Raw genomic sequence first — 57,500 nt, forward strand, 5'->3', positions numbered from 1 at the left:
TGTGCTGAATTTTGGAAGCTGAAATGCCACCAGTCTGGTTTCTGGTTCTCTACAGACTCTAGCATTACTTCTACTGTTATAAATACCATTCACACTAGTGTCACAGGCCAAATTTATTGATCTCAAAAACAACGTAGGAAGACTCATATTAAATAAATTACATGAGTAATTAAAGAAATGGCAAATACTCTTTATTTAATTTAATTATAATATGATCATCAGAAGGGATTAATGAGTGAAAACAAATGATTTCTTGAGAGTTTGTTATATCTGGCAGCCATTAAAAGTTCAACTCTATACATAGAGTTTTATGAATGATCGGGAGATCTTTTGATAACCACAGTTAGTAATAGTTGACTTTTAGATTACATTATGTTACAAGTCAGATTTTAAATTAAACACTGAATGAAAGCTTCTGGGGGAAATATGCTTGGAAAAATAAAACAGAATTTGAGTGATGTTTACCATTTTTTTTTTTTTTTTTTTCATGTTTCTGTATTTGTTAATTTAAAATTTTCATGCAGGCGTGACTGCATTGTTAAGAAATTTTACTTCCTAACCATGTAGTCTCTGGTTCAATCCCACTGCATGGTATCTTGGGTTAGTTCTTCTTGATTGGCCTTGGCCCACCAAAGCCTTGTGAGTGGATTTGATAGATGGGAATTTAAAGAAGTCCTATCACATGTATATACATAAGCATGTATGCATGTGTTTGTGTCTATCCTTGTCTTGACATCATGTAATGGCAGTAAATGAGCATTACCATCATACAAGAGAGGTTGTTAATTTCCTGTCTCCTATGAAAAAGATGTCTGACCACGGGGAAATATTACCTCACTTTGAAACAGGTCAGGATTGGCAACAGGAAGGGTATCTGGTCATAGAAAACCTGTCTTAACAAATTTCTTTTGACCCTGGAAAGCATGGAAAAATGGATGCTAAGTGATGATGTTTACTCTTCTCCACTAGTTTTAAATTTTAACTCTATATTTCTTAACATTCATTTAAGACTATTCACAGTCTTAAATGTGGCAAGAGTCAATCAACCAATGGTAGCAGAAAATTATATTAACTGAGGTTTAATTCCATAATTCTACTCAGAATTTTCAATTTATCAATTTATGAACCCTTTTACTGAAGAAATTAGATATATGCACTCAAGCTTCCATTCCCCTTTACTGTGAAAAGCAACTTTATATACCAATCTATATTTTCTTGAGAAATGTTATGTTTGAAACTATTTTTTGTTGAGACATGTCTAGTTTATTGAGACAACATGACTTGCAGAAAATACCATTTCTATTTCTGGTAGATATTTACCATCATTACTGGAATAACCATGAAACTGAATTTTGCAGTAAAAGGGTTAAGAAACATGAGTAACTTTTGATGAAATTTTTTTTTTCCCCTCTCTTTCATTGAGCTTTGAACATGGATGGAATAAATCAGATTTAGTGGCACTTCAGATAAATTAATTGTGTGGATAGCTCATTGCAATATTTAAAATTCTGAAATGTCTTTAGCAGACCATCACAACACATAATTTACACATTGCATGCAGTTTTAGTTTGGTAATACTATTCAGTTATGGAATAGCATCACCATAATCAAGAAGAAAGCAAGATGCATGCAAAATCAAGAATCAAAATTGAAACTCAAAACCAGGATCAAAACATCTCTCTCTCTCTCTCTCCATAATCCATAACGAAACATAAAAATATATATTTGAAAATAAATGGTAGCAGGATCTACAAAATTATTTCTTCAAACCTGTTTGATCTTTATACTTTTCTCAGTTACTCATGCAAGAGCTAATGAATGAGAACTTTAAAAAAATACTTAAATAATACAGTATGCTTGGTAGATTGTCAGAGTATTTGCAAAAATATTAAAGCAAAGAAATTCTAGCTAATGGTAGGAGGAAATAAATTTCACTCAATAAATACATACACACACACACACACACTTGTATGCACATACATACATATATACATACATACATACATACATACATACATACATGCACACATGCATGCCTACATACATACATACCTGCATACATACATACATGCATACATACATACATACATACACACAAAAATACCCTGTTGTTGATGTAGACATTCCAGTAAAGGAGCCGTGAATCTAGCTTAGAAACCGACTCTTTCTCTATGGGCAAAAAATCTTGAAATAAAACTGAACAATCACATATATACAAACATATATACATACATACATACATGCATGCATACATACATACATATATATATATATATATATATATATATATATATATATATATATATATATATATATATAATACATACGTACATACATACATGATAGCTGTCCACTCGTGACCGAGGAAGACCATTGCTGACCTTTAGGAACATTGTGCGCTCTAGGACTAACTTATATTTTGCATTTGCAGCTCTGTTGCTGGCTAATGAGCCACACATACATACATACATACATACATACATGCATACATACATGCATACATACATGCATACATACATACATGCAACAAAAATCAGGTTCCCTCTGGTCAGAGTTTGTCTGACCAAAATTTCAAATATACAAAACGTCTTTTCTCAATGAATTTTACATGCACACTAATTCAAACATGCTTCTATCATTTATCTTTTATCTTTCACTTGTTTCAGTCATTGGACAGCAGCCATGCAGTGGTACTGCTTTGAAGGGTTTAGTCAAGCAAACTGATCTGATCTCAGTACTCGATTTTAAACTATGGTACATATTTTATCAATCTCTTTTGATGACCTGCTAAGTTATGTGGATGTAAATAAATCAATGCCAGTTGTTAAGCAGTGGACGGGTGACAAACATGAACACAAAGACGCCTACACATAAATATGCATGCAAACACACACACATACACACACACACATATACACACACACACACTTTATTAATATTTAGCAAAAGCAACAGAATGATTCAAAGGCCAAGATTTTCATACATTATCCCTTATCAAACTAGATAGACAGACAGCTACACAAACAGACAAACAGACCGATAGATAGATACATACATACATACATACATACATAGACAGATAGCTACACAGACGAACAGACCGAGAGATAGATAGATAGATAGATAGATAGATAGATAGATAGATAGATAGATAGACACACAAAAGACTTCCATACAATTTCCTTCCACAAATTCACTCTGAAAGCATCGGTCAGCCCTGAGCTATAGGAGGAGATACTTATCCAAGGTGCTGCTATGCATGTGGGGTTGAACCCAAAACCACAAGGCTGCAAACAGAGCTTCTTAGCCAAACTTGTGCAACAAAAGAACACACAGATGGGAATGTCTGTGAATTAAACACACAACAGTGCTTTGGGTTCTACTTAAACTAGGAACCTCAACCCGACTATGTATGACACCACCTCCCTCCCTTCCAATATCAAAAATGGAATTACCACATGCTTGCAACATTGAAAGAGAAATATTTACAGCAGCAATGTATCGCGAGTAAATCTACCATGTTCTAAAAAAAAATAATAAATGACTGTCACTTTACATATGATGATGTATCCAATCGTAAGCAGCAAATAGTAGATGCAAAACCAAAACCTACCAGGCATTACTTTACAGTGAAGTGCCTGAGAAAATACAAAAAAAAAATATTGCTGCCACTGCTACTGCTGTTGGTGGAGGTGATGTTATTGTTGTTGTTTGTTGTTGTTGTTGTTGTTAGTGGTGGTGGTGGTGGTGGTGGTGGTGGCGGCAGCGGCGGTGGCGGCGGCGGCGGTGGCAAGGTGGCGGCAGCGGTGGCTTTGGTAGCAGTGGCAACGGTGGTGGTGGCGGCGGCAGTGGTGGTGGTGATGGTGGTGGTGGTGGTGGTGGTGGTGGTGGTGGTGGTGATGGTGCTGGTGCTGGTGCTGGTGCTGGTGCTGGTAGTGCTGGTGCTGGTGGTGATGGTAGTGGTTTTGGTGCTGGTGTTGGTGGTGCTGGTGTTGGTGGTGATGGTGCTAGTGGTGCTGGTGATAAATAAAAAAAAAAAATCCCAGCCAAGAGTTACAGCAGACACTCTAACACGGCACCAACGTTTAAAGTAAACGAAAAGTAGGAAGAATTTAAAAAAGGAATCGTTTTTATAGTATTCTATGCATTTGTAGAAAATTGTTATCTCCAGGTTAGGACATTGAAATACTTATATCAAAGGAGAAACATCAAAGTTAGGAGTGCAGATTCTGTATAGCGTGAGAAGGAGACTCGCTTGTTGATGCTGGATGAATGAAGTTAGAGATAAATAATCACAGTGGAAACTCAATGGCTGTATGGTTAAGAAGTTCACATTGCAGCCACAGGATTTTGAGTTCATTCCCAACGTGCAGCTCTTTAGGCAAGAGTCTTTCTTCTACTATAGCCCTGAGCCAACCAATGCCTTGTGAATGAATTTGATAGACAGAAACTGTGTAAAGGTGGTGAGCTGGCAGAATTGTTAGCACACCGGGCGAAATGCTTAGCGGTATTTCGTCTGCCATTACGTTCTGAGTTCAAATTCCGCCGAGGTCGACTTTGCCTTTCATCCTTTTGGGAGTCGATAAATTAAGTACCAGTTACCCACTGGGGCCGATGTAATCGACTTAATCCCTTTGACTGTCTTTGTTTGTCCCCTCTATGTTTAGCCCTTTGTGGGCAATAAAGAAATAAGAAACTGTGTAGAAGCCCATTTTGTATATATAGCCCATTTTTCCTTGAGGGAAAGCCTTCCTCTCCCACATTAAGTTATGGGGACATAAACACAACAGCATCGGTTGTCAAGCAATGTTGGGGGAACAAACACAGACACACAAACATATACACACACACACACACACACACACACACACACATATATATATATACATATGCATATATACATGACAGGCTTCTTTCAGTTTCTGTCTACCAAATCCACTCACAAGGCTTTGGTTGGCCCGAGATTATAGTAGAAGACACTTGCCTAAGGTGCTACGTAGTGGGACTGAACCCAGAACCATGTGGTTGGTAAGCAAGCTACTTACCACACAGCCACTCCAGCATCTCAAAAGAAGTTATTGCATAGCATTTAATTCAGAAATTTGTTACAAAGCAACAAAGTTCCAGAATTATTCAAATTTTGAATAAGTTTTATAAATTTGAGGTAAAGAAAATGAATCAAATAATTCTGGATTTTGTTTTTGTTTTTCTTTTTCTTTTTCAAAATAGCATGACAGGTAATTACAGGTATACCTCAACTTACATCATTTTGCTTAATGTCTTCTCTGACTTACACCATTTTTTTTTTTCCTTAAGAAATTAATGTAATCAACTTAACTACTCCTGGGTATGAGTACAAAACAACTACACTATACTGAACCAGTGTAGCTGAATAGGCTCATCAAACCAGTATCATCTCAAGACATTCTCTGGTGGAGAAAACATACTGAGGCTCCCATCCTGCAGTGGACTGAACACGGGCGATCAAATCCAATGGAAAAATAATCTCAACTTAGGTCAACTTATTCAACTTTACATCAGTCTCAGCAAACATATCTGAAAGCATGAAAATTTAAAAACAGTTAAAAACTGATACGGACGTGATAAGTCAAATAAAATACAAGTGAAAGTATACATACGCCATTTAATAAAACAGATATAAGCTAATAGATTTTTTGAATGCTTTTCGTTCTTCTTGTTTTTTTTTTGTCACATCATTTTTTTTTGTTTTTGTTTTTTGTCACATCATTTTTTTTGTTTTTTGTCACATCATTTTTTTTGTTTTTGTTTTTTGTCACATCATTTCTTTTTGTTTTTGTTTTTTGTCACATCATTTTTTTTTGTTTTTGTTTTTTGTCACATCATTTTTTTTTGTTTTTGTTTTTTGTCACATCATTTTTTTTGTTTTTGTTTTTTGTCACATCATTTTTTTTGTTTTTGTTTTTTGTCACATCATTTTTTTTGTTTTTGTTTTTTGTCACATCATTTTTTTTGTTTTCGTTTTTTGTCACATCATTTTTTTTGTTTTTGTTTTTTGTCACATCATTTTTTTTTTGTTTTTGTTTTTTGTCACATCATTTTTTTTGTTTTCGTTTTTTGTCACATCATTTTTTTTTTTGTCACATCTTTTTTTTTGTTTTTGTTTTTTGTCACATCATTTTTTTTGTTTTTGTTTTGTCACATCATTTTTGTTTTTGTTTTTGTTTTTTGTCATCATTTTTTAGTTAAGTCATATGTCTTGGAACCAGTTGCAGGCATAACTTGAGGAGTGCCAGTATAAGTATAATTGTCATCAGTTTATTTCTGCCATAGACATTTCAAGATAGATTTAACTGTCTATTGCAAATTAGTTAACAAATCACTCACACCTGGTAATCTTTCCTAAAAGTGTAATAATCTATATTTTGGTTGCTGAGAATACTTGACAACCAAAGGTAATCACCTGAGTCATGAATACCAATAAAAAGTAGAATGTAGCACCAATTATGATATATAGCTTGGGAACATATACTTTGCTTTCACTAATTGTTTCAGGTGTCATTGTGTAGATATAAACAGACCCAGACACACTCTCAACACCTGACACTCTTGGACTGGTGGAACATCCAGAATGCAATGGCTACATTAGGGCTTACCTTAGTGCTCAACTGATATTTGTTATAGCTGAGTAGAATGGAGCAATGTGAAATGAAGATCTTTGCCCAATAACACAATGTACTGCCATGTTCAAGAATTGAACTCCTGGCCTTCTAACCATGGGAAAAACATACTAGCCACATGGCCATGAAACTTCATTTTGTACAAGTTACCCTTGAAAATATTTCACCATTATATCTTGCTGCACATATCTTTACACTTTTCTATTTATACTAAATTGTGAAGCTTTGTCCATTATAAATTGATATTTCAGAATATTTGAACTGAATTGGATTTGATGGGGAAAAGTTTTTTTCTTTTTTCTTCTTTTTTCTTCTTATTAGTCAGGTTGGAAGGCAACATCAATGATCTTTGACAAGGCCTTTGAGAATGGTGAGAGAGAAGATGGACAGTAGCCTCAAACTGGCAGCTTGCTTAATCCAAATACTTACAACAGAACGGACTGTTTTAATGATAATGATATCTAAGATGTCATGTGGCGTCCTTAAACTGAGCAATGAGTTATGTCTACAATCCAAGTAGATCACAGCAGGATTTGAAACCAAAACATAATCAAATGCCACAAAGCATCCTCTCCAATGTTCTTAATATTCCACCAATCCATCAGACAGTTTCTTCTTCATTCTTACATTGCTCTACAACAATTACCAATTACCTTATTTTCTCTATTCACAAATACCACAAGGCATTTTACCAATGCTCAAATGGCTCTACCATTTCACCACCTTGTCTGATTTCCAGTATGTGTCGTTAAATCTAAAAGACTGAGAGCCAATGATTTAATCAAATATGTTTTCATCTGTAGCAAACTGAGTTAATATATTCATTTGCCTTTATAAAGTGAACTAAATTAAAAACACATCAGATATTTTGACACTTCCATGACCTTTAGGAAAAGAATGACTTCATATTGACTGCTTTTCAAAATCAAATACTGTACATTTGTAACAATTAGAAGAGAGAAAATACTTGGATACTATTAGTATTGGAGTGAAGAATTATCAAATAGTGGCTCAATAAATAGAAATATGGGTTGTTGTGGCAGTTTTTGCTGTTGTTTTTTGCTGTTGTTTCTGCTGTTGTTGTTGTTGTTGTTGTTGTTCCTATTGTTTAAGAATCTGTCTGTATGTTATATATACTTTCTTTTTCTCATTGCTTTTCTTTCATCTCTCTTTTATCTCTCTCTCTCCTTTTCTAACAACAATGATGACTATTATGGCGATGGTGATGACGATAAGGATGGTGGTGAGGAGGAAAGTGAAGATGATGATGATGAAGACAACAACAAAAATGATGAGGATGAGGAAAAGGAGGAAGAGAAAGATGATGATGATGATGATGATGATGATGACAATGATAACAACGACAACAATAATGATGATAACGTGATCATGGAGGTGATGACAATACTGATGGAAACTAGGCAATGACAGCAATGATATCAATAACTACAATGTCAATGATGATGAAGGTAATGACAATGATGACAACATTGATGGCTATGATGATGATGACAATGAAGACGGCGACAATGATGATGATGATAGTGGTGCTGTTGTTGCTGGTGACAACAATGCTGCTGCTGCTGCTGATGATGATGATGATAATGATGGTGATGAAGACAGAATAAGAACCAGTCATGCACTGGATTTGAGGCAATCAACTAGCTCCAACCACCACCACCACCAAAAAATGAAAGATATTTTAGGCCTTGTGCCTATAGTAGAAAGAATAGTTGTTGTTGTTGTTATTGTTGTTGTTGTTTTTAAGTACTTCAGGCAACACAATCCAATATGTTCTTTCTAAGACTTTTTAAGGTGAGAGGATGTAATTTGAAGGTGATTTGGCTTCTATTTCTAGCAAGTCAAAGTACTCAATGAGAACACGCCAATAATCAGAACAAGTGAAGTTTTTTTTATGTTGATACATTACATCAGAGTTAACTGTCATTTGACAAAGCTACATTTTAAAACAAATCTTATGCTGCTAAACCTTATTCTGTAATAAGACACAATTATTCATAACTGAAAAAAAAAAAGTTTTAAACAAGGCAGAGTTTCAGAAAAAACAACTTTATTGTAACTTATTTGAAAAATTAAAAAAACACGCTTTTTTTTTTTTTTTCAATTTTCTACATTTTAGACACTTTCAATGAATAATTACAAATGAAGAGAAAGAAGTACAAATAGGTGTTTCTAAAAGTCACAATTTAGTTGGAAAGATAGGTTCTATTTTTTTTTTTTTTAATGAAATTAAAAAGCAATAAAAATATATTCTAGTTTCTTTTATTTTTTTGTTTTCCATTTGTTTCAGTCATTGGGCTACAACCATACTGGAGCACCACCTTGAAGAATTCCTAGTTGAATGAATCGACCCAGTACTTTTTTTTTTTTAGCCCTGTACTTATTCTATTGGACTTTTTTTGCCAAACCACTAAGTCACAAGGATGTAAACACACCAACATACCAACATTGGCTGTCAAGTGGTAGTGGGGGAAACAAGCACAAACACACACACACACACATATATATATATATATATATATATATATATATATATATATATATATGTATATACATATACATATATATATATATATAAATATATATATAGCAATTAGAAAATGGAGGAGGGTAAAATAACCCCCCTTTTACCCGCACCCACTTATTACACTTGGTATAGCACTAGTGTACCCTCCCAGCAGTATATTGGATACATACTATCCCTTAGTGGGTTGAATCCTCAACCCCTAACTCTCTTGCATTATATATATATATATATATATATATATATATATATACAACAGGATTTTTTCAGTTTCTGTCTACCAAATTCCACTCACAAGGCTTTGGTCAACCTAAGGCAATAGAAGACACTTGCCCAAAGTGTCACATCATGGCACTGAACCATGTAGTTGGGAAGCAAGCTTCTTACCACACAGTCCTGACTTTGTGCTGTGTTTGGTGGGATAAAAGACACACAGGGACATTTTAAACACACCCTAATTTCAGCAGTGTATTTTCAAGAAAAAAAATGTTTCAGTGCATTAAAGCTTATGGGAGATGCAACTTTATATGTAAGACGTAGAGTGATTCATTTTTGACATATTTTTTGAAAAAAATGTGCATTTTATATGCTATCAAATACAGTATTTAACTCTTCAGCATTCAAATTACTCTGTCCAATGTAATGCTTATTTAACCATTTTGTTTTGAGTTAACTATGCATTTTCTCACAGTTTTGAGATTACAATGATGGGATTATTTATCTTTAGAATAATACTGTAGGGTTGATGTGAGAGGCTGAATCTGGCTGGTTTTAACATGAAACAGGTAGAATATTTGGGCTGGATATAGTTTGTTTAAATGCTAAAGAATTAAATGTTCTATATTAGCAATGATTCAGTGAAAAAGAACACAATTTTCAAAAATAAATAGTTACAAATTAGAAGGTGGGAAAAAAGGACATTAGTAAATAAATAATCAACACAGAAGCATATATACATTCCATTAGTTATTCATCATGTCAAAGAAATTTTGAGATTCTCTGACGTACTCATGGCATTACTTTGGATGATTGAGAAACTGAGACACTGGAACAGACAAGCCATCTTCTAGAGCGGTGGGTGTGTTTAAAATGTCCCCGTGTGTCTTTTATCCCACCAAATGCAGCACAAAATCAGGACTGTGTGGTAAGAAGCTTGCTTCCCAACTACACCTGCGATAGTCAAGGGATTACTGTATGTGTGTGTGTGTGTGTGTATACACAACAGGCTTGTTTCAGTTTTTGTCTACCAGATCTACTCACAAGGCTTTTGTTGGACTGCGGCTTAGGATGAAGACACTTATTCAAGGTATCATGCAGTGAGACTGAATCCGGAACCATGTGGTTGGGAAGCAAGTTTCTTACCACACGGCCACACCTGCACCTATATTAACTTATTTATATATTTTCGTCAGCTCAGTTTGGTCTGTCTAGGATTAACCAACAACGACGACAATAACAAAACAACAACTGATGCACATTAAGTAAAATATTCTACCATTCTACCCAAAATACTGAATAGTAAGGACCAGCAAAGTATTGTTTTCTAAGAAACAGCAGTTTAATATTCCGTCCTCTATCGTTACTTCAACTCTACTAAGTAAAATTGAAACTAAAAAATGTAGCCTCGTTAATTTATTTATAAAAATCCTAACTATTCTCTAATGCCACTTGTGTACAAATGTAGTTATTAAATATAGTAGAAAGGATTATTATTATTATTGTTGTTGTTGTTGTTATTACGGTGTTCTGATGATAATTATATTAATGCCAAAACTGTGTTACAAAGAGCAATCGCGGATCAAAGCTGGTTAAAATGTCAACTTATTCGTTAACTACAATGAAATATCAAATGGAAACACCCATTTATAAATAATGTATTTAAGTTAGCCATGAGTTTTCTCCCTTACATTCACTTGGCTGTTTACGGTCAGCGAAATTTAGCCAAGTTGAATGTACAAAACTGATGTTGTTCATCAAATACTGGGCACTTTTTTTTGTGGGGTAAACTCAGATGGATGGCTGGTAAGTTGGTTAATTGGTAGCAGTGGTTCATATATTTATCTAAATAAAAGTATTTCACCAGCTGACGTGGATGTTGTTGTGTGTTTAACTTGTTCTGAGACCCATGAACATCGTTTCGAGTTTTGTCCTGCAGAGTGACATTTTGGACAGGTATGTTCTTCCATAGCATCAAACTACCTCAAAACTTTTGAGTGAAATTAACTAAACTGCATTGAAGCCGATTATATGTAGAAGGATGGAGGGTAAGGCGTGGCTGTGCGGTAAGAAGTTTGCTTCCAAACCACATGGTTCAGGGTTCAGTCCCACGGAATGGCACCTTGGGCAAATCGCTTCTACTACAGCCTTGGGCCAACAAAAGTCTTGTGAGTGGATTTGGTAAACGGAAACTGAAAAGAAGCCTGTTTTAATGTATGTGTGTGCGCGCGCGCGCGTTTATCTCCTACTGCCACTTGACAGTTGATGTTTGTGTGTTCATTTCCACATGAATTAACAGTTGAGGACAAGAGACCTATTGACTAAGTACCAGGCTTTAAACAAAATAAGTACTGGGGTCAATTCATTCAAGCAAAAACTCTTCAACATGTTGCCCCAGTATGGCCACAGTTTAATGACTGAACCAAATATATGAATTAAATATTACTAAAATTATATAATAACAAATTATATATACCTCCCAATATAGGTAAATTTGAAAATAATAATAGAGGATAATTTAAAATTAAAACTATGTATAGTGTAATTACCCCACCTGGTAATTTTCACGTATAAATACCCACAATTACCTATAAATACCCACAATTACTTATAAATACCCATAATTCCCTGCTATCTTCTTCCTCAAATCACCATTTTAGTACCAGCAAAAAAAAGGAAGGTAAGTATTTGAATTTTCTTGTTATATATCACATTTAAACACAAACATCTTTATTCTGATGTTTAATCTTATATCTTTAATGCTTAATTGTATTGCTTATTTTTAAAGGGATGTAAAATTAGATATATAATATTTTGAAATAGAACCTGAAGATGTGTTGGAATAATTGTAAATCTGACAATTGCATATATGTATTTGTATGTGTGTATACATGGGTATACAGTTGTGTATGTGTATATATATTGTAATCTTCCAATACTGAAACACTTGTAGTTCCTTCATATTTAATAAATATAGGTATTAACTAAAGTAGGATATAATTAATAAAGTATATTGTACACCCTGCTGGTATTTTTGGTTATATCCTTTAAGTATTATTTCATGATGTGCAAAGTGATACCATGAGTTTACTGTCAGATATATTCATTAGGTTATTTTTATATTATCTGAAACAGAATACCCGCATATCGATTAATCCTAAAAAATTGAATTATATATATATATATATATTTATTTAATTGTTGTTGAAGATTTGATACATAGGTGAGAATAATTAGCTATTAGAATATAAATAAATTTTGTTTTCTTGGTTCAATCCCCATGCCTAGTTGCAAGAAAACAAAATAAAATATAAAACATAATCACTGTAGTCTAACCACAAAAACTAACTTCACAGAGTTGAAACACATTCAGATATGACTTTCTCTACATATTGATTCATAACCTAAATTATATTGGTTCTCTAGTAATTAAAATTGAGCAGTCAACCTTGTAACATTGTATTAACTTTATTTTTTGGTAAATTACAATTTCAGATTTAAAAAAGACAAAAAATCATACATGGGATTCAAAGTCCAATTTATCAGTTACAGTGTAAATATATTAATATTTACTCTTGTAATTGCTTGGGTGATGCTTATTTCTTGTTTTGTAGTCTTAGTTTTTGACATGCCAGGGAATCATGACTTGTGGCAATTTGTTTTACTTGAGAAGACATGTCAGACTAAGTAAATTCACAGCCACCCATATGTACAGGCATGTCTTTTATTTTCATACCCCCACCCAGTCTTTCTCCCAGCTGAGAGGTCTTTGTCTTCCAGGGGCTAGCACTATGTAAAATGCACTCGTGATGGTGCCACATAAAATGCACTTGTACTGGCACTATATACAATGTACTCATGCTGATGCCACATAAAATGCATTCATGCTGGTACTACATAAATGCACCCATGCTTATGGCACACTTTCCGAAATTTTGCAAAATGTTTTCTTTTTTTTTTTTCTTGAAATCATTGTTTAAAATATAGACAGTCCAAATTTTTGGCTTAAATACCAGCAATAGATCATTAAATGTGTTTTTTTGGGAGAAAGATATTGGAAAACATTAATGTCAGAGTGACAAACAAACAAGGACAGAATGAGGTGGTTGTGAGAAGTACTAAAGATAACAGTTAAATACCCCCTTAAATCACACAAACTTTCTTTTTTTTCCTGCATATTCATATGAATTCCCATGTGCAGAACACAAATTCACAAAAATTTTCTGAAAATTCTAAAAAATGAAACAAGTTATGAGGTGTTATATTCATAAAGTAGAATTCCTCCATGAATTATACCAAGACACTGTTCCACACTAAGACAATATATATTTTAAATACACATGCATGTAAATGTATGTTCTCTGTCAATTTTGATGGTGAATTTTCCAGCTGTTTGATTAGTTGATCTGTCTGCTGATTGAATTATAGATGTAAGTAGCTGAGTATTCCACAGACATATGTAATTTTAGTGGAATCCTTAGGCAAAATCAGTCTGGCACAGTGTATGATGAAACTATGCTTTTGAATAACAAATAGCATTTATCTAACAGATAGCAGTTGGGTTGTCAGATAAATTTGTTCATTTCTTTCCAATGTTACTTGAATTAACATAAAAAGTATTTTTAATATAGTGTTTTATATATATATATTGGGTCATCCCATAAATAATACATTTTTTAAAATTGCATGAACTAAAAATCGGAAGGGGGCGGGATAAACTACCTGCATCAACTTGCTATAAAAGCAGGTAGTAATTTTACCTTGTGCTCAATCTTAGTGCAGTACCTTGAGCAGGTATCTTTTGTTATAGCATTTGGCTCACCCATACCTCATGAATAAGGGTGTGGCTGTAGCTTCAAGAGATTTCATTCTACAAACAACAACTTTATATGTATAAACCATACACATATATATCTCACTCTACCCTTTTTCCATCCCCCCTTCTTCCCTTTATATACATGTGTGAGTGTGTGCATATATATATATATAATTCCCTCCTATCTGTCAAAAGCACAAGCACTTCCACATATGCATACACACAATGAGAACTTTCACCTACCAAATTCAAATGCAAAGCTTTGGTTGCCCCATATATATATATATATATATATATATATATATATATATATATAATCATAAATATACAGGGATTAGCATTGAGTTGCTTCTCCAACATACTGAAAATTTAGAAATAGCAGTCAAAGAACTACTGATTCTAAACTACAAATTTTTCTCTAAACGGATGGCGATATTTATGGCACACATAGAACAAAAACCGATTTTACCGATAAAGGTTTTTTCATACTGAACTACTTGGCAAAATTGTTAATTATTAATTCTATTATTAATTGACGATTCCCTGCCCTTATTCTTGTATATATATATATATAGGTATGTTGGTGCAAGCAAAAAAAAAACAGAACTCAGAATATGAGTATATGTATATTTTTATTGATATTTAGCAGAAGTAACAGAGTGACTCAAGGTCCAAGAGTTTACTGCACAAAACACTCGGACTTTGAATCACTGTTACTTCGATTAAATAATAATAATAATAATAATAATATACACGCACACAAGTGAGAGAACTAAAGAAAGTAGCAATCAGTACACATAGTTGGAGTTTTCTCTACATGAGAAACAGGTGGGGCCTTTCAGCCATAGAAAATCGTCTGCTTCAAAGAAATTTGCCTGACCCTTGCAAACCTGGAAACGTGAACGTTAAAATGTTACTGCTGCTGATGATGATGACGACGTGTTTCTATTCATTTTTTTTTTAAATCCAAAAATTTGGAGGGGGTTAGTGAAATAACTTGTAAACGGATGATTTGTAACAACATAAAATGTTCTTCCATACAGCTACGATGGGAGGATTAAATTTAGATGTGAACACTTTAAAATAAGAATTCTTATATCAACATAAAATCAGAGACAATCTCAAGTACGCTTATCTGAAAAGCATTAAATGCGCCCTCGTATCTGCAGGAGTTAATACACTTCACGTAGATAAGATAGATAAATGTAGGGGAGACAACTGCGTCAGGGCAATACAGAATAATGATAACAGTAAAAGTAACGCTGGTTGGTCTTCACGATCGAATTTCTGTACAACGATGTTGTTTCACCGAATCCATACTAAAAGATTTTCCAGATCCTGAAATAAACGCTGAAATTCAATATTTGTCATCTAATGATATAAGTGGTAGAGACTATTTCAACTTTTCAGAATATTTTAGTCCAATGACACACAGCTGTCTCTATGACTAGAATTCACTGATTAAGTGTCCCAGTTTGCCTAATTGAACACCATACTGCATACTCAAATATTCAGTGATGAATTTTTTAAACGAGTCAATGTAATAGTCTGGACATGTGCCATTCTCTATAGTGTTTAGTCTATTTTTGTCTCTGTTGTTTTTCCTCGTCCCACATCAGCCTTTATTGAGTTGACCAATTATCGCAGACCTTTCAACTAGGATAATTTTTTTTGTTTTATATTTTATCATTCTTGATGTGAAATCGTGTGTTGAAACAGATATTGTTATACTTGGGGATAGACATATTTTGCCAATTATCGGTAAATAAGGATACATACTACTGAAGGACAAAATGGAATAAGCAGAACAAGAGGAAACATGGGGGATAGAGAGTTGCTGAAGGTCACAGGAAACTAAAATAATAATAATAAAGCTGAACTGAAGACCAAATATAAAGTGCATGTGATTAATTGGCAAAATATGACCATCCCCAAATATAACAACAGTTTAATAAAAATTATGATAGAAAAACAGCAGAATTAGTTACAAAAATATAGGATCAATTTTATTCAACTTTATACAAATGTTTGATACAATAAATAAGGGCAGCAAATTTATCATTATTCCTGAAGTGAGATCTCCACGTAAATTCTGTTAAATAAGAGTTAAATAAGGCTTTATTATTACTTGAATGTTTACGTTGCAATTGTTTCTTAACTCTTGGCCACATCCTGTCGATATTTTTAGTGTGGATTTCTGGATCGTTTGGATTTTCATAGTCTATATATTCATGAGTGTATATGCCATGTTCAATCTGGTCAATTTGAAGATATTCAGCCCATATATCTGATACAATATGAGTGCCTACAATGAAAATAATGACATTTTATACAGAAATGAAAACTCACATCTACGGAATAATAGATGAAATGAAAATAGTTACAACGGAAAAGCAAAAGCAAATCATACACCACGAATATATTGCTGTATCTTAGTGACAACACCTGTTATTAAAACATTAATCATCGCCTATAGAAGCAGTAGCTCATCTTGAAAGAAGGCATCTCTAAGTGTCGAGTATAGTGTCAACAAGCATATGCAAGTATTACATCATTTTATACAGTTGCTTCACTTTTGGGAGTAAAAATTGGTCAGCATAGTTGTTGTTGAGAAAGTTTGCAACATACGCAACAGGTAATGTCAGTTATCATTTTTTAAAGGGGATTTTCAAATTTGTCTTTCACTATTCATTTTTTACTGACAAACTTTACTTCCTCCAAAACAATTGTCAACACCATCTAAGAAATATATTTCTATCTTTGTTTGCTACACTATGACAGAAAACACAGATATCTACCGTAAATACTCGAGTATAATCCGCACTTTTTTCTCAAAATTTAATGGTCAAAATTTCTAGTGTGTACTATACACGAGGTTAAAAATGAAAAATATTTTCTAAGCAAAATTTTCTAAATGATAAAATATGTAAAGGCAATTTACTTAATATTTATTTTTCACTAACGTTATTCCTGTTATTTCTTTATTTTCTGCAAACAAAGTGCACAAAAAAGCTACACGTTTGCATTATGTTATATAAACAATAATAATAAAGAACGTTACTGTATATACGTTTACAAACTAAGGACGTTATATAGACCTCCTTGACTCAAGTTAGAGAAGGGGTGCGTATTATACACAAGGTTTAGGTTTTTCAGAGGTACAGCCCCCTAAAAATCCCCTGCATATTATACTCAAGGGCGGACTATACTCGAGGATTTACGGTATTTATTTTCCTTCTTCTCGGTTTGTTGATTCAACATTACAATTTTACAATCCTGCTAAGAATGTTAGAGTTAGATACTTAGATACTTAAATGAAGATTAATACCTAATGAAATATACTGCCTTTTCTTATGTTCTATTGTTTAGTGGGTCGAGTGAACGATCACTTTTATATAATGTTAAGCTTAATACTTACCCCTTGCAATAGATCCTAATGAGACAACTAGTTCTAGAGCCACAGTTAAGATAATCCATTTACAAGCTGGGCCAAGCTGATAAGAAAATAACCTGTTTGTGTTGGTGCCATTACACAGAATGACTAACTTTGGCATGGTGTACAAAACATGCTGCCTGGTTTAAACCATTTTCGAAACTTTGGATACCTTTTAAAAAATTGGCTTTGTTACCAGCAATCCTTTCTCTTATTGCCCTATCAGTCAGTATATATTCCAACATTCTGTTCATAGCTTGTAGATCTCTCCAACTAGCATGGGATTTGGAGGCAACCCAGTGAAACTACAGAAGTAATTACTAAAGCATGTCAGAATTTGAAAAGCAATATCTGGTTTCTTTCTCCATTTCACTCAACAAGTTTTTCTTTTAAACATTATAAAACATGCAAGAATCTATCAGTTCGATAAAGTTGCATCAACTTTCTCTCCATTACTAAATACTAACATAATAATTTAAATAAAGTGAATAGTTAAAACTAATGTTCTTTTGCTCACAGACTTTCACAACTTCGAGGAAAAGTTTTACTTCATTCCCATAGCAAAGGTCCTGTAGATTTAATTTATATACATTGCCCTACTTCAAACTGCAATTTAAAGTGAGACAACTTTGTAGTAGTGAATATATTTGATCAATATAAATATGTAGCTGCATGTATGTTTGTTTGTGAAGGGACATTGTTATAAGTGCTTGGTTCATAATAATAAGACTGCAGGTTCAAATCCTGGAGCAGGCATCGCATTGTGTCCTCAAACATTACCCACTGTTTCAGTCTTTTCTTTTCGTCACCCTTTCAAAGCCTAGCCAGGCTCATGGGTCCGGTTTCCCGGTTTCAATGGCGTATGTGTTCCCCCCCCCCCCAGCTAGACGGGACGCCAGTCCATCACAGCGTTACTCAAGAAACAGGAAGAAAGAGTGAGAGAGAGTTGGGGCGAAAGAGTACAACAGGGGTTGCCACCACACCCCAGCCGGAGCCTCATGGAGCTTTTTAGGTGTTTTTGCTCAACAAACACACATGACGCCCGGTCTGGGAATCGAAACCGCAAGTCCGCTGCCCTAACCACTGGGCCATTGCGCCTCCACATTGTTTCAGTTTACTTAACTGTAAATGAGTACCAGCCCCATGGTGGTGCAGCTCTGTCTCCCACTACCATCACATCCAGGGCTGCCACAGTGTCAAAAGTGAGAGGGCCAAAAAAGTCTATGTCCACTTGCAACTACATGAATTCCTAAAAGCAAAAGCTTGATACATGTTACCAGGCCATATTCACTCACAAGTGACAGTTGACTCAGCAATTTCGAAGTATGGGGACTTACATGCTGGACTTAAAGTTTCTGTGTAAACAATAGAATAGTTGCACTTCTTCAGCTACTGTAAGTCTGATGCCCGCCTCTTTCTCTCTTATCTTTATTGTAGCTATTCCACAGCTTGGATTTGCAACAATGTCACATTAATCAATCATTTTTTCAGCATCTGAGTGGTTTGTGATATTGCTTGCAACAATAATTTCTGCTGTTGAATGAAATTTGTTGAGATCCTCTCAAAAATTGTGATAAATGGTTTGTAAAATAATACTAATGATCTTTCGATAAGTATTTTAAGTGGCCAACAAAAGTTTAAGTTGGCTTCCTGTCAACAAACAATATATTTGACATTTAGTTCTTCAATTATATACTACCACTAAACTATGAAATCAGTACTTTCAATTTCAAGACTTAGGCTCATAAATTTTAAGATGAATGAATCACTAAATTTGTGCGAAAAATAAGGTAATGTGTATATAGTTTATGACACACATATATCTATGTGAATGTGTGTGTACTGATACATATACAATCTTTTCTAATGTGAAGGTGGTGAGCTGGCAGAAACGTTAGCACACCAGGCTGAATGCTTAGCGGTATTTCATCTGTCTTTATGTTCTGAGTTCAAATTCCACTGAGGGCGACTTCACCGTTCATCCTATTGGGGGGGGGGGGTCAATAAATTAAGTACCAGTTGCGTACTGGGACCGATGTAATAGACACGCCCCCTCCCCCAAAATTTCGGGCCGCGTGCCTAGAGTAGAAAAGAATATTTTCAAATGTGATCTCATTTGAAATAGCTAATTTGTATTATAACCGTAGTCTTTGAAAGATATCAAAATATTTGTAACACTGATTTAGTGCTTTCAGAAAATGATTCACAATTACCATTTTCTTCTCTATATGATAATTTATGTACTTATACCGAAAGATGACCACATTATGTTTCAATAATTTTCTAATTAAAAATCTCTTTTCGTTATTCTTTTACCTCGAAATGTATATTCGATAGTTTGGACGGCGATCTCACAGTATAATTTACAGTTTTTATTTTCTAAAACATAGGCCTTCTTTTCTAGAAAAAGTCATAAAAAGATATGCATTACAAAGAAAGTTAAGAGGACCTAAACTCAGAGGCGGAGCATCAAACTGTAGTTATGTCTAATATCGTTTTGATTACTGTTCGACAATTTCTGGTATATGTGCAATTTATGTCTCACGAATCTAGTAGTCCTACTGTAAGTAAAGATAGTGACAGAAGCCAGCAAAAATGAAAACTACTAAAGTACTGATAAAAAATCAGGAAGGAATAAAAATTGAAGTGGTACGTTATACGCCAAGATCGCCATTTTGATTTGTATCCGTGTTGACTTAATTGTTGAAATGTCAATTTGGTAAATTTTACTCAGTGTTGTGGAGCGTCTATCAACTGAAACTAAGTGTGTTTTTACTTTGAAATTTGAAGTTAAAACTCTGTTGATGATGTTATTCCACAAGTGCTTGTTGTTTCATATAGATACAAGGCCGTTATTATTCATTGACAGAGCGGCGAAAACAAAACAAAACAAAACAAAAACGATAGGGAGTAACGTAGGAAGGGAACTGGCGAAACGGTATTTTAAGCATAAACTAAGATCTGAAGACAATGTAGATCAAAGAAAACCATAGATATTATTAATCATACCTGGTAAAATCCATCGGATAATTGCAGCTTCGAAAGCTTCTTTATTTTCATGTTCAATAGGTACAAGGAAACATTTGTCAGTGCCACGTTCGATTCCACCGAAAACACAAAATCCTTTTATATGTTTTTCATTAGGCTTAGATCTCGAAAATGTAGTTACATCTATTTCAACGACTTTTGGTTCACCTGTCTGCAAATCGAAGCCGCCAATTTCAGGTGGGTCATCTAATTCTTTGGGATGGTCTTCTAGAAACCGTTCTAGTAGTTCTCGGATGAGCCGGAACAGATCAATAGTTGACTTCGGACAGACGTTTGTTTCATGGGTCATTTCGGTATGTAGATAATCTCTTGACCACATATACATAAGCCATATGAATGTTGTCAGCGAGAGATGACTATTCTCAAAAAAAGACCCCTTCCGGATCGATCGAACGAAGTTATGTTTTCGACATCTCCATCGTTTTCCATCGATACCTTTCTTGTAGCCGACGATTGTACATGGTTTGTCACAAATGAGACACTTAAAGGAATTGCTTATGAGCTTATATTTCGCCAACCATGAAATTGCTATATCATTCGTGGAAGTCTGTTGAAAGAGATCAGAAAATGTCCAAGACTCTTGCCTAATTTTTTCGTCATCAACGATGTCAGTGCATAACAGTTTATAGCTTAGTCGTTTACCGCGTGACATCCTATTTTACAAGTGAAATAACAAAAATATTACAAATACAAGCATAATACGAAACTATGGCTTAAAGAAAATATCAGTTTCGTATGAATTAATTTTCATTATCACAAGTCATTCAATGCGACAACAAAACAAAAAAAGTTTTCATTCATTCTAAGTTTGAAATCTGATTAGATATTCTTTCACAATCTAGACTGAAAATAGTTCATATTAACTTCTTCAGAAATACAGAACTTAAGTAATTTTCTTGAAACTTTCTTAATTCATTTTCTCTTTTTGTATGAAAGTATCTATCTTTCGTCGTAATTTAAGTATTTTTAATTCAAAGGTTTACTCTGGCAAATTAAAATGAAAATTGATATTTTAATGTGTATCCTTAATCAGCACATCATAATCATCACCATTTTAACGTCTGCTTTTCAATATTTGCATAGGTCACTCAGGGTTTACTGAGGCAGATTTTCTATAACTAGATGCGGCGGACGTCGGACTTAGGAAGCACCAAGTTGAAATTTCGGTCAATATAAAGATCTCCACCCGGGAACAAAAAAAATTAAAAAATAATAATAATAAACCAGCCTAGTGAGTGTTAACAAGTATGTAGAAAACGAATATGAAAAAAAAAATGCGCGCCGCTGACGACCGTGGGGAGGTGACTTTCGGAAAATTCGCAAGATCCCTTTTTTCCGTCATAACTTTAGGTAAAATGGATATATATTGATTTTTATTTTTTTACGGTATTCCACGTTTTTTTGGTTACAATTCTAAAAAAAAAAAAAAATTTTTAAACGCATTTTAAAAATTTCAATTCCCCCTACCCTCTCTTCATTTTTCACTTTTTCCGGATTTTTTTTTTTTTTTTACGAAATACGTAGAAAAATACCAAGATTAGGATTCTGAAAAAATTAAATTTAAATTTGTGTTTATTTTTTCCATATTCTTAATCTCCGTATTTTCCCACGTAGATTGATGGGGAAAAAAATTCGAAAAAAGTTTTTTTTTTAAGTTTTTCAAAAGATCCACTTTAAATTTCACATGAATTACTTTGTCATATTACTATGGGAAATTACTCTGAAAGAAATCTTTGCAGAAAGGTAAGTAGATTGATTACATTATGTTATCGCAGTTTTGTGAGATTTGGCTGTTATTTCTAGCATGTGGATAGCCTTTCAGAATTGTTATCTTTGTATTTTCCTACGTATTTCGGAAAAAGTGAAAAATGAAGAGGGGGAGTTGAAATTTTGAAAATGCGATTTTTGATTTTTTTTTTTTTTTTTTTCAGAATCGGATCCTCCATAACCAAAAACGTAGGATTCCGTAAATAAAATCAATTTATATCCATTTTACCGGAAGTTATGACGGAAAAATGGGATCTTGTGAATTTTCCGAAAGTCCCCTCTCCACCCCCAGGGTCTACAGCGCGCATTTTTTTTTTTTTTTCATATTCGTTTTCTACATACCTGTTAACACCTATCAGGCTGGTTTATTATTATCATTTTTTATTTTTTTTGTTCTCGGGTGAATATCTTTATATTGACCGAAATTTCTCAAATTTCTCCGTTTTGACGGAGATTTTTCCATGTTTGCCTAGGTCACTCAGGGTTTATTGAAGCAGATTTTCTATAATCAGATGCAGCGGACGTAGGACTTAGGGAGCACCAACAAGTTGAAATTTCTCCGTTTTAACGGGGATTTTTCAGATTTTTTTCCTGATGCCCATGGAAATGCTCTAGACTATGTTTTTAGCAAAAAAAATAAATTTGCGAAAAAGGATGTCGTTTTGTTTTATACCCGTACCCATTGACCGATTTTGGTCGATGATTTTTGGCAGGTACTTCACACTTTAAAACTATAGAAGCCTTTTCGGTAAAAAAAAAAAAAAGATTATAGGAGTGAGATTATAGAATACGGTAGATAGAAGAGATGGTTGGAAGATATGAAGGTTTGGAATAAATAGACAGCAGTGGTAAGTTATATTATCCCACTATTTTAGAGAGTATTTTAACAAGGTGGTACAGGTATTGCATTTCACCTGTTGACATGGTCCTCTGTCATCTACTACGGCTGTAGCATCTTAAGATTGTTCTTCATCTCATTCCAGGCCATTTTTTGGTTTTTTCCTCACACAGGTACTATTTCTTTTGAGTAGTCAGCTCATACTCATGTAGATATCACTCTTTCTAGCATGCTACATCTGATACGGAGGCGCAATGGCCCATTGGTTATGGCAGCGGACTCGCAGTCATAAGATCGCGGTTTCGATTCCCAGGCTGGGCGTTGTGAGTGTTTATTGAGCGAAAACACCTAAAGCTCCACGGGGCTCCGGAAGGGGATGGTGGCGAACCCTGCTGTACTCTTCCACCACAACTTTCTCTCACTCTTACTTCCTGTTTCTGTTGTGCCTATATTTCAAAGGGTCAGCCTTGTCACACTGTGTCACGCTGAATATTCCCGAGAACTACGTTAAGGGTACATGTGTCTGTGGAATGCTCAGCCACTTGCACGTTAATTTCACAAGCAGGCTGTTCCGTTAATCGGATCAACTGGAACCCTCGGCGTCGTAAGCGACGGAGTGCCAACAACATCTGATACAGATATATGCACACACACACACACACGTGTGTACTGATTGTGACTTCTCTAGCTTTTCATAGTCTGTTTCTATCATTTGACCCTGTCAAACCTACATACATTCACTATAGAAACAACAATTACAGCCACTACAAGAATTTTGAAATTTCATTTCATTGGTCAATTTTGTTTAACATTTTAATTTTCATTAGAAGATGAAATAATCTGACATAGTCAGTTCAATGCTTTCCATTAGTGAAAATTAGCCAATCAGTTTCACTCCTCAAAATCTAAGCAAACTCTCATTGGGAAGTCTATCACTTGCTGTTTAAAACACCTAACCCACAAATTTAATCAGTGAGATACTAGTGGCCTTAGAAGCTAGGAAACCAGCCTATATTATTTTACTATTCACAAACACTCCCACAATCATTGCCATGATTGTTGCACAAACTTTCTATTTCTTGCTCACTTTATTCTCAGTGAAATTACACAATAAAAATTCACACACATATTCTCATTTGAAAAATACTCAGTAACTTTCACAAGTAGATAGACAGTGTTATTTTCCTTTCTTTTCACCTCATACAACACTTTATCAATTTTCTATTACATCAAGGTAAAACGAAGAGCTGTATGTCTTGAAACTTCCCGATCCACTTTTACCGTTGGTTCTTGGGCAGAATCAGCAGTTTCCATAAATTCAACATTGCATCTATCCAGGTTATCATGAATTTGTGAAATGTATGCTTCGCATTTAGTTCCTCTGATAGAATAAAAATTTGTTGGGATTCAAATAGCTGTATAACTGGTTTTCTCAAAGTACATCTAATCAAAATATTTTGAAAAATAAAATCCTATCAGATAAGTTTGTGCTCTGTCACCAGTCATTTATTCTTTGATGAAAATGAACCTTCATGTGAAAATTGTAAAAGTGAATGATCAACCAACCTGTTAAAGAGGGTAGTAAAGCATCCTCCAACTCACAACCTAAAATCTTACAGAAAAAGGACAGCTTGAGCAATGTGGTCTTGGTGCACTGTCTTGGAAAAAGTGAGAAGCTATGTAGCCACTTGACCCCATAGAGATACCTTACGTAAACCCATTTTTACCCCTGGGAAGAAGTGATTCACATCAGTGTGACCTCTATCCTTTGCACTGTCCAGCATGGGTGGTCCTACTTGTGATCTGCCAGTATAGCTCTGAGGGTCACTGATGGACACAAGCTACCACATTTCTACAAGGGCTAGACCCTGAGGTAAATTAGTCTGCTGTAGATTTGGAATAAATCCCTCAAAAATACAGAATGATCATGACTGGAATGCCTTTGATCATGTTTGTATGATGAAGACAGACATGGAATTAAACTTTCTTTAATCTTTATGAAATGAAATATATTTATAAATTCCTTACAACAGCATATAGAGAAGATATGACAATGCTTTTGATGGATTGACAATTTCCCTAAAGAGATTACTGAGGGAAGTTTCATGTTGTAATAATGAACAGACATGGTCAGTAATTTATTCAGTTCAAATATTTTCTTCACCAGACCACGTATCTCACCAGTTAGAAGAATACTGCTCTTGAATCTGCTTGTTTCTAGCTGTTTAGAGTGGCCTCTGTTCAAGAATTTGCCTTATTCACCACAGTAGGCCAGCAAGTTAGCAAGGATGTTATATTAGGTAAAAGGCATTTTGGCACAGCTGTTTTGGCATCACCGATTCATTTCCCAACAGACGTTTTAATGTTTCATTTCCTTTCTCTTTGTGAGCATCAAATTATGAATGTGTAATGTCTTTCTCTCTCACTCTATCGGTAAGTGCATATTTCTACATGTGTGCATGTTTTTCCCCAACAAGTGAAATGTCCAGTCAGCCATGCCAATCATCAGCATCTAGTCTCATTCCAATTTTAGGCACCCAGGCAGAATTTGATTCAGAACACAGCCAGCTGGAACAAATACCATAAAGCACCCAATCTGTCAATCCAACAACCTGGATTGACACTTCTTTCTTTTATCAATGTTGAAAGATAAAGCTGACCCTGCTGGGATTTGATCTCAGAACTCAAAGAATCACAACATATACTGCAAGACAGTTTGTCAGATATTCTAATGACCCTGCCTATGTCTAGATTTTTTACATTCAATATTTGGAATTTGCTTTTGAAATGAAAAGAAAACAATTCTCAACCAAAACAGCAAACAAATGTTACAAACCCTGCCCAAGATGGAGCAACTCCTGCCTCAAAGACAGCACTACTTCTTCCTTATTTTGTCCGCCTTTATAATGTCTATCTTTAACATAATTCACAACAAATTATGTTCAGATTTAAGATACTTAAGCAATTTTATCTTGTACTTGTTTCAGTCATGCTGGAGCACTACCTTGAAAGGTTTTAGTCAAATAGATCACCACCTATACTTATCTTATTGGTCTCTTTTGCCAAACTGCTGACTTACAGGGATGTAAACAAACCAACACCAATTGTTAACCAGTGGAAAGGGGCCAACCATAGATATATATATATATTCGAAACGCTGGAGTTAAAACAGGGGTAGCTGATGAAGGAAAATGTTCTCTATGTGGCTTGTGTGTTTTCTGTACTCTGGTTATTATTATTCTCTTGTCTACGTTTTGTTTGCAATGTCCTGTACCCAGATATGCACCTATATATACAGGTAGACGTAGGTATGCACATACCTGTACGTATATATGCATATACTCATTTATTATTTGTTATATATATATATATATATATATATATATGGGGAGCTATCATATAGTTTTCATCAACCACATTCATTAATAAAGCATTTGTAAGCCTGGAGCTATGGTAGATGAGACTTACGCAAAGTGCCACACAGTGGGATTGAACCAAAAGCCATGTGGTTGCAATGTAACCTTCATAACCACACAGCTATGGCTGTGCCTGTAATTATTTTGGTCAATTTTTCTTAAGCACATGTTTAACAAAAATTATGATGTGAAAATTGCACAATTGGCTACAAAAATATAAAAGCAAATATATTAGACTTTATACAAATGTTTGATACAGTAAATTAGGGCAGCGAATTTATCATTATTCTTAAAGTGAGATCTCCACATAAATTCTGTTAAATGAGAATAAAATAAAGCTTTGTTATTAATTGAATGTCTTCGTCGCAGCTGTTGCCTGAATCTGAGCCACATTTTGTTGATATTTTGAATGTGGATTTCTGGATCATTTGGGTTTTCATAGTCTATATATTCATGAGTATATATGCCTTGTTCAAACTGTTCAATTTGAAGATATTCAGCCCATATATCTGATACGATATGAGTGCCTGTAATGAAAGTAATGAAGAGTTATTTATAAAAGATTTATACATTTTCCAAAGTTAAAAATCAAGTGAAACAGAGATTTAACATAGCAAAACTAAATCACAGACTTCACTCACCAAAAATATATTGCTGCATCAGAGTAATTTCAAAACTAAAATAATATAGTTACCACCTATATGTTAAGTAGTCTGTCTTGAAAGAAGGTATATCCAAGTGTGAATGACTACAAAGTCACATACTGTATTATATTATATTAGTGAACCTGCCTTTATTCTTTACTGGTAATTTTCACTCACTCCCTCCACGATCAATGGCAATAGCACCTTATTAATTTAAGTGTATGTTTCTTTATTGTGGTATAGCAGTGAACAGAAATGTTAAACCATTTCTTCTTCAAAGTTAATTTACAGATTCTGCATTAAGATCTTACAATCCTGTTTTATGTGTTAGATTTTCCATGTTTAACATATTTAACCCCAAGAAGCTCAATTACTTCATGTAATACACTGCCTTTTGTCATACGCTTCACTGTTTAATGAGTCTAAATTGACATGTACGACATTATGTAAAAGAAAAAAAAAAAAGATGAACTGGCTGTCCAAGCATACAGGCATGTCTTCTATATACCCTCACTTTCAAGTGAACCTAATCATGCAGGCTCTTGGGTGCTGGTGCTACATAAAAGCACCTGTGTTGGTGTCACATAATAGTGCCTGTGTTGGTGCCATGCAAAAGCGCCCATGCTGGTATCCTGTAAAAGAACACATGCCAGTGTTATGTAAAAGCATCCAGCACACTTTGAAAAGTGGTTGATGTTAGGAAGGGCATCCAGCTGTAGAAACCACGCCAAATCAGACTGGACAACAGACATTAAATGATGATGACACATGGTTACAAATCAAAATTCAAAATTGTCTTAAATTTCATTGGGCTAAGCTTGTCATTCGGTAGATTAGTACTTCTCAAACTATCTGATGTGGCATACTGGCAGTTTTTTTTGGTATTTTTCAATGTGCCAGGGACCGGTAATATTAATTTATACCAGAAACAATATATATAATGAATATAATAAAAAGTTGACAATTTTTTAAAATCTTATTTTGTAAACAAATAATACAATATTACATAAGCATGTTATAATGTTTCTTTCTTTTCAATACTATCAGGTTACAATTGATTAGCTATCATTCCTTATCAACTGTAGTATTGCCATTTAATTAATTCTCAATCTCTAGAGCATTGGTTCTTTACCATCTTTTACTTATGGAGCCCTGTGATTACTATTTTACTCTGGGAGACCCCCAATAGCCATTCAATGTTTAAAAACTAGTTTTATAGATTCTGCTTTCAAAATTCCTATTTTGCTTTTCCCCCAAAAAAAGTTTTTGCTGTTTCTTGCAATAAATGCATCTAAAACAAAATTTTTTTCATGGATCCTTAATATACTACACTGGGTTCCCATTTTACTATTTTGCTTGCATGGACCCCCAAAAATCTTATATGGCCCTCCAGAGCTTATATGGACCACAGCTCTAGAGCCCTAGTGCTGATAGAGCTTACGTTTATATATTAGTTTATTAAAAGATACAGGTGTCAAAGCTATTTACAAAACCTAATACTTTTATATTCATACTGATTTTTTTGTTACAGTCTTCTGACAGGTTTTGCATTATAAGATGTGGGGATCAACGTTGCAAGGCCAGGTTGACACAATCAATCATTTTATTAACAACCAGATGTTGCAACTAAAGTCAGCTGTTGAGAGATTTCTGATCATAACAGAAACACAAAAATTAAACCGAATTCGTTTTTGTTTCGAATTAGATAAAAACCATGAATGGGAAACTGTTGTAAAATAGGTCCAGATCGTCAAATAAAACGATAGCTACATCCAACAAAGCTAAAGTGGTCCAATTACTGACCAGGGGTTATAAGTAAGTATCGGTGAAGCTGTTTTTTTTATTTTTTAATAGACTGTTTAATGACCTAAAAATAAACAATTTAAGGAGGTAAATCAATTACATCGACCCCTCCCACCCCCAGTATCCAACCGCCACTTATTTTATCAACCCCAAAAGGACGAAAGACTAAGTCGACATTGGCGGCATTTAAACACAGAACATAGAGGGCAGGCGACATACTGTTAAGCATTTTGCCCGGCGTGCTAACGATTCAGTTAGTTCGAGGCACACTTGTGTAGGTATGCCTATTAATAAATGAATAAATAAAATATGGAGAAGTTTCAGATAATTTTCTTTTCACATATCGAACTTATTTCCTCAAAACTATTTTTTATCCCTAAATCTTATCAACATAAGCATACTTTTTCCCCACGGGAAACATATGTATGTCGAATTACATTTAAAATTATGCATTTTATGAAGAAACAAAGTTGGATGAAAGGAGAGGTACTATTCAAGGAGAATTATCCGAAACACCTCCAAAAATGTTTCTAAATTATATTAATACAATTGTGGTATACATCTTCAAAAATCCAATACTAAATTTAATTTTAAAAGATGCATTTTTCAAAACATTAAAAAGGAAACAAAATCGGAAGGAGTTGCACCAAACTGTGCAGTTACACCTAATTTGGAAAACCGCACAAATCGAAGAAAATCGTAGATTTTATTACTCATACCTGGTAAAATCCATCGGATAATTGCAGCTTCGAATGCGTCTTTATTTTCATGCTCAAGGGGTACAAGGAAACATTTGTCAGTGCCACGTTCAATTCCACCAAAAACACGAAATCCTTTCAAATGCCTTTTATTAGATTTAGATCTGGAAAATGTAGTTATATCTATTTCAACGACTTTTGGTTCACCTGTCTGTAAATCTAAGCCGCCTATTTCAGGTGAGTCATTTAATTCAGTGGGGTGGTCTTCCAGAAATCGTTCTAGTAGTTCCCGGATGAGCCTAAACAGGTCAATACTTGATGTTGTACAGATATCTGTTTCAAAGGTGATTTCATTATGTAGATAATTTCTTGACCACATATACATAAACCATAGAAACGTTGTCAACGAGAGATGACTATTTTCAAAAAACGATCCTTTGCGTACCGATCGAACGAAGTTATGCTTTCGACAGCTCCATCGTTTTCCATCGCCACCACTGTTGCGAGTGACAAATGAACAAGGGTTACTACAAGTGGGACACAGAAAAGAATTGCTTATAAGCTTGTATTTCGCTAACCACATCATTGCTGTATCTTTCGTGGAAGTCTGTTGAAAAAGATCAGAAAATGTCCAAGTCTCTTGCGTAATTTCTTCATCCTCAATGATATCTGTACTTATCATTTTCCGGCTAGGTTGTTTAGCGCGAGACATTATGATACAAACCAAACAACGAAAAGAATAAGGAAATTTCACTACATGCGAAATCAAATGCTTAAAGGGAATGTCAGTTTCGTATCAACTATTTTGTATGACAAATGAGTTAATTGCTCTCAGACACACAAAATAATTAATATAAAATTCTTCTTTAGAAATATAGGACTTAATTCTAAAAGTAACTTACTTAAAGCATTGCCTTTTCGTTATAGAAAGGAAAGAAGCAGTTTAATCTTTTTTTTTTCTGTTTTTAATGCTGGTAAACTTAGATTTTTAAATGACAGCCTCGGTGTGAAATGTAAACAAATATGTTGCATTTCAGATCCGAAATAGGTGGAGTCTTGATTAAAGCACAACGTTGTTGCTTCACTTTTGTCAATAATTTTCTCGCATTTTTTATATGGTGCTCTATCGCCTCGCCGAATTATGTTTTCAGTATGAAAAATCATGCAAAAAAAAACAAAAAAAAAATTCACAATATTTTGGTGAATTTTTCAGCGGAAATTTTTAATAAATGATTGCAAACCTCATGGGGGAAGATAACTGACAAGTAATGTATCTTTCTTTTATTTATTTTCTTTTTGGCAAGACTTCCTTTTGTACCCCACCCTCAAAACATCCCTTTATTATTATTTTTTTTTTTTCTTCTACATAAACCCCCGTTTTCGGCTACGGAGAATACGAATCTGCAAAAGAAATGGGCAAAAATCGGCATTTTGAAATTACCCACACCCCAATTTCTTCATTTTTAACTTTTTTCAGGAATTTTTTTCTTTATTTATTTATTTATTTTTTCAAAATATGCGGAAAATTACGGAGATTATGGTTCTGAAAAGCATTTCCAAAAATTTTTGTAAAATTTTTTTTCAGAATTTTGTTTTTTCAAAAGATTCTGAAAAAAATTTCCAAAAATTTTTGTAGTTAGGGTTAGGGAAAAAAAGTGAAAAATGAAGAAATTGGGGGCGGATGGGGGCCGAAATTTCAAAATGACGATTTCTGGCAATTTACCGAAATCTCCGTATCCGAAAACGGGGGGTTTTTTGGAGAATAAAAAAATGGGGAGAAAATGGGGAGAGACGCGAGAAGTCTTTCCTTCTTTTTTACCCACACAGCGGAAATTACACCACCCAACAAAATTTCAACTTTCTACATTTTTCGTGCTCTCGTTTTTTTTTCTCCTTCAAGAAACAGTGATAACTCTTCCAGAACTACCGCATCCAAAACATCTGGTACTACCTAAATACAGGTGTTACGTGCACAACATTTTAAATATACGTTATGTGGACGTGTAATGACACCCTAACCCTAAAACTACCCCCCCCCCTTCATATCGTTACGTAGATTCAGCAGTACCTCTGTATTTAAGTAGTGCCAAATATCCTCCTTTTACATTTTTCAAATTGTTTTCCGGCTTGTTTATTTATTCATTTTTGTATGTTTGAAAAGGTGGGGAGTATGATTCGAAAAACAAAGTTGGTGATCTTTCGCACCTAAGAAAGCACTTTCAGAAATTGCAAAAGTTATGAATGATTCAAGGTCTCTGCGAAACAGGAGATAAACTACAGCAACTCCTTTCATTTTGTGTATGTGTGTGCATGGTACCAATTGTAAAAGCTTCTTTGTGACTGAGTATACAAATTATAAAAGTATCTTGTATGTGTGTGTGTCAGCATGCATGCTCAGTGTCTTTCCTGGCTTCTTAAGTATGACTATATGATTTCAAGACTCTATTTACAGTACTATTCCACCACATTTTCAGCTTGGGTTGGACTGGAACCTTGCACCACCCACAGGCTTCGTCTGTAGCCTGCAACAGATTGTTATCTAATAACTTCCAGATTTTTTGTGCTGAAAGTCTCTACCTTGTCTTCCTTTCTGACATAAGCATCAGCTAGAATCTTTCAGAATCTAGCTGGAGGCTCTTTTATCTTCCATGTCATCTTTCTCCAAATTGTACCCTGTCTCTGAGTCTATCAAACTCATACTCTAAAGTAACTAATCACTACTCTATGCCAGTGCTTTCTTCACTAGGGAAACACTTAGCCTTTACAAGCATCTACCTGTCTTGTTTGCCTAACATTTAGATGATAAGGTGGCTGGTCAACTTCTTGAATTTCTGTTGTAAATGGTTGTGTCATTTGCACCATATAACTTGACTTTTGATCACAAAACTATAAGCCATCATAATATTGTTTCATTATTTTAAATATTTTTTATATAATAAGCTAGACAACAATTGAGGTTATTGAAAAATTCATATTTAGGTAACTTATATTGTTAGAAACAATGCCAAATATTTAGCATAACTCAGCAGATGTAAATTTCAGGGTATTCCATTATTCAGGTGAGAACACCTCTGTACACAATGTGTTTTGTAACATGACTGAACACTGGCTTAACAGTTGGACAAAAATTATGAGAGAAAAAGAACTAAATTAAGTACAAAAATATAAAATCAAATTTATTAGACTTTATACAAATGTTTGATACAATAAATGAGAGCAGCAAATTTATCATTATTCTTAAAATGAGATCTCCACATAAATTCTGTTAAATATGAGTGAAATAAAGCTTTATTATTTATCGAATGTTTACGTTGCAATTGTTGTTTAACTCTCTGCCACATCCCGTCAATAGTTTTGGTGTGGATTTCTGGATCATTTGGGTTTTCATAGTCTATATATTCATGAGTGTATATGCCTTGTTCGATCTGGTCAATTTGAAGATATTCAGCCCATATATCTGATATAATATGAGTGCCTGTAATGAAGATAACATTTTATACAGAAATGAAGATGTATTTGTAGAACTAAAATGAGGTGTTTCATTAATACATTTTCCAAAGGACAAAATGAACAAAAAGTTCTAATCAACAAGCAAAACCAAATGACAGTCTTTGCTCCCCAAAATTATATTGCTGTATCTTAATGACTGAGTGGCTATGTGGTAAGTAGCTTGCTTACCAACCACATGGTTCCGGGTTCAGTTCCACTGTGTGGCACCTTGGGCAAATGTCTTCTACTATAGCCTTGGGCCGACCAAAGCCTTGTGAGTGGATTTGGTAGACGGAAACTGAAAGAAGCCTGTCGTATATATGTATATATATATATATATATGTGTGTGTGTGTTTGTGTTTGTCCTCCTAGCATTGCTTGACAACCGATGCTGGTGTGTTTATGTCCCCGTCACTTAGCGGTTCGGCAAAAAGAAACCGATAGAATAAGTACTAGGCTTACAAAGAATAAGTCCTGGGGTCGATTTGCTCGACTAAAGGCGGTGTTCCAGCATGGCCGCAGTCAACTGACTGAAACAAGTAAAAGAGTAATCTATTATTATTGTCCGTCAGACACAATTTCTCTTACCCCCAATCACTCTGTTTTCATTATACTCTCGCTCCATTCCCCCACTCATTCTAGTTCTGTCATTGCTTTGTTTTTTTACTTCAACCACATCAGCTCACATGAACATATGTCTAAGAGTAGTGAGGACTCTTTTTTTTTTTCTCACACTGTACCAGGCAACTCCACTCATGCTGGTGCTACAACAAAATGCACACCCAGTATATTCCAAAATGTGGTTGGTGAACAAGCAGAGAAAATATAGATTCAGGGGGATACTTTAGTCTTATATTGTCTAGGACATTATAAGACTAAGGGGTGCTCTGATAAAAATGCACCCAGTACACTAAAGTTGTTTGTGGTAGGAAGGGAGCACATTCAGCTGTAGAAAGAAACCAAGCCAAAAATGTATCATACATGGTAACTCCAACCAAGCTATGAGGGCAGTAATTTCCAATAATAAAAAAAAACTGACTACGATCATGACAACTTCTCCAACCCATATCAGCATGTAAAGTGAACATAAATGATGATGATCATGCGTATGAAGATGATAATAAGCAACAATCCATCTTGAAGAAAACACAACTAAGCAGAGGATGAATACATTGTGAACATAATAAAACAATTTTTTTTAAAGAGAATGACACCATAAATGCTCTATAAGTGTAAGTGAATGTACCAATATATTTTACAGACAAAATTCACTTACCTCTTCAGAACACAAGTCAACATCAGAGCAGTGTACATAAATAAATGTTTTCTTATTTCTTCTTCAGAGTTGATTCTGCATTAGGATTTTAAAATCTCGTTAGGTGTGTTAGAGTTACTTCCTCTTCGGTACTCAACTACCTTATAAATGAAATTTGGTGTATTACTCATATTGCTGAAGCGTCTAATTAACTCTCAAGTGTTTTCAGTTGAAATTAGAAGTGTGTGTTTTTAAGTAGATATTTATATTAACATCCTGTCTATGACATGTTTACACATGTATTTGTTGTTTCATTGCAATAGATATAACATACGAACAAATTCACTCGTGATTTCTATCCTAACTATATCAATAAATTACGCGCTTCTTTAGAAGCACACCTCTCCGAGTAAATGACACCTAATTTCTAATAAAAAAGTTATGGAAATGGGAAATATATTCAATCGCAGACGATATTGTCTGGCTCATTGTATCATCAATATCTGACTGGTAAAACTAAGTTCAAACATGTTTGTTTATATTCGCGAGTAACCGTTTTCCGTATTTTATTTTTTAGTATAAAATATTTAAAAAATAGATGAGTCTTCCTAATTTTTTGCATGCTTCATTTATTTTGGATATATTTCCCATTTTCGTTACTTTTTTTTAACAAGTAAGCGTCATTTTCTTGGAGAGGTGCGCTTTTAAAGAAGCCCCATAAATTATTAGTGCGATAGGAAAAAAAGAAAAAACAAATTAGCCAAGGATTGTGACCTTTGAATATAAGGCTCTGCTATCCTCGCAAATTTTATTTTTATTGTAGTTGTTCATTGATACAAGGCTGTAAATATTATTAAACTATTCATTAAGGTGGCGAGCCGGAAGAATCGTTAGCACGCCGGGCGAAATGCTTAGCGGTATTTCGCCTGCCGCTACGTTCTGAGTTCTAATTCCACCGAGGTCGATTTTGCCGTTCATCCTTTCAAGGTCGATAACATAAGTACCACCTGAACACTGGATCAATGTAATCGACTCGTCCCACCTCCCCCAAGCTGCCCTTGTGGCAAAAATTTGAAATAATTATTAAACTATTCATTTTAAGTGTTGTTAAATATCAACCGTTGTTTAGTCCTAGGTCGCTGGCCGTCAAAAGAAATTGTAGAAGCAGCGGTTTGACAAGAGCTCCCTTTATCCAAGAATCGCCAACAGGAGGAACGAAAGAAAAGTAAAGGCAAAGCTGAATTTTAGAAATAGTATATCGAAACGAAGACCGCACAAACCAAAGGAAGGCGAAGGTAAAAAATACGCACACCCGGTGGTTAAGGATAGGGTTACGCCGAAAATGGGCGGTGTGCGTATTCTTAACCTGCGCTTCAAAGGAAACTGTTGATTTTATCATACCTGGTAAAATCCATCGGATAATTGCAGCTTCGAAAGCTTCTTTATTTTCATGCTCAATAGGTACCAAGAAACATCTGTCAGTGCCACGTTCAATTCCACCAAAAACACAGAATCCTTTCAAATGTTTCTTGTTCGGTTTACATCTGCGAAATGTGGTTACATCAATTTCAACAACTCTTGGTTCACCTGTCTGTAAATCGAAGCCGCCAATTTCAGGTGGGTCATCTAATTCTGTGGGATGGTCTTCCAGAAACCGCTCTAGTAGTTCTCGGATGAGCCGAAATAGATCAATAGTTGACTTTGTACAAACATTCGTCTCATGAGTAATTTCATTATGTAGATAATCTCTTGACCACATATACATAAGCCATAAGAATGTTGCCAGCGAGAGATGACTATTCTCAAAAAAAGACCCTTTGCGGATCGATCGGACGAAGTTATGTTTTCGACATCTCCATCGTTTTCCATCGATAATATCTTTCTGGTTTACAAATGTACATGGGCTGTTACAAATGAGACACATAAAAGAATTGCTTATGAGCTTATATTTTGCTAACCATGTAACTACTATATCATTTGTGGAAGTTTGTTGAAAAAGATCAGAAAATGTCCAAGACTCTTGCCTAATGTTTTCGTCGTCAACGATGTCAGTACATATCATTTTTCGACTTGGTCGTTTACCGCGTGACATGGCAAAGAACGTAAACAATAATATTGGCTTTATACGAAACTAATTCTATGAAGAAATTAATAGTTTCGTATAAATTGTTTTACATTATGAAAAAAGTTCGGGCACTACTTTGATACAGAGGTCCCGATGCATCTACGTAACGATATGTTTTTACAGTGCACACTCGTTTGGGCGTTAGGATTAGAGTTAGGTTTATGGCAGTATACTTAATATTTTGAAGTTATAAGCTTCGCTGTGTAATATAATCAAACGTTTATGCATCTCCGTGGCATGCAAAATATTGGAATTGCTCTGACTATTTGTAGATTTATCGAGAACAAGTGACTTCGTTTTATGCTCACAGAGAAATTTATAGTTTATAGGCAGAGGCATGGTTGTGTGGTGAGAAATTTGCTTCCTAACCACATGGTTCTGGGTTCAATCCCACTGCGTGGCATCTTGGGCAAGTGTCTTCTACTAGAGCCTCGGGTCAGCCAAAGCCCTGTGAGTGGATTTGGTAGACGAAAAGTGAAAAAAGTTCATCGTATATGTGTGTGTGTGTGTCTGTCTGTGTTTGTCCCCTCGCCTCGCTTGACAACCGATGCTAGTGTGTTGATGACCTCCGTAACTTAGCGTTTCGGCAAAGAGACAGACAGAATAAGTACTAGGCATATAAAGATAAGTCTGAATAGTGGAAAAATCGTTAGTCCGACAAAATGTTCCTGTTTCTCGGACAAGCGATTGTGTATTAAACATTTTAAAAATTATAACTATTTATATCAAGCACGTGGTCTCTCGAAATAATATTGTCATGCGTTGATTGGCAGTTTCATATTTCCAAACAGAACTAGCTATTACAACAACCGAATATTTCGTTGCCCATAGATACATATAAACATTTCACAACGAGGCTTACAATTGAAACGTTCGCAGCACACTTACCTCAAAAAGAATTTAGATTAACCTGTTTACACTGTGAGGTGCACCATTACCGCAGGGCGCGACTTTTCCTTTTCCGGGATATGTGACCCACCCACCCCTCCCCATCACTCTTCCACCACCGTCTTCCGCTGCTTTGCTCTCAGTCCCACTTTTTCTTTTCTTTTATATTGATCCTTTTTAAGCGTATATTAGTAAATAAAATATTTTACATAGAGGAAAAAAATTTACTTTTATGTGGCAAGTAGCTTGCTTACCAACCACATGGTTCTGGTTTCAATCCCACTGCGAGGCATCTTAGGCAAGTGTCTTCTACTATAGCTTCGGGGCGACCAAAGCCTTGTGAGTGGATTTGGTAGACGGAAACTGAAAGAAGCCCGTCGTATATATGTATATATATGTATAAGTATGTGTGTGTGTATGTGTCTGTGTTTGTGCCCCAACATCGCTTGACAAACCGCGATCCTATGACCGCGAGTCCGCTGCCCTAACCATTGGGCCATTGCGCCTCCACATCATATATGTATAGATCATGATCTACATATTCACACACACACACACAATGTTGCATACAACTTGCTATATGGGACTCTTCTGTTAATAAAACCAATACTGTTGGACGTTGCTGAAATTGTCATCTCCAGTCAACAGTTGATGGAGGAAGACAATGTCCAGGTTATTTTAACCTACACTGTAGCACACTTCTTTGTCATCCATGCAGCCACCCCACCAAAATATATGCAAGTATGTCATTATCCAGTTATATTTCAAAATTTGGGGCTAAAAGAGAAAGAGCCAGATTATAACCTAGATCCAAGGCCCATTCATTGGAATTTCATCGTCAACAACAGGATATTTTGGTATGTTTGTATACATGCAGTTTTGTACGTTTTGTTTTACGTGTGCCTTCTTATCCATATACTTGCACATCTAGACATGTTCATATATACTTAAATGACAAACTTCTGGAAAGTTTTTGCAGATTATTTATGTATGTATCCGTAATCTTCCAGTTTCGGGAGGTAAAAAAAGTAAATAATACAAGGGAAATAACTTAACGTCTTACTAGTATTATCCGTACTCTCCTCACTCCACCCGTTCGCAAGCGCGCATTCTTCATATTCGTTCACAGCAAGTTGTTTTACACCTATTACACTAATTTATTTTTTTATTTTTGAGCTCGGGTCAAACGCTTTAGTTTGACTGTTATTTCCCTACACTGGAAGATTACCAGAAGTTGTTGTGCAGCCGGTACTATGATATTCAATCTCGTGTGTGATTTATATATAAACAGTTAACTTCAATCACGTGTGTGATTTTATTTATAAACAGCTAAAAAAAAAAAAAACATTTCAGAGTAGTACGGATAATACTAGTAAGACGTTAAGTTATTTCGGATCTTTTTTAAAACGGGGGCCACATTTTTCATTAATGTTTTACGTAGTGTTTTTGGTACCGAAAGACTTTCAAACTTCGTATACTTATCTATTTTGTGTTATAGAACAGAAAAATATTTTTGTATTCGAATTTATTTCATGTAAAAAATTGTCTTATTTCGATAATTTCAACCAATCACTGACAAGTATTCAGTTGTTTATATTTAATTATTTGGCTGATTAAGCCATAGCTTCGTTTTATTTGCTTTTTTAATTTCTTTTTTTTTTCTTCGTTTTATTTGCTTTTTTCTTTTTAAATTTGCTGTTTTACCCTAACCCTAACCCTATCACCGATAGAATTGTTTCAGAATCGTTTGTTTATGTAGTCGGCACTTAATGTATATCGGCTGAATGGACGTCAGTGATTGGTTGAAATTACAGAAATACGACAACTTTAACATGGAATAACTTAGGGATTTCTTTTTTTTTAAAGAAGACTAAGAGAAAAAGATGTTTTATATGACACATTCTACCAGTGTTCCAAGTTTCAAAGTGTTTCGTTAATGAAAAATGTGGCCCCCGTTTTAAAAAAGATCCGTTATTTCCCTTGTATTTTATTTACTTTTTTTTACCTCCCGAAACTGGAAGATTACCCAGTATGTATATTTTCCTATGTAGGTGTATGAATGTAAATACATACAGCTTTATATAACAAGGTATCTATGTTTGCATCAATATGTATAAACCCTCTATCTAGTAATATCAGTTACTAATAGAGCTGATACTATTGTTTTTTTTTCTCTTTTCTTTTTGTGAGGCGGGGTTTCTTTATTTCAAGACAGTATAGTGTGATTTGAGGAAAATGTTACTGCTATTTCTGCCAGGACACATGATTATGTCGAGGCTCCCTCGTTAGCTCTGTAGTGAAATCTCTCTCTCGGGCATTCAATCACAAATGATAACGAAGCTGCTAACATCTCGCCTACGGTTGCCTTGGACCCTTCTTTCCATCATCCTGATTGGTTCTTATTTGCGCGGCAATTGTCCCCATGTTCTGCTTGCTAAGGGGGCATTTCGTCCAATCATGGCTTCAGATAAAGTCACGTGATAGAGAGTTTTACAGAACACAGCTACAGCCAGTTCCAGCGCCGACGTCTTCACCACCTATGTATTGTCTACCACAATGTCGTGCGCCAGCAACCCCACCACCAGGGACACTCCAATATCAACAAACTATGTGTTATCTTCACTGTTTGAGTGGATTCTTTCCACCGCGAGCAACAGTCAGAACTAACCAGCTAGAATATACTATACCAGGTAACACAGGTCACAGCATTCGACGCTCAACACACATATTGTGAATCCACAGCCAGCTCTGCTACTTGGCCACAACTTCCTGCGTATGAACATTTTCTCTCCTTGTGTAACTCTTATACGAACAGGTATTTCTCTATCTCAGTGTTTGAGACTTGTAGTCTATGTTACAGACGCTCTTTCTATGTTCTGTGTTTCCTCTCATTCACATTCACACTTGTACACTCACATGTTGTACACACACTATTGTTTATACGACTGTCCGTCACTTCACATTGTTGTATACATTCTCTTGTACACAAAGGCCTGACTTATCTACTGTGTTAATTATATATGTCGCATGCACACGCACACAAACAGTTTCACTTTGTTAATAAACTTACTCTCATTATATATCTAACGGTTGAGTTTGTCCTAAGTTCTTTTACTGGCACCATGGCTCGTATTTCACGCTGAGCCTACTCTCTATATATATAATCTCGTATTTTTGTGTTCGACCGTGCGACATGGTAAAAAGGTGCTTTTTCCGTCTACGTCGCCATCTCCTTTGGTTCGCACTGTCGAAATATTACAGCTCAATGTGGTATTCTAATATAGCAAAGTGATTCCTATTCTGAACGTTGCAATCGCCCAATAAACAGGGGAGATAACAAAATTCATAATTCAGTCGGCAACATTATTTATTTTCCTAGGTTGTTCCCCCTTGCAGTAATTAACTTGAACATAAAAATAAAAAAAAAGGGCAAAACCTATTTATCTTGTTAAATACATTTGTATATATGCACACTAGTTGAACACTGGAAACCATGTAATCGATTTATCACCTTCCATCAAAATTTCAGGCCTTGTGCTTTGTAGAAAGAATTATTAGAGTTATAATTATCAATTATTTGTTTTAATAGTTTTAATTCTGTTCCAGTTTTGTAAGGCAGAAATTAACACGATCTGTGTGTCTTAGGTACGTGGATTGCTTTTGTTTTGTGTGTGTTTCATAAGTACACTTATTGAAAGTTTCTAATAGGGTTATTTCTGTTACGTAAGTTGATGCAGACACATTGTTCATATTTTACCTGTCGTGGTAAAAATTGCAGAGATAGTCTAACACAACCTTACAAAACCTCAGGTAATAAACATGAGTAGATAACATGAAGCCTATATGTCGATTAACTCAGTGGACTGGTTACCACTGATAATTATGCACATATTTCTGTTGAAAAGTAAAATCACAGCACCTGCAGGTCAGAAAATTTAGTTAATTATCTGTAAAGCTCTAAAAATACACAGCATTGCTCAGTTGAGATTCAGTTGTATTAAAAGAAAAATGTCAAAAAGATTTTATTTTAATTAATATTTCAATTTTCATTAACTTTAAAATCATTTACTTATTACTGTAAATCCAAGTCGATCTTTTTAAAACCTATTATTAGTAGGATTTTTAAAATTCATTTCCATGAAGATAAAATAAAAATAACTTATTGTTTACCGAAATTTTAATGAAGTAGTTTAAAGAATGCATTGCAAGGGCAACAACTTAGTGTTTTGAAAAGCGAAACAAGATAAGATTTTGTAATAAATTGAAAATTAAAACGAATGTTATTTAGAAGAGAAATGGAGCATTTAATAAGCCAAAAATTCACCTAAATTTAGTAAATGGTCAAACACATACATACATACATACATACTTACATACATATATATCTGTGATCTTGAGCACATTGGTTTTGAACATACACATAAGTAAAACTTTTTTTTTTCAGCATACATACAGAGAGACAGACAGATAGATAGATAGGTATAGATATGAGCACACATAAGTAAATTGGCAGAATCATTAGAGCATCGACTAAAATGCTTTGCAATATTCATTCCAGTTTCATGAATTTGGAAGTCAAATTCCTCTGAGGCCAATATATATGAAGTACTGGGGTTAGTTCTTTTGACTTTCCATGGTCTCTGCCAAGTTAAAAATGTCCATGACACGTATGCCACAACTGTTCTCTTACATAGTTTAGGGTTGAAGGCAAGACATATATACATATATATGAATGTGTGTGTGTGTATATATAAAGATATTATTAGTAATAAATAATAATAATATAAGCGGCTAGCATGCATAATAACGAAAAAGGTAAATTTATAAATTTATAATTAAGGGCACAATATAGTACCAGTGTTGCTAGAAATAAGAGTAGAAAAGTACTCAAGTAAGCCATAATATCACTGAAAATGTAACAAGCTGACAAAATCGAGGAGTGAGTGAAAAGCTAACCTACCATTGTGTGGGGAAAGACACAAAAGAATTTGCAGATATACCTATATGATGTGATTTTGAACTCTGAGATGTTACTCTTAGTTCTCTTCAGTGGGTCTCACTGCATGGGGTTTAACTCATACCCTACTTCGTCATACTTGTTGAAATCGTTGAAAAACTAGCACCAAATACAGATGTTATTATTAATAAATAATAATAATATAAGTGGCTAGCATGCTAAATAACTAAAAAAAATTTCAGTGATTTTGTGGCTTATTTAAGTATTTTTCAACTCTGATTTCTAGCAATGCTGGTACTATCTTGTACCCTTAATTATAAATTTATATATACATATATAAATATACATACATATATATACATGTGTGTGTATATGTGTGTATGTGTATATATATATATATATATATATATATGTATGTGTATATATATATATATATATGTGTGTGTGTATATATATATATATATATAGGTTTTAGGACTGTTCCCTTTGGTGGGGTAAAGCAGTTGCATCAGTGCCATGTAAAAACACTTGTGTGGTGCCACATAAAAACACCCAGCACACTCTATAAAGTGGTTGGCATTATGAAGGGCATCCAGCCATAGAAACCATGCGAAATCAGACTGGAGTCTGGTATAGCTCCCCAGCTTGCCAGCTCCACTCAAACCATCCAACCCATGCCAGCATGGACAACAGACGTTAAATGATGATGGTGATAATGACGATGATGATGATGATGATGATTTTATATATATATATATATATATATATATGAATATATATATATATATATATATATATATATATATATATATATATATATGAATATATATGCACATACATTTATTTGCATGTGCGTACATTTATTTATACCATGGAAAGGTTGTACTTTGTTTTATTACTGCTTCTCTTTCTTTCTTATAGTATTAATGTGCGTGTGTGAGTGATTTCATATCTCTCTCATCTACATGTGAGTTTCACTCACAGGTTGTGAACAGTGACTTCACTGATAGTCATCTGTTTCCAGTTCTCCATATCTTCATACCTGAGCTGCATGTTATTTGATAGACTGGGAAATTATTATTTCTTTTGGAAACAGGTGGAGTAGAGGATGGGGGGGGGGGTGTAGTTGGCAACAACAAGAGCATCTGGTTGTAGAAAATTTTACCCCAGCACACTCTCATCTCACTCATGAAAAATTAAGCATTAAAACGATGACAATAATGATGATAATATAGATACACATACACACAGACACACACTTATATATGTATACATATATGTGTATCTGTATTTGTATATCTGTCTATATATGTACAATATCTGTATATATATATATATATACACATGCACACACACACACACACACACACACACAGACATATTATAACAAAATGCCTTAAGAAATATAGAATGGGTCTCTGGCTGTCAAAGCATATAAGTATCTTCACTGAAAGTAAAACGTTATATATTCTAATGGGAATGGTATTTTTTAACTTTAATATGAAACTGTAAAGTAAACTCTGCTGAAAAAAAAAAAAAGTTTTTACTTATGTGTATGTTCAAAACCAATGTGCTCAAGATCCCAGATATTAATATTTAGCAGAGATAAGGGAGCGAGCTGGCAGAAGTGTTAGCACGCCAGGCGAAATGCTTATAGTGGCATTTCGTCTGCCGTTACATTCTGAGTTCAAATTCTGTCGAGGTCGACTTTGCCTTTCATCCTTTCGGGGTCGATAAATTAAGTACCAGTTACGCACAGGGGTCAGTGTAATCGACTTAATCCCTTTGTCTGTCCTTGTTTGTCCTCTCTATATGTTTAGCCCCTCGTGGGCAATAAATAAACAAGAATTGTTAGCATGCCAGGCAAAATGCTTAACATCATTTCTTCCCTCTTTACATTCTGTGTTCAAATTCCACCAAGGTCGACTTTATCTTTCATCTTTTCAGCGTCATTAAAATAAGCACCAGCTGAGCACTGGGGTCGACGCAATTGACTTCTCCGCTCCCCTGAAATTGCTGGCTGGTCCAAAATTTGAAATTAATATTTAAAATAGGTTAGTGGATTAGTATAATTGGTGGTATAGTTACAACTTCACAATCTGAGTTCAAATCCTGCTATGGTTAGTTTGCCATTTAACGTTTCGAATTTGATAAAAGTACCATTATAGTACAAGTGAAGGAACATGGCTTAGTGGTTTGAGAATTCGGTCCATGATCGTAAAGCCATGAGTTCAATTTCTGGCAGCACATTGTGTCCTTTGAACAAGACACTTTATTTCATATTACTCTAGTTCACTCAGCTGGCAAAAATGAATTGTACCTGTAATTCAAAGGGCCAGCCTTGTCATATTCTGTGTCACACCGAATCTCCCTGAATCTATGTTAAGGGTATGGGTGTCTGTGGAGTGCTCATCCACTTACATGTAAATTTCAGGAGCAGGCTGTTCCATTGACTGGATGACAGGAACTCTCTGTTTTTGCTTTTTTTTCTTATTAAAGTACTGGAGTTGATTGCATTGATAATACTTCTCCCACTAGAACAAGTAGCATAGCCTAATGCCAATGCTATGAATTAATATTTAGGCAGGCTTGGCTAAGTAAGAAGCTTGCTTACCAATTATGTGGTTTTAGTTCAGTCCTGTTGTGCGGCACCTTGGGCAAGCATCTTCTCCAGTAATCCTGAGATGACCAAAATCTGGTTAGTGGATTTAGTTGAAGAAAACTGACAGATGCTCATCACATATATCTATGCATGTGTGTGTGTGTGTAGGTATGTTGGTGCAAACAGGAAAAATAGAACTCAAATATGAGTATATGTATCATTATTATCTTCATCATTGCTTAACATCTGCCTTCCATATTTTTATTAATATATAGCAGAAATAACAGAATGATTCAAGCTCCAAGAGGTTCATGCAATGGCACTTATCAGTGAGACTCTCGGACCTTCAGTCACTTTGTTACTTTTGCTATATATTAATAATGTGTGTGTGTGTGTGTCTCCCTGTTTTCCCATTGTATGATGGCTGTAAACAACTGTCACTCATTGTCACAGAAGCAATGTTGTTTCTTTCCAGTCTTCTATGAAAGACCTACTGTGTCCAGCTATCTGAAAAACGTTACCTTGCTCGGAAACAAGTGAGGGTTGGTGACAGCAAAGGCATCCAGCTGTAGAAAACCTGCTTCAGAGAAATTCTGTCTGACCCATATAAACATGGAGTAACAGACATTCAAACAATGATGATGATAACCATGATGATGGAGATGTTACTGATGATGACGATTATGATAATGTTGTTGTTGCTGCTACTGCAGCTAATGATGATGATGATGACGGCAATGGTGTTGGTATTCTAATATTCAAAGTTTTGGGGTATCAAGTTGACAGAAGCATTAGAACAAAATGCTTTGCATTCTGAATTGAAAACTGCTGATGTTAAACTTTGTCCTTCAACCTTCTGGTTGGGGAGGGGAGGAGGAGGCAACAAAAGTACCTGTCTAGGGTGGTGGATTAATGGAACAATAACAGTGTTGAATAGAATGCCTTGCGGTATTTTGTTCTGGTGTTCCAAGTTCAAATCCTGCCTGGGCCTACATGAATGGCAGGCCTACTTTATTGCTCAGGTTGACAAAACCACTTGGCTCTTGGGTGGTGTTAGCAAAGTCCATTCTGTTGCTAGCATTCAGGTCATGCCTTCAGTTTGAGGATAACTTCACCCTTCCTATATGTCTCGAAATCCTTTGAAAGAGCCATCGACAATGCCCTGTCTCCTAAGTGATAAAAAGAAATAATTAAGGGCAGGTGTGGCTGTGTGGTTAAGCGGTATGCTTTTTAGGTTCAGTCCCACAGCATGGCACCTTGGGTAAGTGTCTTCCAACCAATACCTTGTGAATGAGTCTGATAGACAGAAACTGTGTGAAAGCCTTTCATATATGTGTGTGCATATATATATATATATATATATTCTTTTATTCTTTTATTTGTTTCAGTCATTTGACTGCAGCCATGCTGGAGCACCACCTTTAGTCGAACAAATCAACCCCAGGACTTATTCTTTATAAGCCTTGTACTTATTCTATTGGTCTCTTTTGCTGATCCGCTAAGTTACTGGAATGTAAACACACCAACATCAGTTGTCAAGCGATGATGTGGGGACAAACACAGACACACAAACATATGGGCTTCTTCCATCAACCAAATTCACTCACAAGACTTTGGTCGGTCCAGAGTTATAGAAGATACTTGCCCAAGGTGCCACACAGTGGGACTGAACCCAGAACCATGTGGTATGTAAGCAAGCTACTTACCACACAGCCACTCATATATATTTATATATGTATGCACATATATGTGCGCACATGTGTGTGTGTTTGTTTGTTTATTTCCCTCCCCATGACTTTGGACAAAAGAGACTGACAGAATAAGTGGCAGACTTAAAAATAAGTACAAGTGTTGATTTGTTCAAGTAGACCTTTTAAGGCAATGCTCCAGCATGGCTGCAGTGCAATGACTAAAAGCAAGTTAAAGAAAAGCTTAAAAAAATTTTAAAAAAACCATGAAACGAAATTTTGTTTTTAGAAGTAAAGATGGGATTTTGAAACCAAGGTCAGTGTGAATATTTCTAAATTTTTATCACCATTTCAACTTCATAAGTTTCATCGCAGGCTCTTAAAATATTTCTCTCTCTTTTTTAAGTAAGAGCTGATTCTTGTTAAAAATTGAAGCTCTGATGTCATCAAGTTGCTCAACATGTTAAGAATAAAACTGACTAAATTAGGTAAATAAATGACAACTACATTATATTAACATGTCTTTATGTATAAATAGAAGGGAGCCCATAGATAATAAATACAGTACAATATTATCTTATGTAATCAAAAATCAAAGCATAGAGTATAAAAAAAAATGTAGTTCTTAAAGAAAAAAGAAAATGAGATAAAATTCACAGAATTTTAGATACATTTGAAATACATTCTTACACACTTCAGTTAGACTGCAGTCGTTTGTGACGTTTTTTTTTTTGTTTTAAATTTTATTTTCAAATATTTATCCTAATCAGAAATCAGAGAAACGGAGGTGCAAATGGCTCATTTTTGCATTTTAAACAGTACACACACGAATAAACACATACTTGCTTGTTGCATGTTGAGGTTTCAGTTACTTGTGAAAATCTTATAGAATAATGAGTTTTCCATTTCTTTTCTTTTAATTATCACATTGTGGAACATCGTAAAAAGACCTTAAAAGCTCATACCACTAAATAGAGCAATTATGAAGGTATTTTTTTCTCAAAGAAGCTGTTAACTACTCCTTTCTTTTACATTTGAAAGAAAGAGAATTTCAGAGGGTATACAGCTAAACTTCTCTCGGACGGTTTTCAACAATTTATGAATTTGATTGTAAAGATATAGGTGGACACTAAATGTGAATTTCACTGTATACATAGAATTTATTACAAAACTGCAAAATTGTTCCCATATAAATCATTTTTATAATTTGCTGGTTCACTTTCATGGAAACCACATATATGTGTGTATGTACACACTCAGACACAAGTATATTGAGATATGTGTGTGTGTGTGTTTATGTATATGTGTATATATATATATATATATATATATATATATATATATATATATATACACATATGTATACTCACACACACACACACACACACACACGCACATATATATATATGCAAGTACATGTGATAAAAAGCATAGTCAGTCATATATAATTAAACACATGCATTTTTGTATGCGTTTGTATTCATAGGTACTAACTCTGACTCAGATGTGTGATATACATGTATTTATATATAGATATAAATATATAGACATATAAATATGTACATATATATATATATATATATATACACACGCACATAGACATATACATACACATATATATATATGTGTATATATGTATATATATATATACATATATATATATATATATATATATATATATATATGTATCTTTATATACATAATGTGTAATATACACACACAACACATGTGCGTACATACATGTATATCAATGTATCTACACTTTACATGCACTCACATCGACATATACATATGTATGTATGTGGGCATGTATATGCATGCACAAGTACACACACACACACACTAATATCTACCAGTTTTATACTTATACCAGCAGTTCAATGGTTAATTTAACCACAACCAATAGAAGTAAGAGGAATGCATTGAATACTTTTACATACACAGTAAATTCCAGTATTTCACCATATACATATTTATATTATATTATATTCCCATATGCTGAAATCTGGCATTTTCACAGTACATCTAACACTAATGACACAGAAGTTATACACAAGTTATCAACCAGAACAACAACAACAATGACAACCATTTGAGATGGGAAAATATTTACAAAATAATGATGATGATGGTGATGATGACGGTGATGGTGGTGATGATGATGATGATAATTCAGTGATAAAGTACATTACAGTAGGTTGGTTATGTGTGTGTTTGTATACATATATATATATATAAAAATGTATATATATTATGTATATATGTATATATATATAATATATATGTATATATATATGTATTTATATATATACACACATAATATATATATTTATATATATACACACATATAATATATATATATGCACATATATATATATATATATATATATATATATATATGTTTAACTTTTAACCCACCTCATCAGCCTCAAGAGCGTTAGTACTCTAGTTCAGTTCATGTGTAATACTGTTTAATATTGTTTTAGATATGTAATATTCATTTTTTTTTTCAATACTGAATGAGTAGATAATTTATAAATCAGATTGCAAATCATTGTAAGTCATATTTTATTGTACAAAGTGTTTTCTGTATATTCACAACTGTAAATATGCTTGTTATTTTTCTTTTGTCTTTTTTTCTTCATTTTTTTTTTTTTTTTTTTCCTTTTTGATAGAAATAAAAAATATGGCAATTTCTTTCCTGTAAGAATCCTTTCTGAATAAATCCTAACAATTCCGTCTCCAGTTCTTAAAATATCCTCAAATGCCACAGCTTTTATAGGAAGAAGCTTTTGAATTTCAGTTGGATTGTTTTAGTTTTAGATGAAACAGAGACATGTCAAATTTTCTTAGCAGCAGCAGCAAAGCAAAACGCACATACAAGGAAAAAAAAAGCTCTGTTAGATTGTGTTTCTCACATACACATATGTACACATGAATGTATGTATGTATGTATGCATGTATGTATGTGTGTGTGTGTGTATGTATGTATGTATGTATGTATATATGAATGTATGTATGTGTATGAGTATATGTATGTATGCACACATGCATGTATATTTTTATATGTCTATGTGTATGAATATGAATGTTAAAATATATGTGTGTGTTTGTGTACATATATTTATGAATGTATATATGTACATCTATCTATGTGCATATGCATATATGTATACACACACACAAACACATGCACAAACACATATACATCTATGTATTTACCACGCACACACTATCATTAAAATGATGAGGAAGATTTATAATGTTGTTGATATGTATGTGTGTACATATATATATATATATATATATATATATACAAAGATTTACATCTGTGCACACACTCATACATACATACATACACACATATACATATATACATACATACATATATATATATATATATATATATATATATATATATATACAATACATATATATATATATATATATATATATATATATATATATATATATATATATATATTTATATATATATATGTACAAAGATTTACATCTGTGCACACACTCATACATACATACACACATATACATATATACATACATATATATATATATATATATATATATATACAATACATATATATATATATATATCGCTTAGATATGTATGTGAAAATAATAGTTTAGGTGAAAACAACTGCAGTAATGACCATTGGGAAATAGGGTTGCTCAGAAAGAGTAGATGCAAGGTGGTGGTGATGGGGCGGGAGAGGAGAAGCAGGGAAGAACCAGAAAGGAAGATTGAGATTCACTATATCTATAGTGATAATATTGATTATTACTTCAGCATAAAGTCTCCAAATTGATAGGAAAGAGTAAGAGGGACACTATGACATTAAATGCCTTTCCCCAAGGCAATAATCCAATAAAGATTCTCAATTGCTGCCATTTGGCTGCAATCGAGAACCAAAACCTGATTGTGAACTCAGCTCTCTGGGTGTCAAACTCCACCAAACTACTCAACACACATATAAGAACATATAAGTAATAAAGATTTTTTTTTTTAACATATTATCATAATTTGTCAATATTATCCATGAGACATGAAAGTAAATAGGGAGAAAAAGTACAAATACATTAAAAAAAAAAACCTTCTTTTGCTGACAGCAAAAATGAAAGTAATTTTAAATATGGTTTGGTAAGAATTGTATTTTTTTTTTTTTTTAATTAGACCATATTCACTTACTGGATTAGATATAATTATACAAGCCAAAATCAATTTTAATATTCATTATATTCTGACTGCATGGAACAAGTAGTTGTACCATAATATTGTCATAAGTAATTATATATGAGATACCAGAATGGATGGTGCTGTTCTTAAGACACACACACACGGGCACACACACACACACGCACAAACATTCATACCCACAGACAAAATTAGAGTTGTCGAGTTGACAATACAAGTAAAGACTGCCAGAATTAGTGCTTGTCAGTAATCAAATGAGAGACAAGAATTTTATGGTTTCTAGCCTGGCTGAAATAACATATACATATATCTTTTGATAAGGAATTGCATCTTATGTATCAAAGGAATATATATATATATATATATATGTTGTAAAAATATCTTGAGAAGCTCTAGTAATGCTGGTCACATCTTTGAGATGAAATCTTAACTTAATAAAAATTGCTTTAAAAAATAGTTGAGAGTGGAAAGAGTACTTTAGTTACAATCTGAGGAAGATTTAAAATCCAAACTATTTCTTAGGGTTTTTTGTCACAATACTGAAATATTCTCTATGACACATAATTCTTATTTACACCATTAAACATGTTTATGTTGTCAGTGTTGCTGTTGTTGTTATTGCAGTTAATGTTGTTGTTGTTTAGTCCCAGATTATTCTTGATTCAACAGATCAATTATCAGTCCTTCCAGCCGTGACCATCCTGTTTTTTAAACTCTTTCTCTCTCTCTCACACACACACACACATATATGACTACATTTCATAATGTGGTTTTCCTTCCTTTAAAACAATATGAAAGAATTCAGCTATTATTTCTAGCTGGTTGAGTTACTGAATAGAGGCTCTCTTATTGGCTCATGAAACATGTACTATTACACATTAAAAAAAAAAAAAGAACCCTGTTATTTTGTAGTTTACCCTCAGTCACAACTAATGATATGATAGAGAAGATTGTCTAATAACAAGTCGATAATACCCATGATAACATAATAACATATATTATCATGATAACATATCGTGATAAAGTGGTTTTTAAGTCATAAACACTTCAATAATGACATTATTAGAGAGTTTTCTAATACAGGTATAGTGAAGGTATCATCTGCTGCATGGTGCTTGTATCATCCACCAGAAGGTTAGATTTTGAAGCATGTCTTTTCCCTGTGTTGAAAATCTTAATAATTCAGTGAGAGAATATATAATTTCACATGACAAGACATCTCCCACATGTTTAACACATTTTGTACCATTTAGAGAGAGAGAGAGAAAGACACACACACAGAGAACTATTTATTATGGAGAGAGTTCCTTATTTACATAGTAGGTGGCCTATACTTGTGAGATGAGAAAATCTGTACTGTACGCAGAGTGAAATGATTTGGTGTAGCTGTTTGGATACTGCTGGTTTAGTATGACTGACTGGATATCCAGCCTGTTTTGGTGACAGTACTTTTTAGCACTAGAGGCAAACACACACACGCACATGCATATACAGTTAGAAAGAGTATGTGTGTGAGTGTGTGTGCGTGAGAGAGTGACATTACAGTTTATTAATTGAACATGACTGGTGTAAATGCTCTCCCCTCCTCATACACACAAATAGGGAGAGAGAAAAAGAGAGAGAGGGGAAGGAAAAATGAGGGGGAGAGAGAAAGAGGGAAATGATGATAATGAGAGAAAGAGGAGAGAATGAGACAGGGGAGAGAGAGAGAGACTACAATTTATTATTTAAATACAATTGGTGAAAACACTAACTCTCTCCTCATACACATAAAGAGAAATATGTTCACACACATAAATAGAGAAAGAGAGAGAGAAAATGAGAAAGTCAAATAAGTCAGCATTGATTCAGCGATGCCAAATAGGCTGCACCAAAACAGCAGCACCAAAATATCTCATAACCTGTCATACCACACATATGATTTCTTTTGCTTTTTGGCAAGAATAACCTCAACTACATGGAGAACTCATGTTACGATATACTGAAAACATAGTGTCTCCTACATGTTGAGTATCTTCAATTCAACACCTGAAAAGTATTCTTTACATGGTGTGCATTCAACTTACATCTATTCTCACATGAGGCGATTGTCCTTTGAAAACATGGGAATATAGCTAAAAAAAATTTTATGGAATTTATCTTTTGTTTTTATAATTCTTAAATAATGAATTACTCTTCCAAAAAAAATTTAAGGGAAAAAATGAACTACAATAAATGTATATAAACATATGTATGCATACATACATGAATACATGCACATACACACACACATATAGACTTCCATATATATACACACACGGATATATCTATATATGTGTGTGTATACCTATATTATCCTTGTTTTTGTTGTTGCTGTTATTATTGTTATTATTATTAGTCTACTGAAGTTACAAGGTGACTCAAGGGGTGAGAGTTTCGTACTTGGTATTTTTCAAACAGACCAGTTTGATAAATGCCATGTATGAAAATCTTGGTCCTTGTGTAACTTTATTAATTTCTGGTAGTTAATAATAATAATCTCATATGAATGCATATATGTATGTGCGTATATATATATATATATATATATATATATATATATATATAAATAAATAAATATATATACATATATATATATGTATGTGTATACATACATATGTGTGTATGTATATATATATAAATATGTATGTATGTATATATTCTCATGTATTATGTTTTATCTACTTTGTTTCCTCTACCAAAGTTATATATATATATATATAATATATATATATCTGAGAATGAGTGTGTGTGTGCGTGCGTCTGTGTGTGTGTGTGCATGTATTTTATTCTTAATGCATCTGTAAATGTATTTATGTGTATCTTTATAACATCAATTACCGTCTCTTAGATGTCTTAAAGTGATCGAACACTACATGAATGATTGATTTTTTTTTTTTTTTTTTTTTTCACATACACATATATACGCATATTACACATGAACAAATATCTGTATATATCATCTCAAGCAGTCCATCAATTGAAACTATAGAGACAACACCATATTTATGACTCATGTAATGTGTCCAGTGAAATTTTCATCAAATTATTGTTTCATTACTACTTCACATACAATTATCTTATCTTTTTTATTTCGACAAGTCTTCTTTGTTTAAGACATAATTCAATTTCATACTTGTTGTGTGTGTTTGTCTTTTGATTCTTTTATCAATATTCCATTTTGATATCATACCCATATCAATATTTCTCATTCATATAATGCTTGTATCGGTACTTCTAGCCAATAGTTCTAGCTTGTACATTTATATATATATATATATAATTTATGTTCTTATTTTATATCACATTCTGCTCAATGTGACAATATTCTATCATTTCCTTTTCATTTTAATATGTCCATTTGAAATTAACTTTTTTTTTTCTTTGTATAAAGAAGCTTATATATTTATCAGGAATACACATTGCACAGAATTTATTTGTTTTGATTTCTACCTTAATTATAATTGGTAAAAGCAAAACAAATAATTTTTTTTTTTTCTAAAATATAAATTAATAATTTATAATGTTTTCAAATGGCTGTCATTAAATTACAAACATTTCCATTCCTGTCATCAAAACAACAACGATAATAATAATAATAATAATAATAATAATAATTTTCAATATAGGTTCAAGTGTGAGAGTGAATGTCCCTGATTTTAAAAAATATACATTTTATACATCCCTCCAAACCTTCTCTTTAGTATAATCTGGTTGGCCTGGAAATTATTGATTGAACATAAATACTATAGTTGGGTCTGAGAAATTTTTTTTTTTCTGTTTTTTAGCTGTGGGAATCCGTTAATACAACTGTCTACTAATCGAGGTAAATATGTTTTGAGCTGTCTCTCTTGGGGGGGACAGCTATGAATAGGAGTTCTTTACAACCAAGTCCAGTGTACATAGTTGCATTGATAAAACTCTAAGATTGGTGGGCAGATATCTGGGTCAATGCAGCATTCCTATTGGAGATTTGTGATGTTTTCCATGTCTGCAAGAAAGAAGAAAAAAATATGAATGCCACAGATATTTATATATATATATATATATAGATAGATATATGTAAAAGAGATCATGCTATCACCATGAGGGATTAGAAGCAAAATACCAAAATCAAATTGAATGAGACATTTTTTCATTATAGAAGAATTCATGTTTCATATTTTATTTTTGCACTGGTTCTCTAGAGGAGAACAATAGATAATTAAACAGATGAGTAACAGAAATGTATTAAATAAAAAATATGACAAAATGTAGTTTTATTCTTTAAACATTATATCCAAATATCACACTTTAGCTAGGAATATTTCCAATAATAATCATAATTTTCAACTAGTCTACAATTTCTAAGATACATACATATATATATATATATATATATATATATATATATATTGTGTGTGTGTAAATTTAAGTCACAATATATGGATTCAAGTAATCCGGTACTACTCATAAAAAAAGCACCAGGTAAATAATTTATTTATTATTAAATATAATAATATAAATTATTTACATGTTTTTAAATTATGAAACAATTTGTTTGTCATTTATAGAATTAAGATACAGTTGAATAAGGTACTTAAATTGAGGCACCTTACTAGTTTGGTAGTGAAGCTTGAAGCACACAAGCATATAAATAATGTGTTGAAAAATCCTTTTGGATAGAAAAAGACAAAAGCTGCTTGTTTTGTTTTGTTTTTTCTATCCAAATGGGATTTTCAATCCAATATTTACATGTTATTACCTATAGGTTTGTGTGTTTCAAAATCCTTCATCCCAAAAAAGAATTATTTCATGTTCTACCAAAAGTTTATAAAATTCTTAAGGCATCTACAATATATGTATAATAAAGATAATGATGAGAATGTATGTATGTATGTTCAGGCGAGGGAGTAAGTTGATAACATCAACCCCAATGCTCAACTGGTACTTTAATATATTATCAAAGTCCCGTAAATGTTGACAGAAAGAAACTTTAGAATCATTAGACTGACCAAACCTTAGAAATATTTCACCAGATTTTCCTGTACAAATAAACCAACAACTCTCCACCAATATAAACGTTAATACGAAAAGATAAAAATTTTTTCCTATATCAGTTTGATCATACAATTCCTCTATGACCTTCAAAAAGGGTGAGAGATAGTTTAGTCTTTAACAAAGACAGATTTGTAGTTTCAAGAAATTTTTTACAGATTTTTTATATCATTAAAAGCTCTATGTACACTATGATTGATAAAATGACTTGGAAAAATAATGTCATGAACAATAAGTGATATAGAAGTTCGTAACATGAGGGTATAAAGAACTTTAACAAGTTCCAATACAGAGAAAAATCTTGCTACTTTGAATTCCTATATTTCTGATACTTATTGAAAATTAAAATGGATATAGGAGTGTGGGATGTACTACTTGGCCTGCATTTTTGGTTATGTGATGTGTTTTACAGTACAAACATATTCCATATACACATATGTATATATACAGGGTGTGGTGAATAAACTGTCATCTAAATTACACAAACATGAAAATAACACTGACATTTAACAGGTATATTTACCAAAATTACATAAAAATATTTTGAAATGCTAAAGAGTAAATTTATTCAATAAAAGTGCATGTTTCCAAATTTCTGACAGTGTGAATTGCTATGGTGCTTTTTATTCATCCCACAGACAGTGCCCAACTGACCCTACTATACTGTGCAGTCCACAAAATCAAAAACAAACAATGTGCATGCACGAAATTAAAAATATAAAATGGCAACAATTTACCCATTGCACCCTCTGTATATATATATATATATATAAAATACCCACTGCACCCTGTAAATACTGTAAATATAAATATATATCTTTTATCTCTTAATAGTTCCAGTCATTAGACTGTGGCCATGCTGGGGCACCACCTTGGAGAATTTTAGTTGAACTAATCAACCCAAGCACTACTACTTTTTAAGCCTAGTACTTATCTTATCAGTGTCTTTTGCTGAAATGTTAAGTTATAGGGACATAAACACACCAACGTCCATGGTCAAAAGGTGGTAGGGGACCCAACACAGACACGCACACACACATATGCATGAACACACACACACACACACACACATACACACAACAGGTTTCCTTCAGTTGACATGTACCAAATCCACTCACAAGGCTTTGGTTGGCCTGAAGCTCTAGCAGAAGACACTTGCCCAAGATGCCATGTGGTGGGACTAAACCCGGAACATCATTGGGAAACAAACTACATAACACACAACTACGATATATATATATATATATATATATATATATATATATATATATATATATATATATATAATCAGCCATATTGAAATAATGAGAAATTATAGAAGGAAACAAGTTAGGGGTGTTATAGA

The 57,500-nt window shown here is 33.8% G+C and overlaps 3 protein-coding genes across 5 annotated transcripts; all 3 read right to left on the reverse strand.

Annotated features, from left to right (window-relative positions):
* Positions 1-16,216: 16,216 nt before the first annotated feature.
* On the reverse strand, positions 16,217-21,426 carry LOC106868238 (uncharacterized). The gene is made up of 2 exons (XM_014913405.3): positions 20,679-21,426; positions 16,217-16,541 (listed from the first exon to the last, which is right to left on the reverse strand). The coding sequence occupies exons 1-2, from the start codon at positions 21,367-21,369 to the stop codon at positions 16,243-16,245; spliced, it is 990 nt and encodes a 329-aa protein (XP_014768891.1). The 5' UTR covers positions 21,370-21,426; the 3' UTR covers positions 16,217-16,242.
* Positions 21,427-26,955: 5,529 nt separating this feature from the next.
* Positions 26,956-31,922, reverse strand: LOC106868237 (uncharacterized). Its single transcript, XM_014913403.3, has 2 exons — positions 29,905-31,922; positions 26,956-27,265 (listed from the first exon to the last, which is right to left on the reverse strand). The coding sequence occupies exons 1-2, from the start codon at positions 30,593-30,595 to the stop codon at positions 26,970-26,972; spliced, it is 987 nt and encodes a 328-aa protein (XP_014768889.1). The 5' UTR covers positions 30,596-31,922; the 3' UTR covers positions 26,956-26,969.
* A 1,116-nt stretch (positions 31,923-33,038) lies between these two features.
* Positions 33,039-37,715, reverse strand: LOC106868236 (uncharacterized). 3 transcript variants are annotated; one of them, XR_008265556.2, is made up of 3 exons: positions 36,029-37,541; positions 34,649-34,723; positions 33,039-33,358 (listed from the first exon to the last, which is right to left on the reverse strand). XR_008265556.2 is itself a non-coding variant. In XM_014913402.3 (2 exons), the coding sequence occupies exons 1-2, from the start codon at positions 36,717-36,719 to the stop codon at positions 33,063-33,065; spliced, it is 987 nt and encodes a 328-aa protein (XP_014768888.2). In that variant the 5' UTR covers positions 36,720-37,715; the 3' UTR covers positions 33,039-33,062. The 3 variants fall into 3 exon arrangements, 1 of the variants encoding a protein (XP_014768888.2); XR_016244329.1 differs by having other exon boundaries at positions 34,649-34,788; positions 36,029-37,483; XM_014913402.3 differs by lacking the exon at positions 34,649-34,723 and having other exon boundaries at positions 36,029-37,715.
* Positions 37,716-57,500: the final 19,785 nt, after the last annotated feature.

The sequence above is a fragment of the Octopus bimaculoides genome, chromosome 14, assembly GCF_046866305.1.
Source record: "Octopus bimaculoides isolate indiv1 chromosome 14, ASM4686630v1, whole genome shotgun sequence".
NCBI classification, from domain to species: domain Eukaryota; kingdom Metazoa; phylum Mollusca; class Cephalopoda; order Octopoda; family Octopodidae; genus Octopus; species Octopus bimaculoides.

Bases quoted from the DNA above. Each gene is read 5' to 3' on its own strand.
- LOC106868238 (XM_014913405.3), bottom strand. From the start codon at position 21,369: ATGTCACGCGGTAAACGACTAAGCTATAAACTGTTATGCACTGACATC. The intron at 16,542-20,678 runs GTATGATTAATA...TTTTCATTGTAG, and splicing joins TATCCGATGGATTTTACCAG to GCACTCATATTGTATCAGAT.
- LOC106868236 (XM_014913402.3), bottom strand. From the start codon at position 36,719: ATGTCACGCGGTAAACGACCAAGTCGAAAAATGATATGTACTGACATC. The intron at 33,359-36,028 runs GTATGATAAAAT...TCTTCATTACAG, and splicing joins TATCCGATGGATTTTACCAG to GCACTCATATTATATCAGAT.
- LOC106868237 (XM_014913403.3), bottom strand. From the start codon at position 30,595: ATGTCTCGCGCTAAACAACCTAGCCGGAAAATGATAAGTACAGATATC. The intron at 27,266-29,904 runs GTATGAGTAATA...CTTTCATTACAG, and splicing joins TATCCGATGGATTTTACCAG to GCACTCATATCGTATCAGAT.